General features: G+C 36.7%; 1 protein-coding gene and 2 non-coding genes across 3 annotated transcripts in view; all 3 read left to right on the top strand.

The window, feature by feature from the left end:
* LOC128295954 (small nucleolar RNA R71) overlaps positions 1–48 on the top strand; it is a 107-nt gene extending 59 nt beyond the window's left edge. The window contains exon 1 of the small nucleolar RNA XR_008286502.1: positions 1–48. This exon is cut by the window's left edge and continues 59 nt beyond it. This is a non-coding gene — a small nucleolar RNA (small nucleolar RNA R71).
* A 15,107-nt stretch (positions 49–15,155) lies between these two features.
* LOC128296154 (small nucleolar RNA R71) lies at positions 15,156–15,263 on the top strand. The gene has a single exon (XR_008286702.1). It is a non-coding gene; the product is annotated as a small nucleolar RNA R71 (small nucleolar RNA).
* Positions 15,264–42,456: 27,193 nt separating this feature from the next.
* LOC108476508 (uncharacterized) lies at positions 42,457–42,900 on the top strand. The gene has a single exon (XM_017778727.1). It carries the CDS (start codon positions 42,457–42,459, stop codon positions 42,898–42,900), a length of 444 nt encoding a protein of 147 aa, XP_017634216.1.
* The last annotated feature ends 29,189 nt before the right edge of the window (positions 42,901–72,089 follow it).

Here is a 72,089-nt window from a genome sequence, read left to right as displayed (position 1 = left end):
TGTTTCTAAATCCATCTGCACAAAAGAAGAGATATCATTACGTAATTTAGCTGTTTTTGCTGGCAGAAAATATTTTAATAAAAACTTTTCGGTTATTTTTTCCCAAGTAGTGATTGACCCTCATGGTAACGAGTTCAACCATTGTTTAGCCTTATTCCTTAACGAAAAGGGAAATAACCGAAGGCTGATGGAGTCATCAGAAATGCCATTAATTTTAAAGGTATCACAAAATTCTAGGAAATTTTCCAAGTGAGCATTGGGATCCTCGTCTTGCAAACTATCAAACTGAACAAACTGTTGTATCATTTGAATTGTGTTAGGTTTCAGTTCAAAATTATTTGTAGCAATAGCAGGTCTAACTATACTTGACTCAGTTCCTATTAAATTAGGTTTAGCATAATCATGCATAGTGCGTGGAATAGAATTCTGATTTATTGAATTAGCAGCAATCGCAGGAGGTAGCGGATTTTCTTGGCTTTCAACCATCTCCTCGGTTGTGGTTGAAGTATCGTCCTCTTGCTCATCCTCTGTGTATCTTGGGCTTCGCCTTATTTCTGTCCAGTTCCTGCGAACTGTGTGGTCGATCTCACCGTCAAAAAGTAGTGATCTTGATGGGTTTCTTCTGGTCATAAACTAGAAAAACCTGTCAGAAGAAAATAAATGAAGAATTAGAAAATAAAATAAAAATTTAAATTGCTATAAAAGTAAAATGGTTAAAGTAATAAAGATCGAGTGTTCCTAATATCTTAGTTCCCCGGAAACAGCGCCAAAAACTTGATACATGATATTCGTCACAGGTTTTAAATATTTATAATGAATCGTTCTTAAAACTAACTATTATCACGATGAAGGCAAGTGTACCCATCGAACAGTAGTATAGCTTTAGCAAGACCGGATTATCGAACCCAAAGAAACTAAAAGTACTAGTATCAACTTTCTTTTTATTATCTTGCCTAAAAAATAAAAAAGGTTTTGTTTAGCTAACTAATTAATTAAACTAAGAAATCACAGAAAAGAAATTTGGGGAAAATACTTTTTGGAAAACTCGATTGATTAAGACAATACCTAAGGAAAATTCCACCTAGACTTCACTTGTTATTTGACTCTGAATCGGACGATTTATTCATTCAACTTGTTCCGTAGAGATTTTTTAAGTTATATTATTATCTCTCTCGAGACTAACAACGTCTAAACCTTGTTTGAATAATTGAAATCTCTTTCTAATTAATGCCCTAAGGTTGCATTAACTCGATCTATGGATCCCTTTATTAGGTTTCACCCTAATCCGGTAAAATTTTGTCACCCTATCTCTAGACGCGCAACCAACTCCGCTTAATTATGACAAATTTACTCTTAGACAGGGTCTATTCCTCCTCTGAATAAGAGCTTAAATTGAATCAATATCCTGAAATATCAAAACAAGAATTAAGAACACATAATTAAGAACAAGTCAAATATTTATCATACAATTCAGATAATGATAACAAGATCCGTCTTAGGTTTCATTCCCCTTAGGTATTTAGGGGTTTTAGTTCATACTAATGAAAGAAAACATCTCAAAAGAATAAAAATAACAAAACATAAGAAATCCCAAAACTCTTGAGGGAATTTGAAGGGAGATATTCAGTCTTTATGGTGAATCCGGCTTCTGAGATGGATCGATCAACTTTACTTGAGCAATTCCTTGCTTCCTCCTGTGCCTCCCCTGTTTAAGTGGCTCATCAGGTGTTTAAATAGGCTTTGGAATGCCTAAGAGCCCTCAAAATTGGCCTTTTTCGAATTGGACTAAACTTGGACTCGACAGGGACACGCCCGTGTGTGATTGCTTAAGGCCGTGGTCAAGGCTGTTAAATGGGCATAGGCATGTGATCTACCCGTGTAAATCATGCTTTGACCTTGTCAAAGGGACATGGCCGTGTGACACGCCCGTGTGAGGAAGTCCAGGCCGTGTTGTTTTCCCATGTGGGTTTATTTTCTCTGTTTTCAGCCCGTTTCTTGCTCTTTTTATTCTTCTATGCTCACCTAAGTATATAACATAAAATTAAAGGATTAGGAGCATCAAATTCACCAATTCTGAGGAGAAACCAACCATAAATGCGTTAAGCATGGGGTAAAAATATGTATAAATTACGGTTTATCAGGATGTTACAAGAAGAATCAACCAGCTGTTGAAATTCCTACACGAAAGGAATTAGAATCTGTAAAGACTGACAAGGTAAATCCTAACTTAGTGAATTCAGATACTTTAACATCTTCTTTGGATACAGATTTACCTACTTGAAAGAGTTATCCAGTTCAACCGAAAGTTCCACCACCTCTATATCTACAAAGATTGCAACAACACAAGTAGAAACATGAGGTGCAATTCAAGAAGTTTTTGGATGTTCTAAAGCAGTTACACATCAATATTCCGTTGGTGGAGGCTTTAAAATAAATGTCGAATTATGTGCAGTTTATGAAGGATATATTGTCCAAGAAGAAACGACTGAGTGAGTATGAGACTATTGCCTTGACGAAGGAGTGCAGTGCATTCCTACAGAACAAACTGCCACCGAAATTGAAAGACCCAGGAAGCATTACTATACCCTGTAACATTAGTGAATCTTACTGTGGTAAAGCTTTGTGTGACTTAGGTGTGAGTATCAACTTGATGCGTAAGTCTATTTTCAAGATGCTAGGGATAGATAAAGTAAGACCTACAACTGTGACGCCTCAACTAGAAGATTGATCTTTAGCATATCCCGAAGGAAAGATCGAGGATGTTTTGGTAAGAGTCGATAAATTTATTTTTCCTGCTGATTTCATTATCCTAGATTTTGAAGCAGATAAGGAAATGTCGATCATCCTTGGGAGACCTTTCTTAGCCACAAGAAGAACATTACTTGATGTGCAGAAAGGTGAACTCACCATGCAAGTTCCAGACGATCAGATAACCTTTAACATTCTTAAAGCGATGAAATTCCTCGATCCAGCAGAAAAGTGTTCAGTTATGGAAGAGATAGAAACCTTGGTTTCTATGGAAAAAAATTTTGAAAAAGATCCATTGGAGAAAGCCTTAGATCTTGACCCTTTAGGGATGAAAAAGGCAAAGAAAACATTGCTTTGATGGAAGCCAATTCGAGAAATTTTATTCAATCCACATTGCTTGAACCGTTGGAGTTAGAAGTCAGAGAATTTGTGCAACCCACGTTGTCAATTGAAGAACCACCTAAACTCGAACTAAATGTGCTTCTTTCCCATTTGAAATACATGTATTTAGGTGACTGTTCTACTTTGCTGGTGATTATTTTATTAGAACTGACGAAAGATCAAAAGAAGTAACTAATTACTGTTCTAAAAAAATTTATGAAAGTAATTGGTTGGACCATAGCTGATATTTGATGTATAAGCCCTTCTTTTTACATGCATAAAATTATTCTAGAAGAAGGTGAAAGAGCTCAAATTGATGGGCAAAGGAGGCTCAATCCGATTATGAAAGAAGTTGTGAAAAAGGAAATGATCATATGGTTAAATGCAAGAATCATCTATCCTATTTCAGATAGTTCGTGGGTAAGTCCAGTGCAGTGTGTGTCGAAGAAAGGTGGAATCACGATTGTTGAAAATGAGCATAACGAGTTGATTCCAATGAGAACTATTACTGGTCAGAGAATCTGTATTGATTACAGAAAATTGAATAAAGCCATTCGAAAGGACCATTTTCCGTTGCCTTTTATGGATCAGATGTTAGATTGACTAGCAGGTAATGAATTCTATTATTTTTTAGATGGCTATTCGGGATATAACCAAATAGTTGTAGCTCTAGAGGACCAACATAAAACAACCTTTACTTGTCCATATGGTACATTTTCTTTTAGGAGAATGCCTTTTGGTTTATGCAATGCACTTGCAACATTTCAATGACGCATGATGGCAATATTCACTGATATGTTTGAAAATTTTGTTGAGAATTTCATGGATGATTTTTCTATTTTTGGTAACACTTATGATATTTATTTAAGTAATTTGGCTAAGGTACTGGAGAGATGTAAAGAGACGAATATTGTCCTTAACTGGGAAAAATGTCATTTTATGGTTACGGAAGGGATTGTCTTAGGGCATAAAATCTCAAAGAGAGGAATTGAATTCGATAAAGAAAAGGTGGATGTAATTGGAAGATTACATACTTCAATTAATGTGAAAGGAGTTAAAAGTTTCTTAGACCATATCGGTTTTTACTGAAGGTTTATCAAAGATTTCTCAAAAATTTCTAAACCGTTGTGTTTGTTGTTAGAGAAAGATATAGTGTTTGATTTCAACAAGCATGTTTGGAAGCTTTTGAAGATCTAAAAAAAGGGTTAATCTTAGCTCCAATAATTGTTACACCTGATTGAAGCTCACCTTTTAAGTTGATGTACGATGTAAGTGATTATGCTGTTGGAGCTATGATGGGTCAAAGAAGAAACAAAGTGTTTCACCCTATTTATTATGCAAGTAGAACTTTGACGGGAGCCCAACTCAATTATACGGTAACTGAAAAGAAACTCTTTGCTATAGTTTTTTCTTTTGATAAATTTTGCTCATATCTTATAGATACCAAAGTTACAGTATTTACTTTCCATGCGGCCATTAAATACTTGCTCACGAAGAAGATGCAAAACTGAGGCTAATTCGTTGGATACTGTTACTCCAAGAATTTGACCTTGAAATCCAATACAGAAAAGGTGTCGAAAATCAAATAGCTGATCATCTTGTACGTGGAATAATTCCTCGAGAAATGACATACTAACAAAGTAAAAACTCCTTCATGATAGTCGGTATTATTTTTTAGAGGATCCGTTTTTGTTTAAACAGTGTGTAGGTAATATAATCCGAAAGTGTATAGCTGAAAGTAAGATTGCTAAGATCTTGTATCATTGCCATTCATCTCCAAGTGTAGGACACTTTGGTGGTTCATGTACTGCAGCTAAGATTTTGCAAGCATGTTTCTTTTGGCCTACAATATTTAAAGATGCTTATGCTTATGTGAAGAACTGTGAAAATGCCAAAGGAGCAGAAATATATCAAGGAGGAATGAGATGCCCTTGACAAATATTTTGGAGATTGAATTGTTCGAAGTATGGGGCATTTACTTTTTAAGTCCATTTCCTTCTTCGTGTGGGAAAAATACATCTTAGTTACTGTGGACTATGTATCCAAGTGGGTTGAAACTGAAGCATACCCTATAAATGATGCTAAGATAGTTATGCAATTCCTATATAAGCATGTGTTTACATGATTTGGGACACCAAGAGCTATTATTAGTGATGAAGGTTCTCACTTTGTGAACAAATGGCTTAAGTGGTTGCTTGACAAATATGATGTGAAGCACAAGGTTGCTACTGCCTATCACCCCTATTCTAATGGGCAAGTTGAAAGAGTGAACCGTGAAATCAAAGGTATCCTTGAAAGGGTAGTACGCCCTAGCAGAAAAGATTGGTCTCGAAGGCTCGATGATGCATTATGGGCCTATTGAACAGCATTCAAGACAACATTAGGAATGACTTCTTATAGGTTAGTCTTTGGAAAGGCATGTCATTAGCCATTAGTGTTGGAGAATAGAGCTCACTGGGCTTTAAAGCAGTTGAACTTTGATCTTAAGTAAGCCGGTGAGAGAAGGATGTTACAACTTGATGAGTTGGAAGAGCTAAGGTTGTTTTCCTATGAGAATGCCAAAATATGTAAAAAAAAGATCAAAGAGATGGCATGATAGTCATATACAACCTCGCGAGTTTAAAGAAGGTCAGAAGGTTTTGTTGTTTAATTCAAGGTTCAAGTTATTTCCTGGGATGTAACACCCCAAACCCAGCCAAGACGTTATGGCCGAATCCGGCGATGTCATATTGAAGTGTTTTCACAAAGTACAATATCATTGAAAAACCCGTTCTATATTTAACCTCTTTGTGGTCTTTAGTAAAGATTTGAGGATATCCCGTTTATTTTCAAAGCTCAAGTCGTTTGACAAAAATGTAACCATATTAAATTTATTATTAATTTTAAAACATTATTTCTTGCGGAAGCTTCTAAAAACATGTTGCGTAAACGTGGTGATTTGAGAAAAACATTTATCTTTCTGAAAACTCGTATCCTACTACTAGCAGATATACATCAATGTAAATAAAACCCCAAACTTAAAGATTAAAAATTATAGAGGCCTTATTACATTTGAAATACCCAAAATAAAAATATTTGTAATTTAAAACCCAATAAGAAAGTCCGTGCAGTTGTATGGCCACCTTCGAGTCCCTCGCAGCAACGACCTGCCTAAGCCTGGGGATTACCTGTACAGATAAACAAAGGGGTTAGTTTTGAAAACCTAATGTGTAATCTCATATCAGATAATCAACCAGAGAGCATATATAATCTAGGCCTAAGCCCAATTCAGTCGTGGTTCAGTTTTAGTCAGGGCCTTAGCCCATTACAGTATCAGTATCAGTGTGGGCCTGAGCCCATCTCAGTAACAGTACAGTGCATATATGCAATCAATAAATCCTACCCCACCAACCTCTACATTCCATCTCCATCTAACCCTACACTCCATGTGGGTATAAAATCAACCTCAACCATCCTTACACTCTAAGTAGTACCGATTGTGGCACTAATCAGTAGTTGCAGCAGAGCTGACAGTATAGTACACTTCCTCCAATCACAATAAATCCCATCCCCATGCAACATATCATGTATCATGTCATAATATCATACATGTGATTAACATATATAAAATGGCACCCTCAAACATAATCATACATCTCATAGGGGCATATCACTCATTTTAACATGTACGGGCATTTCAGTTATTTTGTCAATTAGGGGGTCTAGGTACACTTACCAACCCAACAGTAGGTCCACAGTCGTCTCGGGCGACCCGTGCAACCTGAACAGTCAAAAGGTAAAAATGAGCCCTCTGCCCATATTACGACCCATGTGGGCCCACACGCCCGTGTGGCCCACATAGCCTAGAAATGGCCTTGGCCATGTAGATTACACAGACTATTCTTCAGACATTCGTGTGGTTTACCAGTATGGGGCCCCCGTGCTCGTAGGGCCTACAGGGCCCAGTTCGACCCAAAATGGCCCAAAACGACCTCGTTCTATGAAATCGCTCATGGTCGGACTCAACAATTATACGCCCAAGTTTAGGCATTCAGACAACCACACGAGCGAGCGCACGCCCGTGTAACATCAACGATCACTTATTTCGAGTTTTGCCGATCTAAGATTAAGGGCAGTGTTTTTACACACCTTGCTACGAAAATGCACAAAAAGCACACGATCACCAAAACCTACATTCAATCAAGATACTCCATTAATTATTTGACAATAGGGTTAACATCTTATCTTAATATTTATCCCAAATGAAGATCACACACTTAATCCGATATATGAGATCGATTACGAACTTCTTTAGAGATTACCTCCATTCTAAACGAACTTATTAACTAACATAGTATACACACATAGCGTGAACCAAGAGCACAACCACTTACCAAAGGTGTAAAATCGAGAATAAGGAAGGGAAGCAATCGGCCTACTATCCCCAGAATGATCACCCACTACGACAGAGACAGAGCTAGCATAACCACAACCCTGCAATTGTCAGCAGCAAAAGAAGGTGTTAGATGAAAACTATTCATATGGCAGAAAGGGAAAAAGAGTGAGAAAAATTGAATAGTAGTAATTACCCCCAAGATTGACAGAGAAGAAGAGAGAAGAGTCAGCACAAAGAGGGTAAAAGAAAGAGTGGTATTCTGCCAAGCACAACCGATTGAGAAAGCTAGAAAAAGAGAAGAAATTGGTCAATAAGAAACCGATTGGAAGAGGGAAGAAGAAGAAGAAGATAATCGACCAACAAAAGCTGAAAGGATTTGAGAGAGAGAAAGGAAAGTATTCAGCCAAACAAAAGGTAAAAAGTGGAAAAATGATTGTGATCGCTTGATTTCGTGATAGGTTTTAAATATTTATAATTACTCGTTCTTGAAACTAACTATTATCACTAGGCAAGTGTACCTATCGAATAGTAGTATAGTTTTAGCAAGACCGAATTGTCGAACCCAAAGGAACTAAAAGTACTAGTAATGGCTGTCTGTTAATTATCTAGCCTAAGAATAAAAAGGTTTTTGTTTAAACTAACTAATTATCTAAACTAAGAACTCACAGAGAATAGAATTGGGGAATTGCTTTTGGGAAAATCAATTAAATGAAGGCAATACCTAAGGAAAAATCCACCTAGACTTTACTTGTTATTCTGGCTCCGAATCGGACGATTTATTCATTCAACTTGTTCCATAGAGATCCCTAAGTTATGTTATTATCCCTATTCAAGACTAATAACGTCTAATCCCTAGATTGAATAATTGAGAATTTTCTCTAATTAACACCCTAAGGTTGCATTAACTCGATCTATGGATCCCTTTATTAGGTTTCACCCTAATCCGGCAAAATCTTGTCACCCTATGTTTAGGCGCGCAATCAATTCTGTTCAATTATGAAAAATGTATTCTTAAACAGGGTCTATTCCTACTCTGAGTAAGAGCTTATCTTGAATCAATATCCTGGGATATCAAAACAAGAATTAAGAACACATAATTAGAACAAGTTAAATATTTATCATACGATTCAAAAAATAATAACAAGATTCATCTTAGGTTTTATTCCCCTTAGGTATTTAGGGGTTTTAGTTCATAACTAAATAAGAAAACATCTTAGAATGATAAAGAATACAAAACATAAAGAAAACCCAAAACTCCTGAAGGGAAATTGAGGAGAGATCTTTAGTCTTGATGATGAATCCGCTTCTGAGATGGATCAATCGGCTTTCTTGGAGTAATTCTTTACCCCCTACTCCGTGTGTCCTTTTCTTCCTCCTCTAGGGTGTATTTATAGGCTTTGGAATGCCTAAGAGCTTTCAAAATTAACCTTTTCTGAATTGGACTCAACTTGGGCTCAGCAGGGACACGCCCGTGTGACACGGCCGTGTTCGATTACTTCAGGCCGTGTTCGAGCCTTTCAAATTGACACGACCATGTGGTCTACCCATGTGTCTAGGTCCAGGCCGTGTTGATTTCGTACTTTGGCCCATTTTCTCCATTTTTGGCCCGTTTCTCGTTCCTATGATCTCTTAGGTATAAAACATGAAATTAAAGCATTAGGAGCATCGAATTCACCAATTCTAATGGAAAATCATCCATAAAATGCGTTAAGCATGGGGTAAAAATATGTATAAATTACGGTTTATCAAATACCCCCACACTTAAGCATTTGTTTATCCTCAAGCAAAATTCTCAACTCATGATCAAAATAAATTCTTCTCAACTTATAATTTCTATCGATAATAACTCAAAATAATCCATACATAATCATACATTGAGAATTCAACTAAAAGAACATCACAGTTTCAATCATTCCAAGTTGATCATTTTATTCCGAAAACATAGGTGTCTCCCCTTATCTAAGTAATTACCTTTGATTCAGAATATCACAGAGTTTCACATTCTCACTAAAGATTCACTCAAATCACTTGAGGTGTTTAAGGACAATTAATGAAGCACTAAATAGTTAATAAAGAAAGTCATTACCATAGGCTTGCATGAAAATCAAATCTCCACCACTATAATTTAAGATGATACATCAATCAAAAGGTCTTTAGAGGGTTGTAATGAGGCTTGGTTAGGGGGTGTGGTCACAAGCTGAAAGAAAGGATTAGAATCGAGATTGAATTGAAAAATTACCTAACTAGAAAAATAGCTAGTTATTAATTGCGTACAACAGAGCTTTTCTTAGAATATGGAATTACTAATGTGTATACATTGTTTTTTTTTATGAACAAGTTAAATAAAATAACATAGATTAACTATTAAGAACAAGGCATAGCTAAGCAATTTATTCAACTCAAATCTCGACAAAAATAGGGGTTAATTTAGGGGATTTCAAAAATAATGAGTTAATGGTTAATATTAAAGGTAATACAAGGAATGACTTTGTTAGGCTCAAGGGGGTTACTAAGGGTTAATCGTGGAGGTAGGCTTTTCATGGCATGAGTGGGTTAATCTTAAGTGCCTTAATCATTTTGACATATCAAATCAAATGGTGTGGTCTCGACATGTATAATCAAGCAAGTTCTAGAATAATAGTTCAATATTGACGCACTCAAAGCAATAATAAAAGTCAGCATAAAAAAATTAATAGATGCTCAAAAGGCTCAAAAATCTCACAAATATTATGGCTTTTTGATGTTTAAAACTTGTGAATTCCGACTCAAAGTAATACCTAAACTTTGGGGAAACAACCTAAGATTTTAATTTCTTAAAAATCAACTTATCATGCTTGATTCTTTAATGCCTTAAAGTTTAAACAATCAATGCCTAATTGCCTTTGTTTTAATTCAAGATATATCAATCAAAATCATAAATCAATTAAAATTTATCCTAAATATGATATGAAAGCTTTTCAAGAGAACAAGGCAATCATTCAAGGATTTTTCTGATAATGAAATACATATCCCCCCACACTTAAGACGTACATTGCCCTCAATGTACAAAGATAGATATTAGAGTATAAGAATAAGAGAGGGAGAGAAGTGAAACGTCCTGTATGATGAATTCCTCGAACTGGAGTTTTGTAGAGTAATCGGTTCGAGAGTGGAGGAGGGAACTCCGGCGGTCGTAGAGGTTCATTAGTCCATAAGTCCTACGCCAAAAGAATATTATATCTAGTGGTAGTTATGGTCGTGGTTGAGCAAGACATGGCAGTCATGGAGAACCTTTCCCGGTGAAGTTTTAGTTCCTATGTGATGATGAGCTTAAGAGCTCTATATAACTGTAATAAAATCAGGAACTTTTTAGGGGATATTAGGAAGAATAATTACTCATATAGAAATAACTGAATTTAATAATTAAAAATAAAATTCTAAAATCTAACCAAAATAAAAAGTTGTTTTAATAAAATTTTAAAAAAATAAAATTATAAATAAATGTTTTTAAACATCTTCATCCCTAGATGGTTCGCGAGGTGGGACTGGACGAATCGAGTGAGGCGCTCAGACATGTCAGCATATGAAGCCGCCGCATGAACTGGACGAGAGGGTGGTTAGGGCTGAGTCGGTGGGTCCTTGTCCTGTGGGGGGACATCATCAGGAATGTCCTCGTAGGCTTCCTCCTCGGTAGATTGGGTGAGACGATACTAGGGAGGGTAGGTTCCTCGACGCCTCTCGATTATCCTCATGCTAAGCATGCTCGAGATGCCTTGTGGAGACATCTAGCCGATGAGGGTGAGGGATGATTCTTGGCCCGCGGTGTTCAGGAGCCCAAAGTGTCTCGCCAGTCGAGTCACGTAGGGGCCAATGGAGATGACCCCCTTCTGATGCCGCTCCATCTGGTGCTGAATCGCGAGGGTGATGAAATAGGCGAGGTTGATGTGCCCGTGCAACATGCACCATAAGAAGTAGGCGTCGTGAGTGTTGACAACGCCAGTGCTCTCTCGCCTCCCTGTAATCGTGTGAGCCAAAATAGCATATAGGTACCTCAGGGAAGGTGGGAGAACTGATGCCTTGGAGCGGCTGAGATTGTAGGAGGCCGCGCTAGGGGTCAAAGTGTGCCAGCACTTCGAGGAGGAGAAGTGTATGTGGCGACTAAGAGTGTCTAAATCATTCTCCTCCTTAAACTTCTTGTATATAAACCCAGTGCAGCATCGAACTCTGGGAAGCTTAGTTGGAGGGTTAATCCGCCTAGGAGAAATTGGATCGTGCTGGGATTATCGTAGTTCGTCATTACGGTCTGAAGATGGAATATTGAGCATAGTTCCATCATGAGCCAAGGTATGTTGGCTCGATGATCCCAAAGAATAGCTCCCAAGGGTCGATGGTTAGGAGGGCCCGAATTGCATCAGCCAACTGAACTTGTTCTACGGTAGCCTAGTCGATGCAGTGGCCCGTAATTAAAGGTCGGGCCCAAAGGATTTGGAAAAGTTCTTCCCGGGGCCCCAGGGGAACTGAAAGAGAGGGTGACGAATTTCTATGGTTGGACCCGTAGAGGATGACGCTCCTTTTCTCTTCTTCGAAGCAGGTACAACGGCCTTCTTTCCTCGTGAAGATGACATTAAAAGCCTGTAATATAAAGAATAAGAATAATAATAATAATAATAATAATAATAATAATAATAATAATAATAATAATAATAATAATAATAATAATAATAATAACAATAATAATAGATAAATGAATAATAATAATAGGTAAACAAATTCGAAGAAGTAAAAAGTCATGAATTTGAACTAACTTATTTCAGCCAAGACTACTGATATAAAGCAAACTTAGCCATTACAGCAATGAGAATGAGAATAGCAATGTAATGGGTATGAGGTTTTCTTAATCTTGATTTAACACGAAATGTATGATAACTAATCCTATGAATGCAAATTAACTGATAGACATTGGCATGGTAATAGCATGAGAATAAGCATAGTAATGTCATGAGTAACCTAAGAATGCAAATTAAATGATAGAATAATGAGCAAAATGAAAAATAGGTCAAAAGATATGAAGTTTATGTTGATACTAAGCATTAAAAATAAGTAAAATAGAAGTGAAAGGAGTAAACAAATGCTAGGGAAGAGGGATTGAGCGTAAAAAATGGAGTGGGAAGCGGTGCATTGGCGTGGCAGGGAGGCTGTGTAAACTTCCAGCGGCTAGGGTTAGGGTTTTTTGAATGGGGAAGAAAGTGAATAGTGCAGGGTATTTATAGATTTTGGGCCACACGGCCAGGGCACACGTCTGTGTTCCCCAATTTATGCCTATGTGTTTAGCATTTTTCCTATTTGGGCACATCTGAAATTCGTCCCACGCCCGTGTACCTTGGGCGTGTGGGTTCGCGCGGCCATGTAGCACAACTGTGTTAATTTGACAAGTTCGACCACGGGTGCTAGACATGGGCGTGTCGCACGCCTATGTTGTTTTGGCAGGCTCGACCACGGCCATGTCACACGGCCGTGGCATTTATCGTAGCCTGTGTTTGGGAAATCCTTGTCCTGTTTTCACACGGCCATAAGCACGCCCGTCTACTTGGTCGTGTCTCTGTGGAAAAACTGTACTCAAGAGTTCCGTTAGTAAGTTAAATGTTGAAGACTAAATTTTAAAGAAGTTAATACAATTAGTGCTCAGGTTGTCTCCCGAGAAGCGCTTATTTATAGTCTAAGCTCGACTTACCTTTCCGTTGAATGAACATAGTGGTTTGAGGACTTTATACTTCTCATTCCTGCTATCAATCTCATCAAAATAAGGTTTTAAATGGGTGGTGTTTACCTTAAAAGTGCCGAACTTGGGATGACTCACCTCGACCTTACTGAATGGGAAAATACTGAGTACTGTAAGAGGGATTTCTTCATTTGGTGTGGTAGTGACAATGTGGGGATCTGCGACATCTAATAAGACTCTATCTCCAACCTTAAGTTGATTTGGAAAGGTATTGAGCTCGTTCTGTCAGAGATTCGGATTGTCTGGTGTTCTCGGTTTATGCGTCCACCGTTCATCTAACTCCTCGATTTGTAGCCTTCGATCTTCCTGAATAGGTCCTCTATTATTGTTTGAGAATGGCTCATGTACTTCCTTCAGGCTCATTTCTTGTAAAGAAGGTTGTAGTATATTGTCAGTTTTAGTAGAATTGCGAGCTTGAAGAGTGATTGTTTCGTCTCCCACGCGGAGTGTAAGTTCAACTGTGCCAACATCAATAATCGATTAGCAGTTGCTAAAAAGGGCCTTCCTAAAATTAAAGGAGTGTTGCTATCCTCCCCTATGTCTAGAACAATGAAGTCAACGGGAAATATAAATTTATTAATTTTAACTAGCACATCTTCAATAATACCCCTAGGGAATCTTATAGTTTTATCTACTAATTGAATGCTCATCCTAGTTTGTTTGGGTTTCCCGAGACCTTGTTGCTTAAACATTTTGTAGGGCATAACGTTAATACTACTCCCTAAATCAGTTAATGCATTATTAACATCTAAACTACAAATTAAGCAAGGAATCATAAAACTCACTGGATCTTTTAGTTTGTTCGGTAGCTTATTTTGTAGAATAGCTGAGCACACTGCGTTTAGCTCCACATGTGATGCCTCATCCAACTTCCGCGTATTTGCTAAAAGCTCCTTTAAAAATTTCATTGCGGACCATCTGCGATAGGGCTTCAATAAACGGTAAGTTAATGTGTAATTTTATTAAGAGTTTAAGGAATTTACCAAATTGTTCATCTGAGCGGTCTTTCCTTATCGCGTTGGGGTATGGCACACGAGGTTTATATTCGACGTTCACTGAATTGTTTTTATCATGACTTACCTCACCTTGACCTCTGCTTACCACAGTTTCTTGCCTCGGTTCTGGTTCAGGCTCAACAACTCCTTCGTCATCTTGAATATTAATTGCGTTGAGCCGTTCCTTTGGGTTAGGTTTGGTATTACTGGGCAAACTACCTTGTGGTCGTTTGAAGATTAGTTTGGAAAGCTGGCCTATCTGAGTTTCGAGCCCTTAGATCGATGCTGGTTGATTCTTAAGTGTTGTCTCGATATTTTGAAAATGAGTTTCTGACACCGATATAAACTTTGAGAGCATCTCTTCAAGGTTCGGCTTCTTTTCCTGTTGGTAGAGTGGTTGTCGGTAGCCTGGAGGTGGTCTCTGATTTCCTTGACCGCCTCACAAGAAATTAGGGTGGTTCTCCAACCTGCATTGTAAGTGTTACTATATGGATTGTTTTGAGGTCGAGGATTGTTACTCATGTAATTTAGTTGCTCGTTATCTATGTTGTGGCCATAAGGTTGGTATTCTGAGTGGCTTGTTCCACCTCCACTTGCTTCGCACTACATCACTCGGTGAACCTGTGATGAACTAAGAAAACTACTAATTTTCTTATTCAAGAGTTCTAGCTGATTAGAGAGCATGGTAACTAAATCAACGTTATAAACGTCGGCTGTTTTTGTTGGCTTTGTCCTTATGACTTGCCACTGATAGTTATTCAGTGACATCTCTTCTATGAACTCATAAGCATCTTCAGGTGTTTTATTGTTGATGGTTCCGCCAGCAGCTGTGTCAATCATTTGCTGAGTCGAAGGATTCAGGCCATTATGGAATGTTTGAACTTGGAGCCAAATCGGTAACCCATGGTGGGGGCACCTTCTCAAAAGATCCTTGTATCTCTCTCATGCATCGTAGAGTGTTTCTAAATCCATCTACACAAAATAAGAGATATCATTACGTAATGTAGCCGTTTTAGCCAGCGGAAAATATTTTAGTAAAAAAATTTTGGTCATTTGTTCCCAAGTAGTAATTGACCCTCGTGATAACGAGTTCAACCACTGTTTAGCTTTGTTCCTCAATGAAAAAGGGAATAGCCGAAGACGAATGGCATCATTAGAAACACCATTAATTTTAAATGTATCGCATAGTTCCAACAAGTTGGCTAAATGAGCGTTAGGATCCTCATCCTGCAAACAATCAAACTGAACAAATTGCTATATCATTTGAACAGTGTTAGGTTTTAATTCAAAAGTATTTGCAGCTACAGTAGGTCTAACTATGCTTGATTCGATTCCTGTTAAAGAAGGTTTAGCATAATCATACATAGTGCGTAGAGCAGGATTTTGATTAACCGCAATTGCAGGAGGTAGCTGATTGCCTTGGTTTTCATCCACTCTTCGGTTGGGGGTTGAGTATCATCTTCTTGCTCGTTCTCTATGTATCGTAAGCTTCGTCAAAAAGTAATGGTCCTGACGGATTTCTTCTAGTCATAAACTATAAAAACCTGCCAAGAGAAAGAAAGTAAGTTAAGAAGTAATAATAATAAAATTAAATGAAGGCAATACCTAAGGAAAAATCCACTTAGACTTTACTTGTTATTCTAGCTCCGAATCGGACGATTTATTCATTCAACTTGTTCCAAAGACATCCCTAAGTTATGTTATTATCCCTCTAGAGACTAACAACGTCTAACCCTAGGTTGAATAATTGAAATCTCTTTCTAATTAACTCCCTAGGGTTGCATTAACTCGATCTATGGATCCCGTTATTAGGTTTCACCCTAATTCGACAAAATCTTGTCACCCTATCTCTAGGCGCGCAATCAACTCCGCTTAATTATGACAAATGTACTCTTAGACAGGGTCTATTCCTCCTCTGAATAAGAGCTTAACTTGAATCAATATCCTGGAATATCAAAACAAGAATTAAGAACACATAATTAAGAACAAGTCAAATATTTATCATACAATTCAGATAATAATATCAAGATTCGCCTTAGGTTTCATTCCCTTTAGGTGTTTAGGGGTTTTAGTTCATAACTAAATAAGAAAACATCTCAGAATGATAAAGAATACAAAACATAAAGAAAACCCAAAACTCCTGAAGGGAAATTGAAGAGAGATCTTCAGTCTTGATAATGAATCCAGCTTCTGAGATGGATCAATCGGCTTTCTTGGAGTAACTCCTTACCCCCTACTCCGTGTGTCATTTTCTTCCTCCTCTAAGGTGTATTTATAGGCTTTGGAATGCCTAAGAGCCCTCAAAATTAGCCTTTTCTGAATTGGAGTCAACTTGGGCTCGGCAGGGACACGCCTGTGTTCGATTACTTCAGGCCGTATTCGAGCTTGTAAAATTGACACGGCCGTGTGGTTTGCCCGTATGTCTAGGTCCAGGCCGTGTTGATTTTGTACTTTGGCTCATTTTCTCTATTTTTGGCCCGTTTCTCGTTCTTTTTGCTCTCCTATGCTCTCCTAGGTATAAAACATGAAATTAAAGCATTATGAGCATCGAATTCACCAATTCTAATGGAAAATCATCCATAAAATGCGTTAAGCATGGGGTAAAAATATGTATAAATTACGGTTTATCAGATTACTAAAGGAGTAGAGAGAGAAGAGCAAAAACCGAAATAGACAAAATGAAAAGTACCCGAATGATCCCCTAGCAGAATTTGACTGTCCAAAAAGTGCAAAAAAGAACCCGAAAGTAATTTTCAAAAACCGAAAGTGAGGATAGAAAGCAACCAAAAAAAGAGGTGCACAGCTACCGAAACTAAAACTCACCCAAAGCCAAATTCTTCCCCAAAACCGATTTCTTTGAGTGCCTAAAGTTCAAATTAGGCAAACCACCTCTTCTCACCTTAACTCCCCATGATTTTCTCTTAAAATCCCTCCATGCTGTCCACTGCCCTCTCAACTACTCAATTCAAAATCCATTCAAACACTTCAGTGTTTTGGTCAACCCACAACACTTCCACAGCACAGTAGTAAAATAAACACTCCATCGCGCCTACTAGGATTCAAACCTCATACCTCAATCAACTACCACACGCCACTTATCCCTTAGACTAGCAGGCCCTTTTCTGTCATGTTATAAACACATTAATTTAAAAGACCTACTGACTAGAGACAAGGTTTATTCCTCTAAAAATAAAACTTTTGCACAAGCCAAGGCTTGAACCCAAGACTTCACACACACACCTAGAACACTTAACCACTGAGACAGATACACACTTGTATCACAAACATACAAAACTAATTATTTAGGATTTTAAGGTGTTACAGCTCTACCCTCTAAAAAAAAATTTGGCCTCAAAATTTACCTGATCAGAACAGATAAGGCTATTGTTGTCGCATCGCCTCCTCAGGTTCCCACTTGGCCTCCTCAGAACTATGATTATGCCAAAGTACCTTAACCAGTGGAATAGACTTCCTCCTTAGAATCTTTACATCACGCTTAAATATCTTAACCGGTTCCTCTTCAAAAGTCAGGTCTGGCCTAACCTCAATCTCATCAACCGAGAAAACATACACAGGATCAGAGCAGTAGCGCCTCAACATAGAGATGTGGAACACATCATGAATCTGGTCCAACTCTAGTGTTAACTCTAACTGATAGGCAATTGGTCTAGACGTTTCAATATGCAGTAAGGCCCAATGAACCTAGGGCTCAGCTTGCCCTTCCGTCCAAATCTCAGTACCTTCTTTTATGGTGAAACCTTGAGAAAAATGAAGTCCCCCACAGAATACTCAATCTCCTTACACTTTAGATCCGCATAAGACTTTTGTCTGTCTGATTCCACTTTCAGATGATCCTGAATTAGTCTAACTTTATCCTTGGTATTAGAAACTAACTCAGGGCCCAAAACATGCTGCTCGCCCAACTTAGTCCAACACGAAGGAGTACGACACTTACGACCATATAATTCCTCGTAAGGGCCATCTGTATGCTAGACTGATAGCTATTGTTATACGTAAACTCTGTTAACGAGAAGTAGTCCTCCCAACTGCATCGGAAATCTATCACACAACTCCTTAACATGTCCTCCAGTATCTTTATCTCACCTCTCTGACTGACCATCTGTCTGAGGATGGAACGCAGTACTGAAGTCCAACCTTATTCCTAGAGCTTCATGTAACTTCTTCTAGAACCGAGACATGAAGCGAGGATCCCTATCAGATATTATGGAAATCGGTACCCCATACAGTCTCTCTATCTCAGATACTTATAGTTTAGCCAACTTCTGCAAAGAGTAATCGGTAAGAACTGGAATGAAATGAGCAGACTTGGTCAATCGATCCGCGATGACCTATACCGAATCCTTCTTAGTAGGCATTAGGGGCAACCCACTAACGAAGTCCATAGTCACTCTCTTCCACTTTCAAAGTGGAATCTTAACTGGCTGAAGCAACTCTGAAGGTAACTGGTGTTCAGCCTTAACCTTCTGGCAAGTTAGACATTTACCCACAAAATTAGTAATTTTATGCTTAAGACCTGGCCACCAATATATCTCTCGAAGGTCTCGGTACATCTTATTTCCACTAGGATGCATAGCATAAGGGCTACTATACGCCTCTCACAGTATAGACTGCCTCAAATCAGTATCCTTTGGTATGCAAACTCTTCCACGGAAATAGAGTACCCCTTCACTATTTAGCCCAAACTCCATAATATCCCCACTCTCAACTTGCTGGAACTGATGACCCAGTGACTCGTCTTTCAACTGTTTACCCTTAATCTGCTCAATCCACGTCAGTTTAACTTGAAGCTCGGCCAATAAGCTACCATCATCAAATAAGCTGAGACGGGCAAACATCACCCTCAGATCAGTCATAGCCTTACGGCTTAATGCGTCAGCCACCACATTGGCCTTACCAGGATGGTATTTAATCATACAGTCATAGTCTTTAAGTAGCTCAATCCATCTACGCTGCCTAAGATTTAGCTCCTTCTGAGTGAGGAGATAGTTCAGGCTCTTATGATCTGTGTAAATAATACACTTCTCACCGTACAGGTAATGCCTCTAAATTTTCAGTGCGAATACCACTGCGGCCAATTCCAAGTCATGCGTCGGATAATTTTTCTTATGAGTCTTAAGCTGACGAGACACATATGCAACCACCTTACCCTCTTACATCAACACACATCCCAACCCAACATGTGATGCATCGCTGTAGACAGTGAGCTCTTTCCCAAACTCTAGCTTTATTAAGATAGGGGCCTCAGTCAAAACTTTCTTAAGCTTCTCAAAGCTCTCTTACTGTGCATCAGTCCAATTAAACGACACATCTTTACGTAAAAACTTCTTTAGAGGTGCAACAATCAATGAAAACCCCTCAATAAATCGTCGATAATACCCTGCCAGTCCCAAAAAACTACGAATCTCTGATATAGTCTTAGGTCGTTTCCAATCTAGAATAACTTCACTTTTCCGAGGATCAACCCTAATTCCTTCAGCAAATACGACATGGTCCAGAAATGTTACCTCTCGTAACCAAAATTCACACTTACTTAACTTGGCGTACAGTTGTTTCTCCCTTAGAATCTGCAGAACAACTCAGAGATGTTCATCGTGTTCATCTTCATTCCTTGAGTATACCAGAATGTCATCAATAAAAACCACTACAAACCGATCCAGATAGGACTGGAACACTATGTTCATCAGATCCATAAAAGTCATTGCTGCATTAGTCAATCCAAACGGCATCACTAGGAGCTCATAATGACTATAGTGAGTCCTAAACACTGTCTTATAAACATCAGTCTCTTTAACCCTCAGTTGATGGTACCTCGATCGAAGATCAATATTAGAGAAAACTAAAGCTCTGCAAAACTAGTCGAACAGATCATCAATCCTCGGTAGAGGGTACTTATTCTTAACGGTCAATTTATTCAGTTACCGATAATCGATACACATGCGCATGGATCCATCCTTCTTTTACACAAGCAAAACTGGTGCTCCCTACGGAGACACACTAGGTCGGATGAACCCACGATTCAATAATTCTTGAATCTAAGCCTTAAGCTCCACAAGCTCCTTTGGTGCCATTCTATAAGGGGCGATGGACACCGGAGCTATACCAGGCAGTAGCTCAATCCCAAACTCAACTTCACGGTTTGAAGGTTACCCGGGTAATTCATCAGGAAAAACATCTAGAAAGTCTTTAACTGTTCTGGTATCCTCAACAAAAGAAACCTCAGAGTCTGAAACACCGATGTAAGCTAGATACGCCTCACAACCCTTATGAAATAATTTCTCGGCCCTTAATAAAGAAATCACATTTGATAAGAAATTCTGATGCTCCCCAATTACAACTACCTCATCATCCCCTGCAGTTCTCAGTACCATCTTTTTAGTAGCACAATCCAAGTTTGCTTGATGTTTTACCAGCCAATCCATTCCCAGAATTAAGTCGAATTCTCTAAAAGGAAGTTCCATCAAATCCGCTAAAAAGATAACTCCTTAAACCTCTAATGGCTCATCTTTGAACAGTTTATCTACTCTTACAGACTACTTCAATGGACTCAACATAGTAACTTCACTTGCAGTACTCACAACCATGATATCCAAAGTCTCAGACACATTACAAGCTATATAGGAATGAGTAGATCCTATATCTATCAGTGCAGTATAAGGTATATTATAGATAAAGAACGTACCCCTGATAACGTTTGAGACATCCACATCCTCTGGACGACGTGCAGCATAGACCTAAGCTGGCTGCCTCACCTCAGTACAACCAGTACCTCTACTCAGTGCCCCTTGACCAAAGCCCATACCATTTCCACTTCTGGCCTGACCACAGCCTCTCGGTGGCTGCTAAACACCTCTCGGTGGCTGAACAGTGCCCATACCAGTAGCTTGTATCTAATCGGGCCTCCGTGGACAATCTCTGATACGATGCTCTAATGATCCGCATCTCAGACATGCCCCAATCCTTTTCCAACACTCGCTCTGATGGCGTCTCTCACAATCCGCACAGGGCTGTGTTCCAATAATAGCAACAGGGGCCCCAACTCTGACTGGCCCATCAACTTTGGCCTTTTTCTTAGGCCGCAAAAATAAACTTGAGGGCTCCAAATCCCTCTTGTTCTTACCTCTCTCCTTTTCATGGTTCCGGCACTCAACACGCTTCACATCCTCGGCAATCTTCACCGTATCCACTAAAGTAGAAAAATCTCGCTCCCTCTGTGGAGCTATCAGAACCCTTATACTATCTCTGAGGCCATCCTAAAAAAGAACACCCCACTCGTACTCAGTCGCCACCATACCACGCACATAACTACTAAATCGTAAAAATTTGGCCTCATATTCGACCACTGACTTATCCCTCTGTGTCAAATTTAAAAACTCCCTCCTTCGGGCATCCACATAACTAGCGCCCACATACTTTCCTTGAAAAGCGGTCTTGAGGAATTCCCATATTGATCGATATGGCTGAGTTCCCTCTTTTACTGTGAGCCACCACTGGTAAGCCTCGTCTCTCAGCAGTGACACTGCACCCTTTAGTTTCTGCTCGGGGGTACAGTCGAGATCATCCATAATCCTTTCTATGGCCTCAATCCAATATTCAGCCACATTAGGGGCAACTCCAACAATTCCTCTTAAAATCTCAGTTCCATTGGACCGGGGTCGTTCCATAACTAACCCATGGGCCATAGCACCAGTATTGGGTCCAGCGACCCTCTCCAGAATCCGTAACATGGCTTGGGACAATGTGTTGTCCCCAGCCGCATGATCATGAGACCCACTCTCAATTACAGGTGAAACCGATGCCTCTCTAGCTTCAACATTCGCCATATAGCCAAATGACGAAGACCCAACTCGAGCACCTCCACGGCCTCCACAGCGGCCCCTTGTACCTAGTCCATGAGTACCTCTGGTGCTCATTATCGAATTATACTTTATCTGTATTAACAATTTTATGTATCAGTTTTATAGTTCCGGTATTTACTAAGAATGTTTTATGAACATAGTATCAGTAGTTCAGAGTTCGTTTTCGCATATCCCAATCTTATTACAGTTTTAGTTTACCCTAAATAGAGTATTTTAGTACGGTCTACTACCTATAGCAGTCTCAGCATTTCAGTTTAAAACAAGCACAGTTTCAGAAGACTTACAGAATCGACGCTGGAGACTCTGTGTACCATACATTCAGTAAAACTTTTCAAAATACTTTCAATTCATTTAAAACAGTTCTTTTTGAAAATTTCAAACTTTAGAGAAAATCTAAATCAACAGTCGAGTTTTGTAACCTGGCTCTAATACCACTAAATGTAACACCCCAAATCCGACCTAGACATTATGACCAAATCTGGCGATGTCACATTGAAGTGTTTTTGCAAAGTATAATATCATTGAAAAACCCGTTCTATATTTAATGTCTTTGTGATCTTTAGCACAGATTTGAGGATATCCTATTTATTTTCAAAGCTGAAGTCGTTTGACAAAAATTTAACTATATTAAATTTGTTATTAATCTTAAAACATCATTTCTTGCGGAAGCTTTTAAAAACATATTGCGTAAACTTGGTGATTTGAAAAAAATATTTATCTTTCTGAAAACCCGCATCCTGCTACTAGCAGATATACATCAAATTAAATAAACCCCAAAACTGAAAGATTAAAAATTATAGAGGCCTTATTACATTTAAAACACCCAAAACAAAATTATTTGTAATTTAAAACCCAATAAGAAAGTCCATGCAGTTGTGTGGCCACCTAGAGTCCCTCGCAGTACCGACTCGCCTAAGCCTGGGGATTACCTATACAAGTAAACAAAAGGGTTAGTTTCGAAAACTCAATGTGTAATCCCATATCAGATAGTCAACCAGAGAGCATATATAATCTGGGCCTAAGCCCAATTCAGTCATGGTTCAGTTTCAGTCAGGGCCTTAGCCCATTACAATATCAGTATCAATGTGGGCCTGAGTCCATCTCAGTAACAGTACAGTGCAGATATGCAATCAATAAATCCTACCCCACCAGCCTCTACACTCAGTCTCCATCCAATCCTACACTCCATGCGGGGATAAAATCAACCCACCCATCCCTACACTCCAAGTAGTCCCGGTTGCGGCACTAATCAGTATTTGCAGCAGAGCTGACAGTACAATACACTTCCTCCAATCACAATAAATCCCATCCCCATGCAAGATATCATGGATCATGTCATAATATCATACATGTGATCAACATATATAAAATTTAATATTCAAACATAATCATACATCTCATAAGGGCATATCACTCATTTTACCATGTATGGGCATTTCAGTCATTTTAGCAATTAGGGGGTCTAAGTACACTTACCGACCCAACAGTAGGTCCATAGTCATCTTAGGCTACCCGTTCAACCTTAATAGTCAAACAGTAAAAATGGGCCCTTTACCCAAATTGTGGCCCATGTAGGCTCACATGCTCGTGTGGCCCACATAGCCCACAAATGGCCTTAGCCATGTAGATTACACAGCCTAACCCAATATTCTCCACACTTTCGTGTGGTTTAACCATGTGGGGCCACCGTGCCCGTGGGGCCCACACGACCCAGTTTGGCCTAAAATGGCCTAAAACGACCTTAGCACATGAAATCGCTCATGGCCGATCTCAAATATTATACGCCCAATTTTAGGCAGTCAGACCACCACACAAGTGAGCGCACGCCCATGTAACATCAACGATCACTTATTTCTACTTTGCCGATCTACGATTAAGGGTAGTGTTTTCACACACCTTGCTACAAAAATACGCGAAAAGCACACGAGCACCAAAACCTACATTCAATCAAGATACTCCATTAATCGTTTGACAATAGGGTTAACATCTCCTCTTAATATTTATACTAAAATATTCACTAATACTTGCCTTAATTGAACGAATAAAGATCACACACTTAATCTGATACACAAGATCGATTACGAACTCCTTTAGAGATTACTTGCATTCCAAACGAACTTATTAACTAACATAGTACACGCACATAGCTTGAACCAAGCACACAACCACTTACCGATGATGTAAAACTGAGAATAGGGAAGGGAAGCAATCGGCCTACTATCCCCAGAATGATCACCCACTACGACAAAGATAGAGCTAGCACAGCCACAACCCTAGCAATTGTCGGCAGCAAAAGAAGGTGTTAGATGAAAACTATTTGTAATAGCCCAAATTCGCCCGGGCCTTAAACTAAAATAAAAAATAAAAAAATAACAAAGTCCAGTTATTTTATAAATAGTCCGTTTACAGTGCTAAAGCCCAAATCCAAACTACTTAAGTTTACTGGACCCATTTATACCCCAAAAATAACCCAACACCTGGACCCAGGTTTACATGGGGCCCAAAAGGCCCAAAGCTACAAAAGAATAGGCGAGGAAACTCTAGGGTTTCCTGAGAACTCAGCGCCGCAATGAAATTCTGGAAGCTTCGGGCACTCTAAGCAACGCGACCTTTCATCTCGCGCAAATTCAATTGCCCAATCATCGCCACCAAGCGCGTCGTGATCAGATGTTGCGTCATCATCGACACGCAAGTCACGCCAGAATCCGACGTTGGCTCCGTCAACACGCAGACATCAGTGATCGAGCGAGATTCTCGTGGATTACCTGCGAACAAAAGAGGAAACAACAACAGAAAATAAAGGCAAACATGGAAATAAATCTTTGATTTCTTTCCTAAACCATAACAGTCTAAGGCTATAAAGCCTTTCTTCAAATCTGTAAAAAAGTACTTACGATACACACATACAGATAGAAAAATACCACAAAGATATTGTACATCAAATATTTTGCAATAATATATCAGAGATATTTCACAAGAAACGAAGGTGATTTTTTTTATCTCATATTTCGTTTCTTTTCTCTTTACTTAGACGAATATACAAACTGTTTTTTTTTTTTTAAAAAAATAGTAACATTCAAAAGAAAAGGAGTTACCTGTGGAAGGACGAAGGTTTTTAAACCCTTAGACCACCGCGTATGACGGCGCGTGAGGCGTGTGTGCAGGCACTGCACTGTAGTCGAAGACTGAAGGCCGAACTACCCCTTCTTTCCTTTTCAGAGAATTTTCAAGTTTTTTTTTAAAGTGGGGTACTAAAATGAATTTTGTGTTAAGGTTTTAACATTTATAGTCCTACGAAAACGGTGTTGTTTTGGCTTAGCTTGATAAGCACTAAAACGGCATCGTTTCAACAGAGAGGATCCGCGTGTTGACCCGATTACCCGGGGAGGATCCGCGTGTTTTTGTGAATTGGGTAAATTGCCCAATTGATCATTCCTCCTTTTTAATATTTACAATTTCATTTTATGTTTATTCAAATTGGCCGTAACTTCTTACATTTAATTCAATTTAGTCCCAATGGCCAGTAGGATTTATTCTGGGAAACGACGTCATTTTTTTAGGATTAGGGCTAATTGCCCAATGAGTCCTCTAAATTTAACGGGCATTTGGAACCAGGCCCAGAATTTTTACTATTTTGCAGATTAACCTTAGATTTTCTAATTAAATTTAATTTTAATCGTTTTATATTTTAATTTACTTTAAATACTTTATATATTTTATAAATATTAGTTATATATTATTGTTATTATCCAATACATTATTTTATCATATATTTTATCTATAAATTATATTATATTATATATTTTATTTTATATATTTCTTTATATATTTTTATAAAATTGTATTACTATTTACTAAATTTGTAAATACCAAATAAATTTTAAAAATTATTAATAAATAATAGTATATATTATCCTTATTTATAATAGTATTCATATTCCATTTATATATATTACACCTTTTCTTTATTTATATATTTTATATATGTACATTATTTATTTTATAAAATTCTTATGAAAATTACTCATATCCTATTTATTTTATAATATACATATACCATATTATATTTCATTATAATTATTTATGAATTTTTATTACATACTATATTTTATTATTTAATATTCCTTATAATATCTATCTTTCTTATATTTTTATATATTATTTATTTTGTTTTTATACTATTTATTTTACTATATTTTATATGCAAATTACTTATTATATTTTTATTATTTTATATTATATTTCCTTATATTTTATTCATATTATATTATTATATATAACTTATTTTAAACATTTTTTAATTTATATTTTAGGTATTTTTTATCAATAATTGCTCACTTTATTTTATATTTTAATATATCTCTTGAACCTTTCTTTATATTATGTCAATACATTAGATGTTGGTCTCATAATTTTATTAAATGTTGAGTGCTTGACATATTATTATTTTATTGTATTTATATATATATATATATATGTGTGTGTGTGTCAAATTGTATATCATGCATCATTTTATTATCAATATATTTAAATATACGATGAATTACATGTTTATGTGTTTTACCTATTCTTCTTAAATATATATCGTGTTTTAGGTATATTTTACTTTTTTAAAATTTGCCATGTTTCTTATATGTATATGTTAGTTAATGTATGATATTTATGCTATTGTGCTTTTATTTACCTATTACTATAGCATGTTATCCCGTATGTTATGTTAATATGCTCCTTCATGCATCGATCTAAAAAACGAGACTTTAAAGTTTTCAAAAATAAAGGCAATACTTGGTGTTTGGAAATTTCGAGAAAAGTTGTGCCCTAACTTATTGGGTTGCAACTGTTCTCGTTGAGTTCGAATAGTCAAGCACCCTTCTAAGTTTTTATGGTTTTCTAAGTGCAAGCAACTGTCTCGGAACTTCAAGGCGTTGTGTCCTAACTTACTGGATATGGCGTTTCGTTGTTTCGAGATAGGGATTTTCAACAAGGCTAACTTAGTGTCAGATATCTTAAAAATATTATGTCCTAACTTATTGGATGTAATATTTTGATTTATTTGATACAAGTGAACCCTAATTTTCAAAATAAAAAATATTAAAAGAGGATTGCATCTTAAAATTTTTAAATTTCCGACATTAAAGGCACTTGATAATCAATTAGGTACCAATTTTGGGCGTTACAAGGGTGCTAACCCTTCCTCGTACGTAAACGACTCCCGAATCCGTTTTCTCGATTTTCGTAGACCAAAATTAATGTTTTAAAACAAAACATTTTATAAGGTGATCCAATCACACCTAAAAAGATTGATGGCGACTCCCGTTTTCATTTTTTTAAAGTCGATTCCCATTTTTCAAAACCCGATTAAAAAATGGTTTCGACACTATTCATACGGAAGAAAGGGAAAAAGAGTGAGAAAAGCCGAATAGTAGTAATTACTACCAAGATCGACAGAGAAGAAGAGAGAAGAGTCGACACAAAAAGGGTAAAAGAAAGAGTGGTATTCGGCCAAGCACAATCGATTCAGAAAGCCAGAAAAAGTGAAGCAATTTGTCAATAAGAAATCGATTGGAAGAGGGAAGAAGAAGAAGAGAATTGGCCAACAAAAGCTAAAATGATTTGAGAGAGAGAAAGGAAAGTATTCGGCCAAACAAAAGGTAACAAGGGGAAAAATGATTGTTAAAGAAGTAGAGAGAAAAGAGCAAAAACTGAAATAGACAAAATGAAAAGTACCCGAATGATCCTTTAGTAGAATTCGGCTATCCAAAAAATGCAGAAAAGAACCCGAAATCAATTGTCAATAATTGAAAGTGAGGAGAGAAAGTAACTAAAAAAAAGTACACAGCCACCGAAACTAAAACTCACCCAAAACCGATTTCTTTGAGTGCCTAAGTTCAAATTCGACACACCACCTCCTCTCACCTCAGCTCCCCATGATTTTCTCCTAAAATCCCTCCATGTCATCCACTCCCCTCTTAATTACTCAATTCATAATCCATTCAAACAATTCAGTATTTCATTCAACCCATAAAACTCTCACGACACAACAGCAAAATAAACACTCCACTGCTCCCATCAGGATTCGAACCTCAGACTTGAAGCAACTACCACACGCCATTTATCCCTTAGACCAGCAGGCCCTTTTCTGTCATGTTATAAACACATTAATATAAAAGACCTACTGATTAGAGAGAGGGTTTATTCCTCTAAGAACAAAACTTTTGCACAAGCCAATGCTTGAACCTAAGACTTCACACACACACCTAGAACACTTAACCACTGAGACAAATACATACTTGTGTCACAAACATACAAAACTAATTATTTAGGATTTTGTGGCGTTACATGGGAAGCTTAAATTCCTATGGAAAGGACCCTATACCATATACCTAGTTTATCCTTATGGAGTTGTTGAATTATACGACAATTACGGAGCTACGTTTAAAGTTAATGGTCAATGTCTCAAGTACTATTAGGATGGTGAAGTTGAGCAAGATGAATCCTCGTTCAAATTAACAGACCCTTAATTTTTCATGAACTCATTTTGTAAATAAATAAATAATTAGAACTAATTTTCTTAGCTTATTACATTTAATTAATTCTATTTAAGGAGATTGGAACTTAAGCGGGACCACTGTGAACCCTCAAACCTTTCCTGGGGATTAATTTAATGTAATTTGTTAAGAAGAAATTTTCTAATTAAGATTTAAAATTTTTAAGTTTAATTTGTTTTGTTTAAATTTTAAATTTTTATGTTAATAAAGGGGGTCAAATTTGGCCCAAGTACTAATCAGTTTTTTTTCTTGAGATAAGACAGTTTGAGTTTGAGGGCCAAGATAGAAAAAAGGAGGGAAAAATTCATGCCTCACCGTCACACCCATTACTTGCCACCCAAGTAACCCTAATGTAGCTAAATTTTTGCTACATGTTGCCCTAATTTTTCCCTATATAAATCCCTCTCCATTCTACTAATTTTCATATCCTTCCAAGCAATTTTCTTAAACCTTAAAAATCCTTAAATCTCTCTTTTGCACCGTCAACCTCAAATCTCAAAAGAAGCCCTAATTCTCTTCTCTTTTTACCGAAATCACCTATTGCTGCCGCACATTGCCGTTGTCGTCGTCGCACACCACCACTGCTGTCGCACGTTGTTGTTGCTGCCGTACCATTCTTGACATCACAAGATTTCATAATAGCATGTCCTTACCCATCTTCTCTATTTCTCTTTTCCCCCATTGTGCAGAAACTTTGCCAAATTCTTAAGAAAAGATACCATATGTCGCAAAAGAACTAGATCTTCAAAGACTACTCTTGAAAACCCGATTTTGATTGATGAAGAAGTGAAAGAAAGATTTGATTCAATCTTCAAGCATCAACCTATGATGCCGGAAAAAAGGTTTTAACTTGAAGATTCATGATTTGATGGTTATTCTTATACCGATTAGAAAGAAAATCAATGCTCTCAAATGGGAATGATTTTGTGATGCTCGTTCACTTCCTAATGATGAACTAGTTCGAGAATTCTATACTAGTTTGACTACGCAAGATGTTACTGAAGTTATCGTTCAAAAGAAAAAGGTACCTCTTACTTCTAAGTCCATCAGTGATTTGTTTAACTTACCTAATGTTGAAGAAGATGAGTACTACCCTATGATGAACAATATCAATTGGGATTTTCTTCAACAAGTGATTGATGTTGTGACAAATCCGGGATCCTAATGGATTATAAGAAAGTATGGAAGTCATTCTTGTCGAAGGGAATACCTAAAACAAGTAGCAAAGGTATGGTTTTATTTTGTTCACTACAGTTTTATACCTATCTCACATAGTTCCACCATCTTGATGGAACGGATGCTTTTGTTATATGAAATCTTGACAGAAAAGTCCATTAATGCTGGGAAAATTATTCTCAAGGAGAATCATGATTGTGATAAAAAGAAGGCAGGAAGTTCTTATTTCCCATCATTAGTCACTTTACTTTGCTTAAGGGCCCGTGTTAAAACACAAGCAAATTTGAAGGGGCGATATGTTCAAGGATACATTACAAATTATGATCTTGAAAGATTAGTAGAGAGGGTGCATGAACTGATTCAAGGCGAGCAAGAAGAGCCAACTGAGCTAGATACCGAGGAGTCAACAGATGGAACTAAGACTAAAGCTAATTCAGTTACAGACACTGAAGAGGAAGAATGTAATACGTGACTGAACAGTCCTAAACCAGTTGAAGGATCTGAAAACCCTGAACCAAGGGTTGAGCTAGAAGAAGAACCAGCCAGGCTAAATGTTGAACCTGAACCTACAACTCCTATGTCGAATTTTGCAAGTGCTTCAAGGAAATCGGAGTTGTCAATTTTGATGGATATGTGCAAGTTCATGCACAATCAATAACAAAGTTACTGGAAATATGAAAAAAATTAGAGATGACTCAATTTGAAATTCTTTTAAGAATATCTCTAATACTTTTGTTCCTGAGTTCCCAGATGCTACATTTGAGATATGGACGGAAGATATTGACGATGTAAGTGGAGATGGAGCTAACGAAGATAAGGGGAATGAGTCAGCAAAATAAAGGGGGGATTCTTATATTGTTATTTATTTAATTATTTTTAGGTCTTTAGGAATTTAATTCTTTCATAATTAGGATTTAATTTCTGCAGAATAAAACATAGCAAGCATGAATAAACTTAGCACTTCTTTAGAAAGAAAAAAGACCAAGTGATGTAGTAATAGGAATGAACATGTCTAGGATTGGGTTATTAGGAAAGACTTGGTATTTAAGCAGTCTTAATGACTCACCTCTCTTTCTTTACAACCCTACCTGGTGTTCAGTTTTCATTCATTACTTTGTTCTTGCAATGAGAACATTACTTCTTTCTAAAGAGGGGTATAGAAAATAAATTTTCTCAAATTTTTAAATTTTAAAGTATATTTCAATCATTTCTTTCATAAGTATGTTTTAATAAATGAATGTTTAGAGACATTTTTTGTTAATGAGATAGTTTGTATGCAAGTATGAATGATGATTTTATCTGAGTGAAAGTATGTTATCATGTAGAATGGAATGCTTGTATGATCTTAGCTTTAGTAATATTTGCCATGAAAACTTAGTTTCTTTTGAGATTAGACATGCATAAAGCTTTATATCTTTAGAATTGACTTAGTAAATTTCTTGAGGCGAAATCCTATGGGATATAAAAATCTAAAATGATACAGGCACTATTTCTTTGGATCGTTTGAGCTTGTTCAAGCCAACCCTATGATATTAAACCCTTGAAATTGTAATTATGAGCTTAAAGGCCAATTTATTGCAATGAACCTACATTATAAGCCACATTACCATTTTTTTTAAGTTATCCTAATTTTGTGCACCCATCTTAACTAAAGTTTTCTTGGTAATCAACATTTGAGAAAATTTTCAAAAAGATGTATGTGCTCATGCTTTAAAAAAAACGAAAGAAGAGAGAAAAAAAGTTTGCTCAGTTTCCAAAAAAGAAAAATGTATGAGCTTAAGTTCAAAATAAGTTTTGGGGTGTTCCAAAAGTTCACTTAAAGAAAAAGGTTGTATTTCGAGAAACACAAGACAAAGTTAAAGGTTAAGATTTTTAAAATCGAAATGTCCTAGCTCTTAAAATACCTACCTTTAATTGAGCCCCATTACAACCTTATAAAAGACCTATTGATTTGATGATTATGTCACCTACATTAGTGGAGAGGAAGTCCTAAGTTCAACATATGAAGATCATAAATAAGCCTTACGATTGTTTGCTTGATTGATAAGAAATTATGTTGAATGAAGAATGTTATATGTGGCTGTGACATACATACAAACTGTAACGCCCCAAAATTCTTATTTTTTTTGGTTAAACTAAGACATAAAATATGTATCTGCTTCAGTGGTTAAGTGTTTTGGGTGTATGTGTGAAGTCCCAAGTTCAAGCTATAGTTTTGGCAAATTTTGATTATTATTGTAATTAAACCTTATCTCCGTTCAATGGGCTTATATTTAGTTATTTGTAAAATCATATCAGAATTGGCTTGCTGGTCTAGAGGTTAAGATGTGTGTTGGTGTGATGGAGGTCTTGTGTTCGATTCCTTGCGAAGGAAATGGAGCTTTATTTTTGCTTGGCTCTGCGTTAGAGTTCTAGTGGTAGTAGAATTCTGAGTAATGGGTGGTTAGGATGAGAATTAGTGGGGTGTGGGTAATCGATTTTCCTAAAAAATCTCTCCTATAGAAAAAAAACTAACGATTTTCTCTCCAACTCTCTTCTCTCTTCTCTGTTCTTTTTCTTTTTCATTTTCTTCTTTAGCTAAAAGTTTTTGTTTCCCTCCTCTCATTTCTCTTTGCGATTCCTTATCTGTTATCATTTGGTATGCAGCGCTGTTCTATCGTTCAGTAAGTTTGTGAGTATAGTTTTCGTGATAGATGGTTGAATCTTTGCTAATAGAAGTTGTTTTGTGTTTAAGGGTGAATTAAAAATTTTGGGTGTTGTGGAAGTGCGAATTCACCGGTGATCATTCAAAGGTAAGGGATTTTAATGGTTTTAAGTGGGAATGTTTCGTCAAGTTTTCGATCGAATAATGATTTAAGTGACTAAATTGGGAATATATCAATCAATTATAAGTGCTAGATACCTGGGGAATGTTTCTACATAAACAATGATACAGGTTTGTACCCGAAAATACAGAAAACGAGGTTTCAGCAAAAGCCAAAAACCATTTTGTCCATGCCATACGGCTGTGTGATAGGTTGTGTGGTAGGCCGTGTGATACAACACGGGCGTGTGATTCACGAGCCAGGCAGTGCACTTATGACACCGCATTGAGATGGCCAGGCAAGCCGTGTACGACACACGGGCTAGATTAAATTGGGTTGTGTGGGCCATAAGGGTGTGTGGGATTCTGGGCCAAGCCGTGTGGGCCACATGAGTGTGTGGGCCCACACGTGCAGGCCACATGGGCATGTGAGCCCATTTTTCTAAAATATTTTTTAAGGTTGCACAGGTCGTCCTAGTTGACTGTGGACCTACTATTGGGTCGATAAGCTCTACTTAGACCCTAATTATGTTATCTGACTGTAAAGTGTCTAACTGAGCACGATGTCTGTACTGAACAGAATGTATGTTCTGTTATTAACATATATGCATGTCATTTATAGTATGTTACATTGCATCGGGGTGGTTGATGATATTTGCAAGAAGTATCTAAAAGGCTCTTAAGCCTGTTATCTGGCAGCTTAGCTGCAACATTCTAATTATGTGCCGCATCTCAATACATCATGGTGTGTAGGGATGGATGGGTTGATTTAATCCCCACATGGTATGTAGGGCTAGACGAAGATGGTGTGTAGAGGCTGGTGGGTAGGATTTTGATTTATTGTATATGTATTCTGTATATGATATGGGCCAAGGCCTTAATATAATTATGAGGCTGTATCTGGATGGGCTAAGGCCCAAATTGATTCTGTAATGGGCTCAAGCCCAAACTTGTAAATGACTGTATTCTGATGTGTATCTGTATGCATTTTACCGTGGGGATTACACACTGAGTTTACGAAAACTCACCCTTTTTCTGTTAATCTGTATAGGTAATCCCCAATCTTAGACGGATCGATGCGGCGGAGGACTCGACGGTGACTATGTAACACCCCAAACCCGGCCCAGACATTATGGCCGAATCTGACGTGCCACATTGGAGTTGAAAAACCCACGTTCCGTTTTAGTGTTTTAAAACCATACATTTTATTGAGTTAACAAAGTGTATGGAAGTCGGGCACCGGTAGGTATCCGAGAGAGGAGGTGAGCCATGAAGGTCGCTTAAGTACCAAGCTCTTTAATTGGATCCAATCCTAGACATGCCCACAACCATAGCCACACTTTGTTATATCGAGTTTAAATTTGTTTAAGTGGGCGTCTTTGATAAATCGATTAATCGTGGTGTTGAGATATTTTGAAAACAAGTATCATTTTGAAAACACGTCCTAAGTCTAGCCCATTTGAATAATTCTTAACCAATTTTTAAAGTTATTAAAATTAAAATAATTAGAAAAGAAATAAAAGGAAAGTTAAAATTGGCCTTATTACAACCCAAAAATAAATAATAATTAAAGGAAATTAAATGAAAACCAACACTTATTTAAAAGCCCAAAGATGATCACCGTGGCCACTCAATCCTCTCCTACCAAGTCCCCACATCAAGGCTCACCTACAAGGTTAAGGAAAGGGGGTGAGTTTGGAAACTCGGTGTGCAACAAGCCCCTTTCGAGCCCAAAACAATAATGACTGTTGGGTCTAAGCCCAAATCCAATCTCAACATATCTTGGGCCATAGCCCTTTTCATGTTTCATATTCCATAACACCGGGCCAAGCCTTTTCATATTTCATATTCTTGGGCGAAGCCTTTCAGTAAATGGTATGGCCCTTAGGCCCATTTCAATATCACATATAATTTCAATGAAAGAATGCAACCCATTTGGGAGACTACTCAACCCACCATCCGCTACTCTCCACCGTACCAACCAACACACCATGTGGGATTAACTCGACCCACCCCGCCATACTCTCCATTGGCAAAGATAGCTACTTTATCATATAACTGGAGGCCTAGCCTCTTTTAATAATGGGGCAAAAGCCCTTTCAATAAGCGGGGCATAAGCCCTTTTATAATCGGGGCATAAGCCCTTTTGATAAGCGGGCATAAGCCCTTTTGATAAGCGGGCATAAGCCCTTTTCACTTCCTCCATCCATATAAAACCCAACCCAATGCGTTATGATTACATCATGTGCATATCATACATATCATGTGCATATCATACATGTCATGTGCATCTCATACATACCATATTTATCAAAATCCCATGTATTAAAATCATACATAAACCCTAGGGGTATAATGGTCATTTTACCTAGGGGCAAAGCGGTCATTTTCATGGTATAAGGGTAATCTCATAATTTTACCAAAATTAGGGTTTCCATGTTCATTAACGATTACTAACAATCCATGGGTGCAACAGTGATTACGGCCCATTTTAGCGAAATCAAGTTATTGGGCCTAAAACCCCTAATGGGCCCTACTTAGCCAATTTCGTCATCTAGGCCCATTTAGCCTATATTCCATAACAATTTTAACAGTCTTATCATGCCATATAACAGATTTCGTTTTCTACCAATTTTTACCCAAATGGGCCCGAAAGCCCAATGGGCCCCACTTCGGCCCCTCGAGGCCCAACTTACCAAGAACGCCAAAAATCACATTCTTACCGTTTCCATCGTTCTCGATCACCGTCTCATCGATTCTAACTAACTAGTGAGCGTTAATTGCTCATAAGTCCTCGAAATGCCGAATTTGGCATTTGACTTTTAACATTTTATCGCTTTAAGCTATGAAAGGGTTCGTTACACACCTGATTTGCGATATTCCTTGACGAGATCTCCTATGCGATTTCTCCTATAATCAATTGTTAAATAGATCAGCTCGCAATAATTGAACCAAATCAAGAACTTTCCAATATTAACACTTACACATTCGGCCACCATCCATAATGGCCTTAGGCACCTTACCTTTGTCGCGATTGATGACTAGGCCTAGCTACTCCGGTGATCCAAGCTACTCCAAGTCGACACTACACCTTGCTGCTCCTTCAATAAATAAACCAAAAATATTAAAAGAAGACCCCATAAAGTCTATGCCCATATTCGCCATCTCCACAAATTAGAGAGGTTTCGCTTTTCTTAAACTCCCTAATATTGAATTGATTAAAGCTACGAGCACTTACCAAGGTTCACTTACCCAAACGGTTTCAATCCGTGTTAACTCCAATTCAACGCAATGCAGACTCTAAAACACTAGCGAACCCGTACCACAAGGATCCTACGAATCAGCCACCAAGTCACCCAAGGGTGCTGTGCTTTTGGCTTTTGGGTCACTGAAGAAAAAGTGGTTATGGACCAAAAAGGGTGTTGACAAAAGAGTTGAAAGGCTTTTTAAAATAACAAGAATCGGCTAAAAAGAAAAAGAACAAGTGTATACCTTTATAAAGCAATCGACTTCCTTTGACTCCTTGAGTTTGGCTTGTTGATATTCGGTTAGCAATGAAAAGAATGATCGGTTTAGCTTTTACTATAAATGAAAGAGAGGAAGAATGAGAGGTAGAGAGTTTGTGGAAGAAATAACGAAAGAGAAAATAGAGGGATTAGCTTAAGAACAATTGGCAAGAGGAGAAAGAAAAGAAAAGAGGGGAATAGATGAGAGAAGGAAAGAAAATAATTAAAAAAAAATGAGAAAATTGTTCAGCTTTTGGGAAAAATAGAAAAGAATAAGAGCAAAAAGAAATAAGATTAAGATTAGAATAAAATAAAATCCTTTTCCAATTTTAATTCCTTCCTTATCTCCTTAATTCATGGCCATAATCAAAGTTTGAATTTAATTCAAACTCCCTCGCCGAGCAAAGCAGTCCCCATTCACTCCTCCTGCGGTGGTACTGTTTCAATTCCATACGGTCCTTCCCACGCACGTTCAGCAAAAAGAATCACCCTTTTGTGCATAGCTGATCGAACCTAGGACCCCAGTTGCCCAAAGACGCTGGCTGGCCTTTGGGACGGGCATTTGTTTTCAATAATATACCGTCACCTTTTATCTTAAAGGTTACTGCTGAAGTCCGTTCATTTTAAAAATATAACATTAAAACATACCTTCGCCTAGACTCGAACCCAGGACCTCCGTCCGCCTAAGCGCCCACGCCCATCTTTGCCGCCACGCACGAGCTTCCTTCCTTGCTAATATATGGTCACAATAAATTATAAACCTTACCTTGATTCGCCCACTTTAAAAATAAAAGCAGATTTGCTCACGTCACGGAATCGAACTGCGACCTCTTTAACACACACATCGTTGCTTGTCACTCGCACTACGTGCTTTCTTTGTGTCAAACTTCATTCGTAACTTCCTTTAAGGCCTATTCCAACCGCAACTGTATACTAAAAAAACCCAATTTGCTTACACTGGTATCGAACCTCAATTCCTTTCTGCGCCCAACACTCCTAACCATTGGGCGGACTCCTCCTTATGTCTAATTTTAGCCTAACTTATTAATAAACCTTAATGTCCAGATCCCTAAAGAAGCAAAAATAATAATTTTTTGCTAGAGTCTTGGTCTAATTTTTCCCACACTTTAAATACTTCTAAATTTATTTAAAAACTAAAATAATAATAATAATAATAACCATAATAATGAAGATTTCAAATACGATAATATATATAAATTTTTCCTAATAATAATAATTATAATTTCCATAAATCAATGAAAATAGATACAATAAAATTTTTGATAATATGTTAATTTAAACACTAAATTAACAACAATAATTGTATAAATATATTTGTATCTAATAATTATAATGATAATAATTTTCATAAAAATTAAAATATTAGTACTAACATAAATATTTTATCAATATATATATTTAAACACTAGTAATATTCAAAACTTCTCAATATTCAGGTTTTCTTCTATCCGAATCCCAGACTCAAAGCCCAACTCTTCTAGGCCCAATTTTTGGGGCGTTACAGACTACCACTATTTCGTACTACTTTGACTCAGTTTTTGAATTTACGCTATTTTGGGTATTTGTTGTGAAATTCTAGGAATTTGGACTGTTTTGGATTTAAACTTTGGATTTTTAACTGCTTTACGGTTTTAGAACTACTAAACAGTAAAAAGTTGATTTTGCTTTAAACAACGATTTCTTTCAACACCAATGGTTTTTTTTTTAAATAAATGGTTTCAAGGCTTATGCTAAAAGATACGATTTTAGACATAATGAAAAACATGAGTTTTACTTCAAATTAAGATAATAGCTAATTAACTGGAATAGTTTTAACTCGACAAACTTGTTTTCGGATTCCATTTTATGTGACATCGCCAGATTCGGCCATAACGTCTAGGCCGGGTTTGGGATGGTACACAAACTATGATTCATGTTGGCATATTTTGAAACTTAGTATAAAATTCTCAAAATGTTTTACTTGTTAATGAAAAAGATCGATGAGCATGAAGCTATTAATGCATGATTATGGGACAAAGATTGATGCTACTTACACAATTAGCAATTTTGCCTTAGCCAGACCTTTTACTGTGCATAAACATTACTCAGGATGAGCAATGATATAAGTTGGGGGTGTGTAAATTAAAAAATATATAGGATTTTTCCTATGTAATTTATCACTTTTTTACATAAATTTGTTGTTAAAATTAAGTAATCGTTTAAAACTGTTAATATAGATAAACTTCAAATCTACGATGAGTGCATGAGATATCTGCGGATGGGGTACGAGAGGCCGAGGTAGAGGCCGTAAAGGGGCTCGAGCTAAGTCCTCGGTATTTGAAAGTATGCCTAATTTAGACACGAGTGAGATGTCGGTGTCGCCTGCGACTGAGACTGGGTCTCAAGATCACATGGCTGGGGACGACGCATTGTCCCAAGCTATGCTGAGGATAATGGAGTGGGTCGTTGGGCCCAATACTAGATTTGAGGGCCGAGGGTAGGTTACAAAACAACTCTGGTCCAACGGGGCTGATTTATTTAGGGTTGTCTCTAGAGTCGCTATTAACGTGACTGAGTACTGGATGGAGGCCACTGAAAGAATCATGGACGATCTAGACTTTACCCTTGAACAGAAATTAAAAGGGTTTGTTTCCTTGCTTCACGATGAAACATACCAATGGTGGCTGACCGTTAAAGAGGACACTCAGGCCGAACGACTGACATGGGATTTCTATAAGTTTGCCTTCCAAGGTAATATGTGAGGCAAGCTACATCGACGCTAGGAGAGGTGAGTTTCTAATTATCATGTAAAGGGATAGTTCAGTGGCTAAGTATAAGGCCGAGTTTCTAAGATTGAGTCGCTATATGTGAGGCATGATGGCTACTGAATATGAGCGTTGTGTCCACTTCGAGGATGGACTCAGGGACAGTTTGAGGGTTCTGATAGCTCTGCAGAGGGAGCGTAACTTTTCAGTGCTGAACGCCAAAATAGAGATAGAGAGATGGGTAAAAATAAGAGGGATTCAGGGCCCTCGAGTTCTGTGATAACGCAAAAAAAAAGGCCATGTCTGATGGGCCAGTTAGAGTTGGGCCAGCTGTTGCACCTATTGTGATATTACCTTGTGGCCATTGTGGTAGACGTCATCCTGGTGAATGTTGGAGGACAACTGGGGCATGTTTGAGATGTGGGTCTACTGAGCTTAGCGTTCGAGAGTGTCCGCTGAGAGCCGATCAGTTGCAAGCTCCGAGTTCTGGTACTACACATTGTGCATCAATCACCTAGGGGCCATGGTCAGACTAGGGGTGGTAACGGCATGGGCTGTGGACAGAAAGTACCGGGTAATGGTGACTAAGGCAAGGTAACTTGCTCTTGTTTATGTTGTTCATCGCCGAGAGGACCGAGACGCTTCAGACGCCATTACGGGTACATTTTTAATTTATAATATACCTTATCTTGCATTGATAAACATAGGTTCTACACACTCCTTTGTAGCTAGCACTGTGTCTGAAACTTTAGGGGTTTCGATTGAGAATACTGATAGTGAGGTAACTATATTGAATCTTTTGGGGTAATCTGTCTGGGTTAGTAGACTATGTAGAGACTTCCTGTTAGAGGTTCAAGGGACAATATTTTTGGTTGATCTGATGTACTTCTGTTTGGGGGGTTCTACTTAATTCTGGGGATGGACTGGTTTGTCAAGCACCGAGTAAGTCTGGACTATGTAACCAAGAGAGTCATTTTGAGAACCGAGAAAAACGCTGAGGTAGTTGTGATTGGGGAATGTTGGGATGTTCTGTCTAATGTGATTTTTGTATTGGTGGCGAAAAAGTTGGTTCGAAAAAGGTGTGAGGCATTTTTGGCCTATGTAAGTGTTTCAGATTCTGGGGACTCTTTGGTTAAGGACATCAGAACTGTCAGGAATTTTCCAGATGTCTTTCCTGAGGAGCTACTGGGTTTGCCTCTGAGACGAGAAGCGGAATTTGGGATTGAACTTTTGTCGGGTACAGTTTTGGTGTCTATCACCCCTTACCGAATAGCACCGAAGGAGGTTACGGAGTTTAAGGCTCAAATTCAAGAGTTGTTGGATCGTGGGTTCATTCGTCCCAGTGTGTCTCCATGGGGAGCATCTGTGTTGTTTGTGAAAAAGAAAGATGGGACAATAAGGATATGTATTGACTACCGACAGTTGAACAAGCTAACGATTAAGTATAAGTACCCACTTCCGAGGATTGATGATTTATTCGACCAGTTCAAAAGGGCTTCTATGTTCTTGAAAATTGATCTACATTCAGGGTCTCATCAATTCAGGGTTAAAGAGGTGGATGTACATAAGACAACATTCAAGAATCGATATGGACATTACAAGCTCTTAGTGATGCCCTTTGGTTTGACTAATGCACCAACGACATTTATGGACTTGATGAACCAAGTGTTCTAACCCTATCTAGATAAGTTTGTAGAAGTGTTCATCGATGGTATTTTGGTGTATTCTAAGTCTAACGATGAACACGATCAGCATCTGAGAGCGGTACCGCAGATTCTTCGAGAGAACCAGCTGTATGCGAAGTTCAATAAGTGTGAGTTCTGGCTCTAGGAAGTAACCTTTTTGGGACATGTGGTTTCTACCTAGGGGATTCGAGTTAATCCTCGTAAGATTGAGGCAGTGTTGGATTCGAAATAGTCAAAGAATGTGTCTGAGATTCGCAGCTTTCTGAGGTTAACGAGTTCCTATCGGGGCTTTGTAGAAGGGTTCTCCTTGATCGCAACTCCATTGTCTAAGCTTCTGCACAAGGGAGGGTAATGCACAGCAAGAGAGCTTCAAGAAGCTCAAGACTGTTCTGACTCAGGATCCTATTCTGATACAGCCTGAGTCTGGTAAAGACTTAATGGTATATAGTGATGCATCACATGTCGGTTTGGTTTCTGTGTTGATGCAGGACAGTAAGGTGGTGGCATATGTATCTTGTCAGCTCAAAGAGAACTATCCAACACATGATTTGGAATTGGCTGCTGTAGTTTTCGCTTTGAAAATCTAGAGGCACTACATGTATAGTGAGAAGTGTATTATCTAAACTGGTAATAAGAGCCTCAAGTATCTTCTCACTCAAAAAGAGTTGAATCTTAGGCAGCATAGATGGGTTCAGCTGTTTAAGGATTATAATTGTACCATTGATTACTATCCTGGCAAGGCCAATATGGTGGCTGATGCGTTGAGCAGTAGGGCTATGACCGATCTGAGAGCGATGTTCGCTCGACTTAACCTATTCAACGATGGGAGTCTGTTGGCTGGACTTCAGGTGAAACTGACATGGATCGAGCAGATCAGAGCTAAACAAATGAAGGATAAGTCTCTTGAGTTGTGTTTTCGTCAGGTTGAGAATTGTGGCACAACTAATTTTGGGGTAAACAGTGATGGGATACTTTATTTCTATGGTCGGATTTGTGTACTGAATGATGAGGATTTAAGACAGTTGATTCTAAGGGAAGCGCATAGTAGTCCCTATGCTATGCACCCCGGCGGGAATAAGATGTACCCAGATTTTCGTGAGTTTATTGGTGGCCAGGGTTGAAGCGTGAGGTTACTGACTTCATTGCTCGCTGTTTGACTTGTCAGCAGGTTAAGGTTGAGCATCGGTTGCCTTCGGGGTTGCTGCAGCCGGTTAAGATACCGTTACAAAAATGAGAGCGAGTAACGATGGACTTTGTTAGTGGGTTGCTTCTAACACCCACTAAGAAGAATTTTGTCTGGGTTATCGTGGATCAATTGACCAAGTCTACTCATTTCATACCGATTCATACTGATTATTCTCTTCAGAAGTTGGAAATGCTCTACATTTTTGAGATAGTGAGACTAGATGGGGTACCAATTTCAATTATCTCTGATAGAGGTCCTCTTTTATGTATCTGTTCTGGAGAAAGCTTCATGAGGCTTTTGGGTCAAGGCTGGATTTCAGTACTGCTTTCCATCCTCAGACAAATAGCCAATCTGAGAGGGTGATTCAGATACTGGAAGATATGTTGAAGAGCTATGTGATTGATTTTTGAGGCAGTTGGGAGGAGTACTTACCGTTAGCCGAGTTTGCCTATAATAACAGCTTCTAGTCTAGCATCTAGATGGCACCTTACAAGGCACTGTATGGTAGTAAGTGTTGCACTTCTTTATGTTAGACTGAGTTGGACGAACGATGTGTTCTAGGTCCTGAGTTGGTTTCCCAGACTGAAGACAAGGTTCGACTAATTAAGGATTGACTGAAGGCAGATTCTGACAGATAGAAGTCTTATACTAATATGAAGAGACGTGAGATTGAGTATTCTATCGGGGACTTCATCTTTCTGAAAGTCTTGTCATGGAAAAAGGTTCTAAGGTTCGGTCGCAAGGGTAAGTTTAGCCCCAGGTTTATCGAGTCGTACCAAATTCTGAAGCAAGTGGGACTAATTGCTTATCAGTTGGAGCTACCTTCAGAGTTGGATCGCATATATGATGTATTCCACATTTCAATGTTGAGACGCTACCACTCTGATCCCACACATATTGTTCCGGTTGAGGAGATTGAGGTTAGGCCAGGTTTGACCTTCGAAGAGGAGCCAACTCAGATTTTGGATCGCGGCGTTAAGGTCTTGAGAAAGAAATCTATCCCCTTAGTGAAAGTGCTATGGTGGAATCAGAGCATTGAAGAGGCCACGTGGGAGCCGGAGAATTCGATGCATCAACAGTATCCTCATCTGTTCTGATCAGGTAAATTTTGAGGCCGAATTTTTCTTTTAGAGGGGTAGAGTTGTAACACCCAAAAATTCTTATTTCTGTTTTTGTTAAACTGAAACATAAAATATGTATCTTCTTCAATAATTAAGTATTCTGGGTGTGTGTGAGAGGTCCCAACTTCAAGCCTTAGTTTTGGAAAATTTTGATTATTGTTGGAATTAAGCCCTCTCTTCGTTCAATGGGCTTATATTTAGTTTTTTTGTAAAATCATACCAGAATAGGCCTGCTGGTCTGGAGGTTAAGATGTGTGTTGGTGTAATGGAGGTTGTGTGTTCAATTTCCTGCTAAGGCAAGGGAGCTTTATTTTTGCTTGACTCTGCGTTAGAGTTCCAGTGGTAGTGGAATTCTAAGTAGTGGGTGGTTAGGATGAGAATTAGTGGGATGTGGGTAATTGGTTATCCCCAAAAATCTCTCCTGTAAAAAATAAAACTGACGATTTTCTCTCCAACTCTTTTCTCTCTTCTCTCTTCTCTGTGCTATTTCTTTTTCTTTTTCCTCTTCAGCTGAAAGTTTTGGTTTCCCTCATCTCGTTTTTCTTTGCAATTCCTTCTCTATTATCATTTGGTGTGTAGCGATGTTCTATTCATTCGGTAAGTTTTGTAAGTATAGTTTTCGTGATAGATGGTTGAATATTTGCTAATAGAGGTTGTTTTGTGTTTAAGGGTGAATTAAAAAGTCTAGAGTTTTCAATCGGTGTTGTGGAAGTGCAAATTCGTTGTTGATCGTTCAAAGGTAAGGGATTTTAATGGTTTTAAGTGGGAATACCTCGTCAAGTTTTCGATCGAATAACGATTTAAGTGACTAAATTGGGAATATATCAGTCAATTATAGGTGCTAGATGTCGGGAAGTGTTTCTACATAAAAACGATACAAGTGTGTACCCAAAAATGCAGAAAATGAGGTTTTAGCGAAAGCTAAAAACCATTCTATCGATGCCACACGGCAGTGTGGTAGGCCGTGTGACAGAACACGGGAGTGTGATCGATGAGCCAGGCCATGCGCATATGACATAGCCGTGTAATGGCCAAGCAGGCCATATGCGACACACAAGCCGTGTGGGCCACACGGGCGTGTGGGATTCTGAGCCAGGCCGTGTGATCCACACGACCAAGGCCAATTTGGGCCGTGTGGGCCATACAGACGTGTGGGCCCACACAGGCAGTCCACATAGGCGTATGAGACCATTTTTTTGAAATATTCTGTAAGGTTGCATGGGTCGTCCTAGTTGACTGTAGACCTACTGTTAGGTCAGTAAGCTCTACTTAGACCCCTTAATTATGTGATCTGATTGTAAGGTGTCTGACTAAGCATGATATCTGTACTGAACGGAATGTATGTTCTGTTATTAGCATATATGCATGTCATTTATGGTATGTTGCATTGCATTGGAGTGGGTTCATGATATTTGGAGGAAGTATCTGAAAGGCTCTTAAGCCTGTTATCTGGCAGCTCAGCTGCAACATTCTGGTTATATACCGCATCTCGGTACATCATGGTGTGTAGGGATGACTGGGTTGATTTAATCTCCACATGGTATGTAAGGCTGGACGGAGATGGTGTGTAAAGGCTGGTGGGTAAAATTCTGATTTATTGTATCTGCATTCTGTATATGATATGGGCCAAGGCCCTAATATAATTCTGAGGTTGTATCTGAATGGGCTAAAACCCAAATTGATTTTGTAATGGGCTTAAGCCCGGAATGTAAATGACTGTATTCTGATGTGTATCTGTATGCATGTTTACTGTGGGAATTGTACACTGAGTTTACGAAAACTCACCCTTTTTCTGTTAATCTGTACAAGTAATCCCTAGTCTTAGACAGATCACTGCAGCAGAGGACTCGATGGTGACTACCACTGTTTCGTACTACTTTGACTCAGTTTTTGAATTTACGCTATTTTGGGTATTTGTTGTGTAATTCTGGGACTTTGGACTATTTTGGATTTAAACTTTGGATTTTTAACGGCTTTACAGTTTTAGAACGGCTAAGCGGTAAAACCTCGATTTTGCTTAAAACAACATTTCTTTCAACACCAATGGTTTTTTTAAAATAAACATTTTTAAGGCTTCCGCTAGAAGACACGATTTTAGACATAATGAAAAACATGCGTTTTACTTTGAATTAAGATAATAGCTAATTAATTGGAACGGTTTTAACTCGACAAACTCATTTTTGGATTCCATTTCATGTGACATCACCAAATTTGGCCATAACGTCTAGGTAGGGTTTGGGATGTTACATAAACTATGATTCATGTTGGCATATTTTGATACTTAGTATAAAATTCTCAAAATATTTTGCTTGTTAAGTAAAAATATCGATGAGCATGAAGTTATTAATGCATGATTATGGGACAAAATTGATGCTGCTTACACAATTAGCAATTTTGCCTCAGCAAAACCTTTTACTGTGCATAAACATTACTCGGGATGAGCAATGATTTAAGTTTAGGGGTGTGTAAATTGAAAAATATATAGGATTTTTCCTATGTAATTTATCACCTTTTTACTTAAATTCGTTGTTAAAACTAAGTAATTGTTTGATAAATTAATGAAATATGTGAAAGTATGAAATTAGGACATAGAAATTATTAAAATGTGATTTTATGCTTTATTATATAGTTTTCATGCAATAAATGACTTATTTTATATTAATTTGAACATATTATATTTTTAAAACATAACGTGGGCCATGCATGATTAAATTAAAAAATAAAATATAAAATTATATTTAATAATTCATTTTAAAATATTTCATTAATAATTTGGGTTTTAATTAATTAATTAAATTGAATAAATTTTATTCTTTGGTCCTCTAATTTATTGATTTATTTTGGATAGGTCTGATAGCTTTGTTGGATTACAAAACTGTCCAAATTGGAGACCAAGTCAACCCAATTTTCGGCTACACTTGACTGCCCACATAAACCATTTTTTGGTTTAATTGCACAAGGTCCTTGCAATGTTGAAGAAATTAGAGATATGCCTAAAGATTTGCACTTGACCGAGTCTCAGTCCTGAGTTGTTGTGGCAGTTAAATTGAGAAAAAATAAAACAAAAATAAGCTCAATTTCCTCAATTCATGGCTGGCCACCCATTAAAGATGATTGAAGAGATGAAACCTCCTATTTTTAGCAAACTATTCTCCTCCCTTCACTTATAAATATGTCCCCTTCATTCCCTCATTCATCTTCCCTCATCATTCATCATTCTCTCTTCTCTCCAAATTCTCTTAGCCTTTTCCATTCCCTATGCCTAGCATCATCTCTTCATAGAGATTTTAGCTATTAAGCCTATTAAAGAGCCCTTGGTCGGCCACCTTAGAGAGCTATCAGCAAAGGAGCAAAGCGAAGGAAGCAAATGAGCCTCATCGATCAGAGTCTTAGGTGACAGTGACTTTGATCTGGGTTTAATCTTTCCTTTCTTTAATTTAATCTGAAAATGTTTGCTATGTGTTCTCTGTTCTTGTTTACAACAATGTTAGCTTAATTTTATTTAAACCAGGATGATTATTTTGATTAAATAATATTTATTTGATTCATGGTTATAAAGTTTGTGCCTCAATCGATCATGTTTTCAATTAAAATCAAGTCTGTATTTCGTTCATACGTGATTGAAATGCATCTGAATTAGCTGAGAAATCCTAACCAGACGATGACTAGTGGACGCATAATTGAAATATGCATGCTCAATTTAGATCCTAACCCGATTAAATTGCAGGTTGCATAACAACTCTAACCAAGCTCTGTTATTTGTATAGTTTTTAGATTTCTGTGATTAAACTGTTTCACACCTAACACATCCCTATTACCTCACACGAATGCTAATAAACCCTTAGTAAATAAGGACAAGAAAAATGCTTATTTACTAAGTGAAAGATTCCGAAAGGACCTAATGTGGTTTCCAAACTCATGAAAGATCAAGTTGCCATGAAATGTTTTTCCGAATGTTATAAAGCATGTTGATAATAAGTTGAGTTTAATTAAAGTAATTGTCCTAGTTTATTTATGTTATAATTGTTGCAAATTGTGTTTAATTTTGCTAAAATCTATTTCATTCATATAGTTTGAATACATAGTATAATTTGCATTAGGGATCATTGCATTTAGTTTAATATATTTTAATCATCAGTTTTGAACTATATTGTGTTTTTATTTACCAAATTGTTAATATAATTTTACAAATTAAGTAACTTAGAACAAATACAATCTCTGTGGAGACGATAACTCGATGCTTACTTATTATTTGATAACGACTATGTACACTTGCACAAACCTACATGTTACAGAATACAGTTTAAATCATTCATAATCCTCTCAGTGGCCTCTAACTAATACTCGACCACAGTAGGGGTGACTCTAGTAACACCTCTAAACAACTCAGCTCCATTTGACCGGAGTCATTCAGTTACCAACCCTTGGCCTCTAGATCCAGAATAAGGTCCAGCTACCCTCTCCAATATCCTCAGCATGGCTTGGACAGTGAATCGTCCCCAGCCGAGCGACTTTGAGACCCAGTTTCAGTAGCAGGTGAAACCAGCATCTCACTCGTATCTAAATTTGGCATACTACCCAGAGAGGAAGACTTAGCTTGAGCCCCCTACGGTGTCTACCACGGCCACGAGTATCTCGTCCGCGAGTTCCATGAGCGCTCATTGTATAATTCATATTTATCTACATTATAAAGTTTTATGCATCAGTTTCAGTATTTATTAATAGATATTTTATTCATAAATTATCAAAAGTTCATATATGTTTTCAGAAGTTTTAGTCTCTAACTATTTCAATACAGTTTCAGAAAGTACTAATTACAGTATTTTCAAAACAATTCTATCTAAGTACAGAGATACTTACAGGATCGGCGTCGGAGACTCGGTATGCCACATACTTTCTCAAATTATCCAAAATATTTAAAAACTAATTCTTTTTAAATCAAAATTTTGAAACCCAAAATTCAAAGCCTTAGTTGTGTAACCTGGCTCTGATACCACTAAATTAACACCTAAATACTCGGCCTAAATTTTATGGCCGAATCTGAAGATGGCACAGAGAATGGGTTTAGCAAACGAAGTCGTTACATAAAATTATCTTAGTTTATTAACTCATACACTTTGTAACCAATTTTGAAAACGTTTATTAATTGGCTTATTTGTCAAAACTTATTTTACAGTGAAAGTTTAACAAACCCTCTTCAATTTAAAAATTCAAATCGTATTTTTAGAAAAACCTCTTTTTGTGTAAAAACCGTCGATTTCATATTCTATCAAAGCATGCAGTTTATCAACAACCCAGAAATCAACCGTTAAAAATCATAAAGTCCAGAGAGTCCTGAAAATTACAAACTCTCAAATGAAAACAAAAATCATAAATAAAGCCATAAATTGTTGAGTTTAAACTTTTTACGGTCGAATGGTCATCGTTGAGTCTCCGCTGCACCGATCTACCTAAGTCTGAGGATTACCTGAATAGACAGACAACCTTATGTGAGTATTCGTCAACTCAGTGTGTAACCCAACAGAATTAGACATGCAAAACATACAGAGTCATAACCCAACAAAATTAGACATGCAAAACATACAGAATCATACACACAGTCAGATACAGTCCCAGATTCAGATTCAGATTCAGATAGCAGAAACAGATTTGCAAAATCCTACCCCCATCCTCTACACGCCAACTTCGACCATCCCATCACACCATGTGGGGTTAAAAACACCTACCCATCCCTATACACCATATCGTGCCATTACGTCACATATAAGATAATATGTAGCCAAGCTGCTAGGATATAGGCGATAATGCCATACAGAACACTTCCTCCACATATAAAAATCCTAGACCAAACAGATATAGAAAACAAATACAGAAATAACATATTAAACATGCTTAACATGCTTATATACAGATAACGAATTAATAAGGCATACATAGCATTATAATACTCAGAACAGAATATCATACTATCAGATCCATAGTTTTAGGGTTTGGTTAGCCCTTACCGACCCTACGGTAGGCCCATAGTCAATCGGAATGACCCGTGCGACCCTAGGGAAAATTTAAAAATTAGGGGCCCACACGCCTAGATTGGCTTTGCCCGTGTGGCCCAGACGGTCTGGCCCAGAATCCATACGCTCGTGTGGGCCCACACGGCCAACTTGGCCTAGCCCTTGTGGCCTACAAGGCCACACTCTAGCCACTATACGGCTGTGCCCTGCGCACAGCCATGCCTTCGTCGATCACACGGCCGTGTCTCGTGTAACGCCCTAAAATTTTTTGATTTTGATTTTATGGTGTTGTGACACAACTGTGTATCTACTTCAGTGGTTAAGTGTTCTGGGTATGCGTGTAAGGTCTCAAGTTCAAGCCATGTCTTTGGAAAATTTTGAAAATTTTCTAAGTTAAGCCTCACTCTTGTTCAGTAAGCTTTTATTTAATTATTGATAAGCTTATATCAGAATGGGCCAGCTGATCTAGTGGTTAAGTAGTGTGTTGGCTTGCTAATGGTCCTGTGTTTGAATCCTTGCTTAAGTAAGTAAGATTATTTTTGCTTGTTCATCCAGAAGAGTTTGAGATAGATTAAAAATCTATGTAGTGGATTTAGTGAAGAGTTTGGTATAGAAAATTAAGGCGAAAAGATTTGGGAGTTATCAGATTATTTCTCATTTGATCTATCTTTTTTGGCAATTCCGGCAAACCTCTCTTCTTCTTAATTTTTGTTTGAAATTGCTCCTTTAACTTATCCCTGCCAAATTTTTTTACTAAATTTTTTACCACCCTTTTCCTTTTTCTAATTCTTTTCTCTCGATTATGTGGTGCTTCGTAGACTACACGCATTTGGTAAGTTCAGTTTTTGGTTAAACTTTAATTATGTTTTGGGATAAGTGTTGAGAAGGGTTCTTTTTTGGTGTTTAGGAGTTAATTAAAGGATTGAAAAGTGTTTCCAATCGATGAGTTGGGTGCTTGGATTCCTCGTTTCGATCGAAGGTAAGGGTTTTGGTTGTTATGGATAATCGTCTAGTTACAATACTGTTTAAGTCTCGGTTGTGTTAGTGAGATTGAGGCTTTGATTTGTTGATTTTAGGTACTGGAGTGCTCGTGAGTGATTGGGCATAAAAAAATGATACAGGTGTGTACTCAATTGTACAAAAAATGAGATTTCAACGAAAGCTGAAAACCTCACTATCAAAGCCACACGGGCATGTGGTCGCCCGTGTGATAGGCCGTGTGCCCTAACATGGGCGTGCGATTGACGAGGCCAGGCCGTGCGTACAAGAAACGGCCATGTGATGGACAGGTAGGTCGTGTGCGACACACAGGCTAGACTGATTGGGTCGTGTGGGCTACACGGACTTGTGGGATTTTGGGCCAAGCTGTGTGATCCACACGACCAAGGTAAATTTGGGTCGTGTGTACCCATACGGGCAGGCCACATAAGCGTGTGAGCCCATTTTTACTGAAGTGACTATTAAAGTTGCATAGGCCGCCCAAGTCTACTGTAGACCTTCCGTAGGGTCGGTAAGCACTACTTAGACCCTTAATTGTGCGATATTGATTGCGTGTATTATGTACTGAGCTTGTTATATGCAAGCATGTATACTAAACTAAATGTGTATCTGACAAACCTGTGATAGCATGACATTTCATTGTATATTGCATTGCATTGGGTTGGGTTGATATTATTTGGAGAAAGTGTACTGAAAGACTCTTAAGCCTAATATATTGGTAGCTCAGCTACAAATTACTATTTTGTGGCGCATTCGGTACTACCTAAAGTGTAGGGATGGGTGGGTTGATTGAATCCCCACATGGAGTGCAGGGTTGGACGGAGATGGTGTGTAAAGGCTGGTTGGGTAGGACTTTGTTATGAAATACTGCATGACTGCCACTGATACTGTGATGGGCTAAGGCCCTACTGCATATTTGATACTGTATTGAGATGGGCTAAGGTCCAAACTATTACTCATACTAAAAAGGGCTTAGGCTGATAACTGTTTTAACTGTGCACTCTGTTTTACTATTGTTGGTTTTCTGTGGGATTACACACTGAGTTTACGTAAACTCACCCTTTTGTTTAAATGTGCACATGTAATCCCCAGATCTAGACGGATCTACGCAGCGGAGAACTCGACGGTGACCACGGTTTTGGACTGTTATGGATTTAAATATGATTCTTGCTTTTATTTCTATTTTATTTTTATTTGTTTAACTTTTGGGTTGTAAATTGGACTTTTTGTTTGGTTTTGGGGTTTTTTTTCTCTACTTTATGGATTTAAAATTGCTAGTTGTAGGAAACCTTGGTTTTCAAAGGAAACAAATGTTTTATCAAGAAATACACGATTACTTAAACTGTTTTAAAAAACTTCCGCAATGAATAACGTCTTGAAACCACTAAAAAAATGAGTAACACAATTTAGAAGCTAACAAGAGATAAAGAAAAGTATTAAATGGAAAAGGTTTTATCACATCAACATAGTTTTCAAACACCCGATCATGTGACATTGCCAGATTCGGTCGTAACGTCTAGGTCAAGTTTGGGGTGTTACAAGTCATCCACGGCTAGCCACACGACCAAGCACATGCCCATGCGACATCGATAGTAAGGTTTTTTAGCTATTTTTGAACCTCGTTTTTCTGCATTTCGGGAACTCATCTGGTACGGTTTTGATGCTATTACAATCCCGAACCCACCAGAACCAAAAAATCAACATTCTAGAACCCGAATTTAGTAACACTTACGAAAACTCAACCGCAATTATTTCAAAAATGAAGCCCGAAAATGCCAATCAAACATGTGAATACTTACCGTTATCAAATGAAAACGCCGAACACTTAATTTGTTGTAGGAGCCCCATCTGATTCTTGTCCTTCGCCTAAATCAAAAGTATAAAAAACAAACCCCCTCATTAAAAATTAGCCAAAAACATTAAGATTCTAACAAAATAAGACTTACCGAACACACATAGCCGAAATCGTACAAAAAGGAGCGAATTGAGAAAATCGAGAAGGAGATGAAGAGATGAAAATTGAACAGAAGAGAAAAGGGAATAGAAACGTCAAAAAAAGAAAAGGAATTTTGAGAAAAAGAAATAAAATAAAGTAACAATCTATTGACAATCCCACTAAAATCCTAACTCCCCACTAACCATCCAACTACCCTAGAATCCCAACTCCACCAAAACTCTATTAGACAACAAAGCAAAAATATAACACCCTCGCTAACGCAAGGATTCAAACACAGGACCTCCAACACACCAACTCCCTTATCACTCGAATAGCAGGCTCATTCTAATATGAATTTACATACAATTTAATATGAGCCCATTCAACAAGGGTAAGGCTTGGATTTAAAAATAACCAGAATTTACTAAAAGTGGAACTTGAACCGAAGACATCACACACACACCCAGAACACTTAACTATAGAAGCAGACAGATATTTGTGTCACTTATTTACAGAAACAAAAATAAATATACCAGGGCGTTACAACTTCCTAAGCTAGATATTAGGATTGACCTAGAATTTGAGCGAGATGCATTCTCGAATTCTAATATCAGAGTATAACATAATTAATAATTTTTAAAAACTAACCTCAACTTCTGATCATTGATCTAACAGTAGTCAGATATCTTCAAGCTCCTCTGGCAGTCCACATAACTCAGGCCTTAAATTTACTAGAGTTTGAGATTTATCGGGCATTAGAACACCTCCGATTAATCTCAAGATGTATGCTCGGAAGTGTTGTTCTTTTAGAAAGGGAATCGAACTCCCGTGGAGATTTTGGAAATTGTCTTGCAACCATTTCATCCCTGTCCAACCACCTAAAAGTTTTTCCGACAACTTGCCTAACAGTTGCTCGTAAATACCACTCCAATTGCTAACGACCACTGATCTAGTAACGATTGGCCAATCCACCGGTAAATTGAGTTGTAATTTAACATCCTCGAGTGTAATTGTACACTCACCGCATATGTGTGTCTCTGATCTCCATCTTTCCACCAACATGTTGATAAGTGTGGGGTCCAATTTACACTCCCCAAGCATACGGGACAAGTGCAAGAATCTCGCAACTTCCTAATAGGGTTCAATCATACGCGATGACCTCGTAGATAGATTGCATATACATGTCTCCAAAATTTGATCTTCGGTCTAATTATAAAGAACCAAAAAAATTAATCTTTTTAACAACTTAATAATGACATTAAATAAATTTATAAAAATTAGAAATTTTTTTTTACCATTTGTAGTTGAATAGTGGAAATGTGGTTGTCATCGAAATGAATAAGAGTATTTGTCATTCTAAAATTGAATTAAAACAAATGAAAATAAAAATAGAATTAAATCAAGACAAACTTGAGAGAATTTTAATTAAAATTTTAAAACTAAATTCTTGAGAGAAATAAGAGAATTGAGAGAAATAAATTTAAATGAATAAATTAGGAAAAGATTTGGGTTTATATAGAGAAAAAAACTAGTTTTTTATTTTTTATTTTTTATGGCTATTGGCAGTTGGACCATTAACGAATTTGGTTGTTGGGGGAGTTACCGTTGGGGAAACACAGGTCCAATTAGACGAGTTTTCCCTTCTCTTTAAAAAATGGGCCAAACCACTCAATTATTTTAAAATTTTGGTAATTTTGCCTAATTTAGTCGTTAAGATGTGTGAGATCATTTTCTCTGCATTTTTACTAAAGAATATATACTTGCTTCATATTAGAGCAAGCTATCTTATTTTCAATTTCCTTTCCTAAAATAAAAAGACATTTTTCTGTACTCTTAAGTGGTAACTTGTTTTTGATAAAAAAAAAAAGTGGTAACTTGTCTTACTATTTTTTTTTTCTTAAATGGTAACTTGTCCTAAGGTAATCTCTTTTATCACTTTTTTTTGGAGGTTCATTGCTACTATTAGTTGATGTATTTTGGAAAAGTTGTGGATTTAGTTCATCTCCTTTAATTTGATCTATTATAGTTTTTGTATTTTTTGAACTTTGAAATTTTAATACTGACCTAAAAAATAGTTGTTATATCTATTTGGTTAAATTCAATTACTAGTTTTGTACTACACGTACTTCTCAAATTTTGAAATTTTAGTCTTCACAGAATCGACAGTCGTTAATCTATTAATTGGGTTCTTAGTGAGTAATGTGGAAATAACAATCTGACATGACATTACACGTATGATAATGTGTTTGTTGCATTAGATTTTGGAAATAGAAAAACTTAACTTAATGAATTTAACATTTATTGTTTGGTGAGGACTAGAATTTTATACTTCGAAAAGTACAAAGATTAAAAATGACCAAATTAAGGTATAGGGACTACATCCAGAACTTTTGTAAAGTAAATGGAATAATGACAAAATTTAACCTTTATTTTTAAAAAAAGTAGACACAAACATATTTAAAAAAAGGATACAAGTATACTCATTCGAATTGGTGTTGTTTGATAAATTGAGAAATTAAGTCTTGAAAAATTAAATTCTAAATTTTTAGTCTTGACTTATAAGTACATAAATTATATTAAAATTATTTAGTAATATAGTAAAATTTAAGTATAGTAAAATTTAAGTATCAAATTAGTTATTTGTTGATGAAAGTAAATATTGATTTTGAAAATTATTTCTTAAAAATTTGAATCTTATTAGTATAAAATTTTATAAAATATTAAAATAAAAATAAATATTGTAATTTATATAAAATTAAATAAAAATTTTATAAGATGCATTGAAAGTGTCACTGAAAGCGTGCCTTAGACAGAGCCTTTTCCCTCTCCCATTTTCAACCCACCTAAAAAGTTTCAAAAACCCTGAGAATCCCATTCCTTATTTTCAGATATCCCAGGAATCTCAGGATATTTTCAGACATCTCGGTGTACATTTGTTGTTTTTTTTTTTTTGAAAAAGCTTCTAAGAACACACGTTTTTATTTTTAAAACTGTTGTATCGATGTCAAGTTATGTTCGATACCCGGGGTAATATTTGCTATAAAGTGAGTGGCCATTTTACTACAGATGTTTGAACTTGAAATTTCGAGTAGATTGTCGATAGAAGGAGATTTACGTAAGGATAAAGTTGTTTATGTGAAATAATTGAATTTTACAAATCGACCCAAAACACATTATATCAAGTAAGTTTCGTTATTGTTGTTAATGGATAATCAATACTCTCTTTTTCTGCATAATGTTTTGATTTTAAACATGTGAAATAAGTTATTTGGTTGAAAATGAGTGGACAAGTTAATGCTATTGTTTATTACAATGGTGAAATTCGTAGCATCGATATTAGGGTCGTTTTTCATTAGCATGCACAACACATCTGACTTTCAACCCATACATTTAAGTGTCAGAGCTGCGGGCAAGAATTAGGCGAAAAGTGGGCAATCCGATTTACAAAGTTTCCTTCTTGAAGTATAGATATTTAGAACCATAGGACCCCATGAAATGTGAAATATTTAATGTTAAAGGTCCAATGGCAATCAAGGCGATAGTCCAAACGCACAATGCTACTGGATCACCTATAATTGAGTTATACGTTAAGTTTGTAGACGTTGATGAAGGCAATCGTAGGTCAACAACTATTCTAGTTCATGCTGGAAAGGAACAAGAAGTTAAAAGTCCAACAACACAGTTGTGTGGTAGGTTCACAGTTTTGTTAGAAAGCTTCTATTATGAAATTTGAGAATCATCAATAGGAAGACATTTCTTGGTTTCAGCCCAAGATTTCAACTTTGGCACACAGTCTATCCACTAGTTGTGGTTTCGTGCTAATGAATTTCCTTTCCTAAAATAAAAAGACACTTTTGTGTACTCTTAAGTGGTAACTTGTTTTTGATAAAAAAAAAGTGGTAAATTGTCTTAGTTTTTTTTTCTTAAATGGTAAACTTGTGTGAAGGTAATATCTTTTATCAAAAGGAAACCGTAAAATTTAAGGAATTGATAGTAAAACTTACTTAATAACATTTCGATCGATGCAATTAACAGCATATAACCTCAACTAGTCTTGTGTTTACTTACGACAGTATTCAGGAAATTAAAGAATCAAAAAAGAAAAAGAAAAGGAAGGAATAAAACAATAAAAAGAAAAAAAAAAGAAACAGAGGAAGATGACAAGTTTTTAAATTCTAATAACTTCCAACCAGATTTCTAGCACTTAGCAAAAATGTTACTATCACATACCCTGAGATTCGAACATAAATACTTAACCATTAAACCAAGAGGTCATTCTTAACATAGGTTTACATTAAATTAACTTAATTATGCAATTCTAGGATTAGGTCGCTTAAAAATAAAATAGAAAAAATATAAAGATAAGACTCAAACGCTTGACCTCAAACACATAAGCTGAGCATAGAACCACAAATAAAGAGATTTAATTATGACAAAATCCAACATTCAAACATTCAAAATTTTAGGGTGTTACAATTCTCAAAATTAACTCCAACATCAATATACACAGTTGCATGTCCCTCTCTACTATTTGTACAAATACTTTTGTTCTGGCACTATAGGCTTAGTGACATTATCATCAAGCATTGTATCATTATTTCGTTGTAGTAGAATTTGATTAATAAGTGAAGGAAAAGGTAGTATATGCCTAGTGTTCTTAGTTTCTACATGTTTCACAATCTCATTGAAAATTATTAGACCAAGATCAACAAGAGAAAATGAAGCCACATTCTACAACAAAGCTTCCATTCTCTTTTTGACAACCAAACTTTGCTTGTTTGGAAACCAATTTCAAGTATCTATGGCCCGCAGTGCACTATAGATAGGCTCAAGTTTTGATTTTTTTTTTTTTAAGTCTTTTCCTTTAGGCCAACTGGATTGAACATTGTTTGTGAGTTGAGAGGCCAAGTGATCATAATCCACAATAATGACATAATCATATTATCAAAGTGATAGTGACGCAATAACTTATCACCCTAAAATTGAAGGTGAATAAGTGTCCTTGGACCTAAGTTTGTATATAGTGCCCACTTTCCTTATCTAATATGTATTTTTACAAATTGGAATAGAGCTCTGCCACTAAGTTGGCATAAGATACAGAGAGCATAAGATCATTTTATTACAAAAAAATGGCAGCAACATTCTCTATAAACCTATCTTCTTTGATATTTATTTTGTTGATGAAACCTTTCTCTTCCATAATCTTTATCCTTCTTACACATGTTAAAGTTAGGAATCGAGACTTCCTCTATTAAGGAATAGGCTTAGCAGCCTCAACAACTTCCTTTAGAATCTTTTGGACACCTGTAACTTTCAACTTCTTGTTAAGAGATACTAGGTCTTTTAAAATAGTGTTTTGTAACTAGAGGTGCTAAATTATCCAATGACATATTGCCTTCATCATCACAATCATCAACATAATCTATGGTTGGTGGTTTTCTCTTTTTTCTTACTTTTTTTCTTCTTTGAAACCTGAGGAATAAAAGGTTTCTTGCCTTTTCTAGCTTTCTTTAGTTTGGTATAATCAACCTCGTCATCATTACCAACGATTAACTCACTTTGTTTTTATGTTGCAACAACCTCCTCAACAATTTTTGAGTTTTTGATTCAACTTCAAATGGTTTTTGCTAAATGATATCTTTAATAAGTTTATCAATGTTATTATCTTGATTAGTATGGGGAGGTTATACCAACAAACAATTTATTTCTTCTATAGCCTTATATGTCTTTTCATTTAATGCAACTTTAAGTCCCTCTTTAGCATTCTCAATAGCCACAACATTCCTAAAAGTAGAATAAAAAGAAAGATCTAGAATATAATAAAAAATGGGTTCTTTTGGAATAGAAAGATTACCTTCTTTTGCACTGTCTTGCCTAGTTGTAATTAGAGATAGATCTGATTGTTGTTCTTGAAATGGTTCCTCCTAATTCTTGATTTGAAGAACTTTTGAGGTTGAGCCTTCACTAGTAATCCTTGGGTGTCTTCATGGAGGTTGAGGTGAAAGAGATATCCTTTGAATACTTTTAGATGAAGAAGGACCAAGGGTTTTGGTAAGCTTTACACGAGCCATTGATGAGTTTTCTTGCAAACTATATAAAGGCTTTTTTCGAGATAAAGGTTTTTTGAATTTTAAAGCTTGATGATAATAATTAGATAGAAATCAATTTATATAGGGAAAAAAGTCAATTAGAAAGAGTTCAATACTTATAAAATCTCAATAAACACCCAAAATTTTATTTGGAATTTTCCCTCCAAAAGAAAAGAAAGAAAATTTTGGTGCAAAAATAACCATCCAAAAATAAAAATAGGAAACCAAAATTTTAATAAAATATAAAACAACACTAAAGGTTTCTGCTTTGTTACCATTCCTTAAGTTCCAAGGTAGACTCGACACACTTCAACTTCATTTTTTTATTTCTTGAACCTAGCTACTTTAAGACTCTTTATAAACAAATTAGCCAATTGGTTTTCAATGGGCACATGCTTCAATTCAATCATGAAATTCTCAACTAATTCATTAATGAAATGATGCCTAATGTCAATGTGCTTGGTCCTTCAGTGAAGCTCATGATTCTTCGAGATGTTGGTTGTACTGGAGTTATCATAATAGACATTAGGAACTGACAATGCAATTCCAAACTTTTCAAGCATTTGTATCATCTTTAATAGTTGTACACAATAGCACCTAGCAGTTAGATACTTGGCTTCAATTGTTGAAAGTTATATTGAAGATTGTTTCTTATTATACCAGGACACCAAATCTGTTCCAAGATAAAAACAACATCCAAATGTGCTCTTTCTATCATTCACATTGTCCAACCAATCAATAAAATTGAAACCTACTAAACTTATATTAGTGTCTACTGAAAACCAAATACCAATATCCAAAGTTTAATTTACATAATGAGTGATTCTTTTCATATCCTTCAAGTGTGACTCCTTAGGGATTGATTGGTATGTGGCACAAACTCTAACACAAGAACAAAAATCAAGTATGTTTGCAATTAGGTAGAATAAAATGTCAATTATAATGTAATAGTTACCAAGGTTAGTTGCAACTCCTATTGTATCTAAGCATAGCTTGCTTGAAATTTCCTTTAGAATTTTGATTGCCCTTGGATCTTCTCACCTAAATTTATTTACCAGGATTCATGAATGCTTACCATGTTATAAGAATAACTACTTGATTGGAAACCCGAGAAATAGGGCATCTCTCCCACCATGTTCATTTTGAACTCAAATTGCATCATATCCATAAATGCTTCTCTGGTTTGTTGGGAAGCTGAGAAAAATATAATATCATTCATATATAGTTGAGCTACTATTATTACATATTTTTATTCTTAAAAAATAATGAGCTCATTATATTGCCTCTTATACAACCTCTTTTATTGTGCCTTAGGTCTTGCTTGAAACCATATAGTGCCTTTAAAAGCTTGTACACATGATTAGGATGTTTTGGGTCTTCAAATCCTTTAAGATAATCCATGAACACCTCTTCATTAATGTAACGCCCTAAATTTTTGTAAATTTTGGCTATTGTAAATCAGTAGCACAAAAATATCTGTATATTTTTTTGGTAAATTGTGACACAAGTGTGTATCTGCTTTAGTGGTTAAGTGTTCTGGATGTGCGTGAGAGGTCTCAAGTTCAAGCCTTACTTAGGTTAAATTTTGAAATTTTATGAATAAGCCCTATCTCTGTTCAGTAGACTCTTATTTAATTATTGGTAGAGTTATATTAGAATGGGCCTACTGGTCTGGTGGTTAAGTGGAGTGTCAGTCTGCTTGGGGTGCTGTGTTTGAATCCCTGCATGGGAGAAAAAGTTTTTTTTCCTCGAATCGGTAGCAAGAGTTTGATGTAACCGGGATTCTGAGTAGTTATGGTTAGTGGGGATAGTGGGAGAAGAATAAGGGATTAGGTGGCATATCAGATATTTTGAATTGTTTTAAACAGTTTTCCCTTTTCGAAACTCTTTGCCGATTCTTTATTTTTTTCCCTTTCTTGCTACCAAATTTTGCTTCTTCCTCACCTATCCTTCTTGTTTCTTTTCTTTTGTTTTCCTGTTGTAATTGCTCCTCGGTTGTGTAACTGACGGATCAATCTGTTCGCTGAAAATCTGGTGTGAGGGGTTGTGCTGGTGCCGAGTTATAGAGGGAAGCGTCCGTAGTTCGTAACGTTCTAGAGTGCTCGTGGTGACTTTAGCTTTGAATTGAAACCAACTGTGTACCCAAAGACACAGAAAATAAGAAATAGTGAAAGCCAAAAAATGAATCTGTCGATGCCACACCGGGTGTGATCGACCGTGTAGTAAGCCGTGTGAAGTAAACGAGCATTTGATCGACAAGCCAGGCCGTGCGCACAAGACACAGGCACATGACAAGGCCATGTGATGGCCGGTGAGGCCATGTGCGACACAGAGGTTCGACCTATTGGGCCCACATGGGTGAACCACACGAATGTGTGAGCCCACACGGGCAGGCCACATGGGCGTGTGAGCCCATTTTCTAAAATGATCTGTAAGGCTGCACGATTCGCCCAAGTCAATTGTGGACCTACTATAGGGTCAGTAAGCGCTACTTAAACCCCTCATTGAGTATTCTAATAGTCTTATTTCTGTATGACCTGAGATATCTGAACTGAATGTATGATCTGATATATTGCATATTAGCATGTCATTTTGTATGTTGCATTGCATCGGGGTTGGGATGATGTTATTGGGAGGAAGTATTCTGAAAGACTCTTCAGATTGATATCTGGCAGCTCAGCTGCAATTATCTGATTATGTGCCACATTTCGGTACAGCATGGTGTGTAAGGATGGGTGGGTCAATTTTATCTCCACATGGTGTGTAGGGTTGGACAGAGATGGTGTGTAGAGGCTGGTGGGTAGGATTCTGATATTCTGTCTGCATACTGTATCTGACATGGGCTAAGGACCTAAGTTGTATCTGATTCTATATTTGATGGGCTAAGGTCCTGACTGATTCTATAAAGGGCTCCGGCCCCTGACTGTTTATTTATGGCACCTGAAGTGTTTTCTGTATGTGTGCTTTCTGTGGGGATTACACACTGAGTTTGCGAAAACTCACCCATTTCTGTTTAATCTATGTAGGTAATCCCCAAGCTTGACAAATTGGTACAGCGGAAGGCTCAGCGGTGACCACCTCTACCGAACTTCTTATCTACATTTTTTTGCGGTTAGATCGCTCATGTTTTGTTGTTATTTTATGTATGATGGACTTTGGGACTGTTTGGTTTTTAATTTGGGATTTTGAATTGTTGATTATGGATTTATAAACCGCAACGCAACAAAAAACCATTTTCCTAAAATAAACTAAGATTTTTCGTAAATAATAACATTTTCAAAAATTCTTGTGTTTCACAAGCTTCCGCATAAAAGAAATATTTTAAAGCAAATCAATTAGTCCACATTTTCCCGAACTAAGTAATAGATAAAAACTGGAATGGTGTTAAGGTCAATGCATTTTCAAAAAAAAAAAAAGGCTTTCATATAATATCACCAGATTCGGCCATAATGTCCAGGCCAGGTTTGGGGTGTTACAATTAATGAAGTCATTCAAGATTAAACTCTTCACATCCATTTGAAAGAGCCTGGTCAAGATAAATTAAAAATGCTAATAGGAGTTTGATTGCTTCTAATCTTGCTACACGTGTGAGTGTCTCATCAAATCAATGCCTATTGCTACACGTGTGAGTGTCTCATCAAATCAAATCAATGCGCTAGTGCGAGATTTTTTACAAATGATTGTTAAGGTCTAACATTTTTTGTTGATACTCAGATACATGTGACACATGTTTAGCTCAAACAAGTAACTTAATGTTGTTTTAAAGGTTTAACTTAGACAAGTAACTTGACACAAATATATTTAGCTCGGACGAGTAACTGGTGTAACAGAGATACTTGTGTATATGAGTCTATTTACTAGAGTTCATCAGGTGATACAATTTATATGAAATGAAATATTGAAATGAGATAAAAGATCTTGATGTTCATATAGAGAAATGTTAAATTGAACTTGAATATTGTATTAGAGTAATGTCATGAACATATATGTAATTACATTATCCCTTGATTGAATGAGATTGAAATTTTATTGTAGAAAATGACATGAATTGGTTTGATTACTTATTAAAGCTCACCTTCTTGTTGTTGTGATTTGCCATATCTAAACAATCTATGTCAAGGTAAGTAGCTTATGGTGTTTAATTGGAAGCTAAAGTAAGCTTCTTTTTTTTTTAATACCTATGAACTTATTAAGCATTCTATATGCTTACCCTGTTTGTTTTCCCTTTTCCTTGTAGATTGTCACCTTGTGAAACACATCAAGCCGGATCTTTCTGAAGCTCACATTATCCTATCACTAAATCGGTAGTTATTTAGTTATTTTGAGTCTAGGATTGTGACAAGTACATATAAGGTGTTTTGATGTTATTTTAATGTATATAAGTGTTTTAGAAACTTGTGATGACATGGTGTTTTGGTTCATATATGGATATGAGCATATATGCATTTCATGCTTAATGATACGATGATTTATAGCTAAGTGAATGGTATATGGAATGGTATTGAATTTGGTTAATGCATGAATAGGTGGTTGATGTTTATTTACAATGGTATATGTTGTTGTCATGTTTGAAATGTGATTTAGATATGGATATATGCATGAAATGTGATTTGATCCATTTTAAAGTCTATAACCTTTGAAGTGTGCAACGTGCATAAATGCATAAAATAAAAAAGGGAATGGTATAAATAAGTGTTGACATTAAAATGGTTAAAGGGTGAATCATAATGTCATTTAAAGTGTTTGAATTTAGTTGATGATTATATTTTGAATGCTTAGTTTAAAGGCTGGATTGAATATTGAGCTTGTTTGGCATGTTTTTGACATGTTTTGAATCAAGTTAAGTCAATGCTTGGTGAATATATTGTATGGTTTGGTGGGAAAGTAAGAAATAAGTACCAAATGGTTTATTTTTACTAAAAAACAAGGGCCATGTCGTGGCCTTGAATTTTGGATGCCACAACATTGACATTACAGTGAGTGATGTTGTGATGAGCTAAGGCTTGTCATTGCAATGTGACATACTGTGATGGCCACCTCATGATGATAACTAGATGAAGTTACGACGTCGATCAATAAATTTTAAAAACCTTTCATTTTGGACATATTTTGTACTTGGGTTGATAAAAGAGCTTTCATAAGCTCGATTAAGGCTCAGAATTGTTTGTTTAACTTGGAATGAATGTGGTTGAAAATGAATAGCTTGTGTAAATGATTGTTTTGTTGTGAATTTGATGGTAGTTTCTCCATCAACGAATGTAGCATTTTGTAGTTCAAACCTGACAGTTGGGTCGGACGAGGGGTGTTATTGTTGGATCTGGTGCCCTAACTGTAGTATTTTCAGACATGAGGTGGTTGACAATTTCAAACATGCTTTTAGATATCATTCAGGAATATTTTATAATAGAGTAGAAACAGAACATATCACATGTAAAATCATAGTCCTACCTGCTATCCGCTACACACCATCTCTAACCATTCCTACACACTATATATGGTATTATATACCCATCCACTCATCCAGCCTAGCTACTAGATCATAAGGTGATAATTCGTAATTAACAGGAATATATGTGGTTGAGCCACCAGATACAACAGATAGATTAAACTACCCACACTTCCTCTACAAATATAAATCTTACCCCAATGCACATGCAGAAATAACAGATATCGAAAATGTATATGACATATATTCTTATTATAAAAAATATACACCATGCTTAACAGATAATAGATTATACACAACTTATACAGATTATGCTTAACACTTATTAATTATGCATACATAAATTGAATTTACCACTGACAGAACATTAGAACTCATGTTTTGAAGCTCAATTTATATTGTATGGACCCTACGGCAGGACTACATTCGACAGATATGATGAATATGACCTTAGGGAATATTTTTAGAATTTGGGCCCATACGGCCTTACGGCCTACATGGTCATGTGGTGTCAACGGTTCTAAATTTTGACTTTCATCATTCGCCATTTTCTTAAGATTTCGTTACACACCTGATTTGATTTTGATGTTAATGCAACCAAGAGACTTTAAGTACCTAAATTCAGTAACCACATGGCTAATTTTAGCAACATCATACGTAAACTAAATTGAAAATTCCAAACATATACGCTCACATTCGACTTCTAATAATTATTAGAACACTTACGAAACAGTAACCGACAACAACCCAATGTTTAAGTGTTGGAGGATCACCAATTATCTCTCAATCCTTTCCTGACAGTGTACAAAAGAAATAATTAACACCAACACTAAAATCTGATTCCACAATACAAATCCTTATATGCTCGAAACTCGACTCTACGAGTAATCACAATTACATGATGATACAATTGCGACAACCACAATCACTGAATACGAATCCAATAGAAAGGAGCAAAAAAGCAAAAATGTAGATAGGGATTAAGATAAAATAAAATACCCAATAAAATGAATGTAATGGCAACCCGAATTAAAAAAGACAAATGAAAAACAAAAGTAAAGAGAAAGAATGGGAAAAAGAAAAGGAAAGAAACAGGATGCAATAACAGGGAATGAAGATGGCGTTGTGAAGTGTGGGTGAGGGAAAAAGAAACATGGGGAATTTTTTTAAAACAGAAATTACCACTTATATGTTGTTTACTTGAAAAAGGGCAAATTTTATCCCAAAACTAAGTAAATATTTATTAAAGAGTTTAAATTAAATCTAATCTCGTCCATAAAATTGATAAAAAAATAAAATATTTTTACGTGCTCACAAACGGGTTTGAACTCAAGACCAAAGAGTACATAGAAGTTTAACCACTGAACCAAATTAATTCACTTGTCAAAAGCCAATAAATCAAAAACTTAAATTTTTGGGGCATTATAGGATCATAATACAGAAAGGCAACTTATATTAGTAGACAAACCTATACATGTTCCGAGTCTAATTGAAAATGAGCAAACCAGTTGAAAGACTAAAATGTTGTTTATCAAGTCCAAATTGAGGAGATGCTTTGTCTTGAGCATCGGAGCGGATGGCTCCTAAAACATATAGACATTGATGTAACTGACTGGACTAACAGTATATCAGCCTGAACCTAAGAAGAATAGATCCTGAAACCGTTTATAGATTTATTCACTTGTGACATACCCAATTCTTGAGCGGATAACGGACTATGAATGCATGACTTGTACACTTTGATGTAAGTAAAAGACTAATATCGAATAGATAAGGAATCAAAAGCTAGTGCGTTGAGTGTAGAAGTTCTGCAGTATGTAGCATCATTCACGACAGTTGAATTAATAGCCCGAGACATAGGTGAATGATATCATCCCATTGGTATTACATGGTTGATGAAAAGTAAACGTGACCACGGGTCATTCATCTTTGTTATAGATGACTTGATCATTATTTGATAGTGATTAACTTTTCATGAAGGAAGATGTAATAGTTACTATGAGATAAAATAGGACCATATTGGGAGAACGGATATTATCCGAAATAGATTAAGGATATCCTATAAGGGTAACACACTTATGACAAGATCATTGGACAAGCAGTGATCGAGTTGCTTTCCTAATGGTATGTCGTTGGGGAGAGCTTAATTACAATACTATAGTGGAATGATTTGTGACTAAATGAGTTTATAATTAATAGACGAAAAGCTGAAACTTAATTATAAATCATTTTTAACCTCAATTGCATATGTCCAATTAGTCCTCTGCTAACTCGTTGAAACCAGAAATGAATTGCATGTTGAACCAAATGATTAGAAATAAATAGAAATGGAGAAATATGAGACCTTTGGAAATGATTAAGGTTTTCTCCAAAATGAAAATGGAGAAATGAAATCATTTGGAAATAAATGTGGCTTTCCTCTAAAATGAAAATGAAAATGAAAAATGAAAAAGACATAAAACATGAATTTATGTTTTTTGAATTAAATGAAGTTTGAAAATGAAAATACATCATTGGGTCATAGTTAATCTTTGAATGCGGAAACATTAAATATATTTTATCATAGATACTTTTACTGTTGTGACACCCCGGAATATGGGGTTAGAAGTTTTGAGATTTGTAGGTGGGGTCAGCGGTTAGATCGGACAATTGAGTTTGTTGCTGTGTTTTATGTCAAAATGGGTCTGCCGGTCTAGTGGTTTGTTATGTGTTAATTTGCCTTTGGGTTCTGGGTTGGGAGTAATTTTATTTTAGATTTGTTTTTTTCAGTTGCTAAAATAATTATTAGTTTTATCTATTTTAATTTATTTTTATTTTGAGAATAGAAAAAGAATCCCCAAAAAAAAATAGAGTTGCGCATTCTTCCCCTCTTCTCTATTTTGTTCTTTGTGACATTTCAATTTTCTTTCCTCCTAAAAATAAAATATTTAGTTTCTTTTGATTCTTGGCTTCTTCTATTTTATCTTTGTTGTCTGTTTTCAAGGGAGTTTTGTTCTCGGGTGTTTGGTAAATCAAAAGAGAAGAAGGTAGGTTTTACTTTTGGGGGTTTTGATCATGTCTCTTTCATTTTTTATTTTGTTATTGAATTAAAGTTTTCATTAATTTATGTGTTAATTGAGGTTTTTGAATTGGTTGGAGGAGTGAATAGAATGATCCTGGTGTTTGCCATCACATCTAAGGTGTATGTTCGGAAACTCTCCCTTTTTATTATCGAATTTTTGATTTGTTTCCGTGAAATTCGACATATTTCGTGTGTTTTTTTAAATTGACCAATCAAAGTGTTGATTGTGGTGTAATTGCTTAAAATTATGAGTGTTTTGCTGTATTTCTGTGTTATTGAGGGTTGGGGATCGTTTCGACATCAAAGGCATGTTTTGCAGCCTGTTTCAGTGTGGTTTTGTGACCATACAGGTGGCCACACAGGTGTGTCCCGTACACGGGCGGTCCACACGGCCATGTGTAATTGGAAATGTAGGGTTTCTGATGATATTTGGTACCACAGGGCCTAGCCACATGGGCATGTGTCACCACTCAGGCATGTAAGATCTCCACACGGCCGTGCTTCCTCTACTTTTATTTTTAGCACTTTTAGACAGTAAGTTACACAGACTGTTCACATGGGTGTGTGTGGCCTTCACACGGGCGTGTAGACCCCTACACGGCCTGGAAACTTCCACACGGTAGGGGCACACGACCATGTGGCCTTATATAGTTAAATTTTGTACTGTCTATTTTTTATCTGATTATGATTCTGTGTGTTTCGACCTTTGGATAGGTCTTTGTAAGGCTGGTCGGGACTTTGTTTCGGCCTGGGCTTATGCGTTATTTGCAATCATAGCTCTAGTTCAGTGATTCAGTTGAGTGTTAATTGATGTTATGTTATATCTAATTCTGATTTTGGGCATTTGAATGTGTGCATTTCTGATTCCATACTCTGTTTCTATAAGTCTGTCTCCAAATGGTGTGCATTTTGCATTTGCATTAATCTTTTTAGGTTTGGTTGTAAAAAAAAAAGGAGCCTGATCTGTTTTGGTAGTTTCAACTACAATTCGTCTGTATAGCAGTTTACAACATTATACGAAATATATGTCAACTCTGCTGCATATTAACATTTGAATGGCTTAGTCCACATACTTGGTGTGTAGGGTTGGATAAGCCTTTTGAGGCCCTATGTGGTGTGCATGGTTGGATGAGCTTAATTAACTCTTTTTGGGGTGTGATTGAGGGACAAAAATGTGTTTGGCTGGTTGGGTGGGTTTTTATTACTCATTGCATTCATTCCATATTCTGTCTGTCTGTCTAATTACGAGATTAACTGTTTATAGATCAAGGTGTTTTAGTACTAATACGTTTGATTTGTTTGTGAAAACTATTCGTATATCGGATTGCCTTTCAGTTTTTTTTATTGTGACACTTTGGTGTTCATTTATCTATCATTTTTGAACTCACACTGAGTTCTTGTAGCATAGCTCACCCCCTGAGTTTATTCCTGTGCAAGTACCCTCGTTTTCTGTAGCTGGACTTGGCATGCCGAAGGTCTCAGAGTGACATGTTTTAAGCCGGCCTAATAAAAGGATTTTTCAAATTTTCAAATTTGTGAACTGTTTTGGACTGTAAACAGCTATTAAGACTGTGGTACAATCTAACTTTGAATTTTTGTAAGTAGTTTTGTTTTGGTTTCTAGAAACTTCAGAACTTTATTTCCAAGTGCTTTCAACGTGACTTGAATTCTCTGTTTTGAATCCTAAAAGGCCTAAATGGTTTAGTTAGATTTTAACAACTATGTTCGAATAAGATTTTAACAACTCGTTTTGTAAAATTATTTTAGATCACTTCAGTGATCAATATGACCTCCGAAATTCGGTCAAAATCCTAGGTCGGGTTTTGGGGTGTTAAAACTGTAAAGTCTTCATGATTTTAATGGATATAGAATTAGATTGAGAAAATTGTTTAATTGAAAATATATTGAAGTTTATTTTTGGGAAATAGAAAAAAATATTGAGTTGGATCAAATTATAAAGTATTGAGTCAAAAACTCGAGAAGTACTTATAATTGGACCCGATATGGAAAAGGCCCAAAGATCCCTTGTGTAAACGGGGTTAGATGGCAAACCCTAGTAAAATTAGCTAGGGATGTTGCCACCTACATCCTAATTGAACTAGAATTTTGTTTTTCTAGTTGAAATAAACTTCTCTAATTCAGTAAGGGTTCTACTTTTTCTCAATATAAATAGATTTGGCACTGGTAGGTTTATTAACACAACTTTCAGATATCGTTATTCTGCCCAAAATAGAGGGACTTTTATTCTCTAAGAATTAATCATATTTTTCAGAATAATGATTTTATAGTTTCTAATTGAGAAGAGAATTTTTGTTTTCACCCAAAAAAAAAGAAAAGAAAATTGTTTCTATTTCTTGTGTTTTATTCGAATCATTCAAGACCACACTCGAAGCAATTCATGGTACGAAAATAGCAGAGAAGATCATTTGGTTGAAAGTCCTGAATGAAAAGGATCCATTTATCTGAAAAGATAGGTATGATTTTGGTCTAAGGTTTATTGCTATAAATATCACAAATTGGGTAGGTTTTCAAAATTTTTATTTTCCACTGTGAAAGAAAACCATTTTCAAACCAGATTTTTTCCAACAATTACAGTATATTTTATCTTTAAGTATGTAACATGTACCACCAAAAAGTCAATTACTAACATTATAGTAATTAAATCATTTGTCCTAGATAAATGAATAGTGGCTATGTTAGTTTCCCATCAACCATGCAATGTTTATGAAAGGATATCTTAGTTTCCCATCAACCATGCAATGTTTATGAAAGGATATCATTCGCCCTTTATTGGGCTATGAATTCCATTATTATAAATGAAGCTATGCCATGCAGAAGTCATGTACCAAATGTATCGATTTTTGTCTCTATTAACAATTAAACTCAAGGTTTTAATACATCAAAATATACAAGTCACACATGCATAGTTAGTCACTTACTTAGGATTGAGGTAAGTTGAACTATGACATCACAAGTGAATAAATCCATAAATAGATCTAGGATAAATTTAGCTTAGGGCCTGTTCGATGTTTTGTCAGTCCAGACAATCACATCTACGTCTTTATCTTTTAAGAGTCATCCACTCTAATATCCAATACAAGGTATCTTCCCAATTGGACTTGATAGATGTAATAATAGTTCTTGAATCGATTTGTTTAATTTCGATTCATCATGCTACCAACCATTTAGATTATTAACTAATATAAGTTTTCATCTAACATTATGAACTGATCATGTAACACCCCAAACTCGGCTTAAACGTTATGGTCGAATCCAGGAGTGTCATAAAGAAGGGTTTTGAAACCAATGATACTTCGATAAAATGTCCAAGTTTAATAAAATGTATTCATTTATATATTTATTACTGATCGTTACATGTTAAGGTTAGCCAAATCATTTCGCAGCGGAAGTTTGCAAAATCGTTTAAATCAAAACCATGCTCGTATTTAAAAAAAAAACATTTGCTTACATAAAATCACTATTTTGTCCAATCATCACAGTTTAGAAATCATAATGCAACCAAACCAAAAATTTAAAACAAACAGTCCAAAAAGTCAGAAGAGTCCAAAAATTACAAAACTCTCACGAAAGCCGGAATTTTAGTAAAAACTATTAAATTTATAAGAATAAAAATAGTTTCCCGTTAAGTAGTCACCGCTGGGCCTCAGTCACACCGACCCGCCTATGTCTGTGGATTACCTGAATAGAGCAGACAAATAGATGTGAGTTTTCGTAAACTCAGTGTGTAACCCAACAGAAATATTTATGCAACATTAATAGCATTTCACATCAGAGTCAGTTTAATAGACCAGATATACCGAATCCTACCCCTATCCTCTACACACCATCTCTGACAATCCCGTCACACCATGTGGGGTTAAAAACACCCAACCATCCCTACACACCATATAGTGTTGATGCAATATGTAACAGATAAAACGCAGTCAAGCTACCAGAATATGAGCGAAAGGTTGCCGTATAGATCACTTCCTCCACATATACAAATCCCACCCCAAACATAGATACAAAATACAGAATTAACATGCTTAACATGCTCGTATACAGATAACATATATATTTAAACAGAACAACCAGACATACATATCAGTGTCCTACTTAGATCAGGCTATCGGAATATCAAATCACAAGAATTAGGGTTTGGTTAGCCCTTACTGACCTTACGGTAAGCCCATAGTAGACCGAAACGACTCGTGCTACCCTAAGGAAAATTTCAAAATTTTGGGCCCACATGTCCAGAATAACCTTGCCCGTGTGGCCTAGACGCCCAACTTGGCCTAACCCGCATGGCCCACACGACCACTCTTACACCATCACATAGCCGTGTCATGTACACGGCCACACCTTCGTCAGTCACACGGCCGAGCACACGCCCTGTGGTGTTAACAGACCCTATTTTCGGCTTTCACTGAATCTCATTTTCTCGCATTAAGGGTGCACATCCGGTACGGTTTTGCATGATTAGGTGCTAATTGCATGATTATTTTGAGTATGATCCTACTAATTTGGATTATTTTGTGGTCTTTTATCTTTTAGGGACTAAATTGGAGGCAAGAGGAAATTCAAGGGCAAAAAGTGCAAATTTAAAGATATAATGGGCCAACATGCAAAGAAAGAGAGAAGTGGTGCCAAAAATGCAAACACGGAAGACCCAAGGACTAAAATGCAATGAAAGAGAGAAGTGGTGCCAAAAATGCAAACACGGAAGACCCAAGGACTAAAATGCAAAAGAAGAGATTTTATAGCACAAGACTCTATTTTAATTTCAATTATATTAGGATCATTATTAAGGATTTTTATTTAGATTTAATTTTAGGATTTATTTTCATTTATCTTTATTTATCTTTATTTATCTTTATTTATTTGTATTTATCTTTTAGAATTTCATTAGGAATAGACTAGGTTTTCTAGTACTATAAATAGGGGATGGAGTGGCACATATTTGACATTTCTTTTTCCTGTAAACACTCCCTTTTCCAAAAACTCTGTCTTTTTGTTTTCTCCATATTTTCTTCAATAAAAATCTCATATCTATTTTATTTATTTCTTCCCCAAAAATCATGAGCCATTAAACCAATCTAGCCGAAGGTTGTCAAAATTCCCTAAAAAGGTTCATGAGGCTTAGAATCAGTGCTTAGCCTTCTCAACAGGGTATTCATTGCTTCTCCACACTACGGGGCTGACGCTTCTGTCCATGTCCCTTAATAGGTGATCTTTTCAACTTGTGCAAGGAATGACCACTTTCTACATTTTGGGAAGATTACACAGTCAGTTCATTGGCTTTCTACGTCAGAGGTTGGCGAATCCAAGAGACAAAATGGTGTGGTATTCGCCGTTGGGAAGTGGTGATCTAGCAGAAGATAGTCCCACAAAAGCGATTATTGGCTAGAATCAGATTCCGCCAAATCTTAAGTCTAAATCTTTGGAGCTGGTGGTCGTAGGCGTCCTCTTCCACTATAACTGGCTTATCCTGCTCGAGAAGGGTTACTTAAAAGCCAAGAATTAAACCCAAGGCGGAACGAGACAACCGGAGGCTGGAATCTCGCCATATGAGAAACTTTATCTTTTCCCAACTCTATTTATTTTTGCTCATTTTAATTTCTGA

The sequence above is a fragment of the Gossypium arboreum genome, chromosome 7, assembly GCF_025698485.1.
Source record: "Gossypium arboreum isolate Shixiya-1 chromosome 7, ASM2569848v2, whole genome shotgun sequence".
Classification (NCBI taxonomy): domain Eukaryota; kingdom Viridiplantae; phylum Streptophyta; class Magnoliopsida; order Malvales; family Malvaceae; genus Gossypium; species Gossypium arboreum.
Note: the sequence above shows the minus strand (reverse complement) of the source record. Positions and strands in the feature narration are given on the sequence as shown.

What these genes read in the sequence shown, in the direction of transcription:
- LOC108476508 (XM_017778727.1), top strand. Translation starts at nt 42,457, where the DNA reads ATGAAGAGACGTGAGATTGAGTATTCTATCGGGGACTTCATCTTTCTG.